Consider the following 71,728-nt stretch of genomic DNA (forward strand, 5'->3'; position numbering starts at 1 on the left):
CAAAATGTTCTGTGATAGCTTTACAGCATACCTCTGAGGCCTTCCACTGTGAATCAGAATTCCACCTTTGTCATTCCTCTCACCCTAATGACACATTTAGCAGGCTAGAGGGGCAAAAATGTCACTTCTCAAGGCCCTAATGTCCTTCCCGTGAAAGGTGTCTGTTAGCACACTTTTGAGGAATTGTTCCACATCAGACTGTAATGGGGCCATTGTGTGCCCAGTCTGCAAAGGCTTTTAGCATTAGTGAGTGCCTAACACCTCCTAAATGTATGAGTCAATTAGGGAGCAGTGGGGAGAGAATAGGCCACTACTTAATGGCAAAGCCAGAGAGCCAGCGAGAGAGAGAGGGGGAGAGAGAGAGGGAAGAGGAGGAGGAGAAAGGAGGAGAAGGTAGAAGGACACCTTGTGAACAGAGTGGGGTCTGCTGCAGAACACCAGCTAAAGACGGAGAGACTGACAAGGCTAATACAATTATAATGAGTGACACACGAAGAGGTAGAGGAACCGCCAAGAGATCATTAGGCTCATTAGTGACGTCCATGTGCATGCTTCTCCTTGTCTGTTAGCCTGTGCACGTACAGTATGCTATGCTCTCCGCATTCAAACGCATCAGGGTGAGGATGCAGTTCACGCAGGGACGGTATAGTGTTCCCTGCAGCATCATGCTAAAATGTAATTTTACAACGCCTGTTTACATGAATGGGCCCAAGGGCTCAGTTTGATGAAAAATGCCTGACACTCTGTGTCCTTGTGCTCTTAGTGATGCAGGAGCGGGACTATGATGATGCCATGGAGAGAAGGGCATTTGTAAACGATGGCTTTACCTTGCAATGAATAAATAGACACCCTTGTCCAATAACAGCTGTGGCAGAGATTATGCTTTATCCTTGATACCTGAATGGAAAGGAAGAATGCATTATTATGAAGCACTTTTCTAAAATAAAAGTCCTGCGTTTTCACTGTTACACCACGCCTCATACTAAATCAGTGATATGAGGCAAATGTGGCCAGGGGACCCAACATGCTGTTAACAAAGCACATGTAAGTGCTTTCACAAGCATTTGCTTTTTATAAGTGGCCAGAACAATGGCCTCTTGGACAAAATATGCTGTAGCTCCATCTATACTATTTATGCGTTTTCACCGAGTAATACATTTAGTAATTGATGTGCTCTTCAGTGAATAAGAGGTGATACAAGGTCATGGGCAATGCGACACATTTGAAAGAAACTGCATTACTGACCTGGGAATTGCTTGGATGAGTATCTGATCCATGATGATGTGATCCACTCTCTATGCAACATAGGTTTCTATTGCTTGGTACAGCAGGTGGCTTGCTAGAGGGAAAATGAATATTTCAGAGATTTCTTTTTTCATATTTAGAGTTTTAATATTAACATATAACAGTGTGTCTTTTCCCCATCTCTTAACAATGCTCTCTAGCGATGAAGGAGGCCATTGCCTGTCAGATTTAAACATTCTTGTATTGGTTCCCATTCACAGCTTGAGCAAGAACACATTTTTAAATAAAAACGATCATTCAACATTTGAGAAAAAGGATCGCAGCTCATTAGAGGAGGGGATAAAGGCCATATAGATCTAATGAAATGTTTATCTATGCATCTATAAGATAGAATAGCAAACACAAATCTCGCTGAAAGGTTTTGTGTGGCTCAAAAAAAAACAGTGGTGGCATTTTAAGCAGCACTATTTGACTGTCAACTGATGGTAGGCACAGCAATCAGGGATTGTCGACGAGAGATTAAAAGATATTTTCCTCTTCAGGCGGAGTAAATTGGTTTTGGATTAAGGCTGATTGATTGCCGCGGAGGTATACAGCAGTCTGTTTGAAATGCTCAGTTCTGAACACATAAGTAATTTCAGCAGAGCTACTCAAGGAGATCACGGTGGATGGAATGGATAGATATTATGTAGCAGTTACCAGTATCACATCGCTCAAGGTTATCATTAAAGGCTTCCCGAAACATTCGAAGGTTCATCTTGTGGTTTTGAACAAAGTCTGTAGCCGTGTGTGTGTGTGTGTGTGTGTGTGTGTGTGTGTGTGTGTGTGTGTGTTGACCGTGAGCTTCCCAAAGGTTTAATGAGCTTACTAGAAATAGAGGCCTATTGTGGAAAGAAGGATTTATCCATTAGACAGGAACATCTGTAACCTCCAAATGCCAATATGAAGAAGGTTCCATGTAAACACCTAAAGCATGCTGAGTTCATTTTTTTTTTTCATTGCCATTCAAATCAAAATAGGTCTAGGCCTTGTAAATTGTCTTTCCTTTTAAAATTCACACATTGCTCAACTAAGCATTTTTGACAGAGACAATTATGTGTACAGTACACACTAGCATTCTCACGTGTAATTCTAGCTCATGTTCAGCTCTCTCCAGGAAGAAAGTGCTGCTTGTTATCATCTTGTTCAGATCAATAAACCCTAAAAATTTAATTATGAGCGCTGAAGAAATGGATCATTTCAATTCTCTCAAAGGTACATGTCAAGTTATCACTACAATTTTGTTTGTTTATTCATGTCTAAACACTCGCTTCTCGGGTAGTATGGCTTTGTTGTGTCACTATGCAAGATCAATTCAAACAGCGCAATTGTAGAAAATCAGCAGCTGTTGTGGTATACACTAAACAACTGCTGCCAGTTATGATGAGCCGGCAATTTGATCACAAAATATCTTCCATATCAGTTGTAACTGATGCCTGTGTAATGTACATTTATTGTTACTTTTAGTTACTTTATAAGATCTGTTCATATTCCAGTTATGTACCTCATTCTGCGTCATGCTGCCTTATAGTGACTATGAATTATTAGTCAATCAGGCTAGATTTTATGGGCTACTTTGTTAGTGTCTAACGCCCCCTGAACATTCTCCATCATTCACTCAATTCCATCTTCCAAAGAAACTTATATGTATAGTATTAGTATTACCATTAGATATTGACCATCTGCAACCCTGACATTGCTATACTCACTCTGTCGCAAGGCATTACAACTCAGCAGGACATACGGTTTCTTGGAGTCTCCCTGATTATACATTCAGGAGGAAATTAATTGTCAGTTGAATTAAGTAATCTCTATCCGTTCTCAGTGGGCTAATGAGAATGGCCAATATCCGGTGGCCTGAACATCCTTTAAATTTGGAGGACTCCCCTCAGGCCTATTACTACGGTAATTCTTTAGACCCAGTTGGAGAGGGTCTCTGTAACTCACCACTCTTGCTTCTTTGCCATAGGCTAAAATTGGCCTGTGGGGGAAGAGAAAGAAAAGAGATGAGAGGTAGAGAGAGAGAGAGAGAGAGAGAGAGAGAGAGAGAGAGAGTTGTCATTAAAGCCATGCATCCTTTGACCCTACTTGAAGGTCATACACCTGAAGCACTTACTGAGTGTCTCTTAAAGGAGAAGCCCTGATGGTCGTTAGAGGAGTCACGTGTGTCTATCTCCCCTCCGTCCTCCAGGGTGTGGGACTGCAGGAGGAACAGAGAGCGGGGCGAAGTTACCATTCCAGGAGTCCACTCTTCCAACCAAGGGTGGCAGAATCAGGGGTCAGGTGTGGCAAAGATTATATGGAGGAGGCCCAAGAGCCTCTTTTAAATGTCAGAGCAGGCAGACATAGGGGGAGAATCAGAGGGGGATAGATGTTAAAAGTCCTAACACATGGCGTCACACCTGGTATGGCTGCACTGCGCTGAGGAACTGTTACAGAATGCATAAAAATGTATCCTGAGGAAGAGGGGGACAAACATACAAATACAGAATACACACAGAAAGATGAAAGAGGACAATACATTCATATAGTTTCATCACAATGTTTTTGTTAAAGTTTTTGTTTCACTGCTAGTACAGTATAATTCATGAACTTATTACATGTTTACAAAATGTTCTCAGCACTCAGGAAATCCTAATTCACTTTTGTCTACTGACATTGACTTTGTAGACTGAAAGTGTCAACTACGATTGATCCGAGTAACTTTTTGATGCAGTGACAATAACTGTAACACTTCTAAAGGGCCAAAGGATTGGCACTGATTGGCATTATAAAAGTTGTGCCATCACTCGTCATCTCTGTCACTCTTCCTCAAAGTCTCTCCACCAGAGAGAGATAAAAAGACATAAGGAAAGGAGAACCTCCCCAGACAGTTATTATCATTACAACCTTTTATCAAAAGTGCAATCCTATTTTCTCCACCCTCCATATGTGTCTAAAGCTTTGCCCTCCCCTCTTTCTCAAGGTATTTCTATAGAGAGAGAGAGAGAGAGAGAGAGAGAGAGAGAGAGAGAGAGAGAGAGAGACTGAGTTCTGTCAATTGGAGTGAGTGCACTACTAAGTCTGGCTTCACTACAAAGGTTAGCAGATCTGACTGTCAATACTGTCAGAGGAATGGAGTCTTTGGGAGGGGAGGGAGAGAAGGAGGTGGAGACATGGAGGTTAGGTGGTGGGGGGGCAGGAGGGTTTGCTTTGAGAGAAAGAGATACTTTGATATTTCGGAATGTTAGAAGGGTGAATGTGGAGAACTGGAGGTTGGGGATCTAATTACCGGCCCATAATTGGGGGCTGGGGAATAGGTTGCCGTCCTCTCAACTCGCTGCAGATCAATTATGTTAAGAGAACATCTGTAAGTAGAGCTTAATGAGGTCCATTAGAGCAACATGCGCTGCCTTCCCTAACGGTGCTTGTCAGCTTCTTGGATGAGCTGGAGTGTGCTGCTAACTAGGGACCTGGTGGAGGTGCTTAAATAGGCGAGGAGGCGTGCGGCCGGCTCAGGTCTGTCTTGCTGCTCTGCCAGAGAGAACGGGGAGAGTGAAGAAGAAACAGATTTTTGTCGGGAGAGGGAGAGGACTCCTTTAGATCGAGAGTGAATCACAAATCCGCGAGAGGGAGTTCAACTGAGGCATATGAGGCTTTTCCCATTCAACTGATACTTCAAAATACAGGCAGACACGTGTGACACCTACACGCGGCAACTTCCCTGGTGCTGTATTGACAGATTTGTAATAGTAATTCTGACCACAGCTTGTGTTATAAATATACTCCATTATAAGAGGATAAACGGACGCAATTTCATTTTTATCCAGACTGCATGGTCATACTACAATAATATGAACGCTCTGGTTTTATGTGACGTTCAATAAAACGGAACGAAGTGGCACAAAGAAGAATCGTCGACAACTTTGGTCAGTTCCTGTCGTCTTCCTTCGCTACAGATAAGGTAGGAAACAGATTTTTGTCTGATGGACTGCAACGTGCTGTCCTAACTTTATATAGGCCTATTAGTGTAAGGTTTGTAAAGAGGGATTAAGTTGAGGTTTCCATGAAATGAATGCCCGCTGGATAGTCCGCGGCTTAAGCGATGATAGTAGACGAGGAAATAAGAGAAATAATGCTTAACTTCAATCCTCTCCCGGATAGATTTCCTCCACAGAACCCGGTAATTAAACCCCTCATTTATTTTTACCAGAAAAGAAGAATTGCTGCACACCTTTCTCTTTGTGTCCCTCCTTTGGACTCGCAACCAGCGCTCCTGTTATACTCCAGAGAGAGAGAGAGAGAGAGAGAGAGAGAGAGAGAGAGAGAGAGAGAATAATAACAAACAGCGGTGTCCTCACATTAATGTTGTGCTTTTGCCGAAGTGTCAACGCAGAGCCACTGCACTTCACCCTTTCGTCGCTGGACACTTTTTCATTCAGCCAGTCATGTGACTGTCTATCATGGTATATGATAATGGCATCTTTTACCTCATCAAGTTTAATGTCTATTCCAGATATCCACGTCCACGGTGAATAATTGACGTGATAATGGCGTAAGATGAAATGTTGGCGTGGGTACAGAAAAAGAATGAAGTTCTCTCCTCTCCATGTCTGCAGTAACCTATTCCAGGGTTTTTTCCGTCTCTCTGTCTCTGTAAGACCCGCTAAAGCCTCTCCCCCGCAAATTGCCTGATTACGCAGATAGCCTGCTTTGAAATAATTCAATCCATGACAAAACCTAATTACTGGCAGGTAATACGCTGTCAGCTTTAATGCATCTCATCACTCATAATGGGAGAGAAGAGCATTTTATGACCCATCTCATTATCGCTGCATTTTAGGCAGAGAGTGATTGGCGTGAAGCCGCAAGCCAACTATTGACTATTCTCCAGCCGAACTGTCTCACTGCATCAGAGCCCATCTTTTTCGCTCCTATCCTTTCGCCAAACTTTTCTGGTTACCTATCAGATTCAGTTGCTGTTGGTGTATATTATAGTAATATACTGTATATTCCTACATTTTAAGTGGATATATTTTCCTGTCCATATGTAGGCTAGCCTATCTACAGTATATAACGCCCATTACCAAACACCTGTCCCTGTCCTTCTTTCCATTATTTCAGTCGTTCCCTCTTTTCTTTCTTCTCAACTCCTTTTAGTTATCCTTTCTTTATACATTATTTTTTCTCTCCCACTTCATACATTTCCCGAAAGCATTCTGTCTTATTGTCTGATATTCTTTCTTGAATTTAGAATAAGTTGGTTAGCGATTCTTTGTCGTGTGTGCACCTCACAGAGACATTGTCTACGTAACCTACAAGAGGAAGTTGAAACATTGGAAGAGAAGCTCACATATATGTTTGTAATAAAATGAACAGATTGGTGTCTGAGGTAGAGCTATGAAGACTTGTTTGTGATTGAGTGGGAAAGGACGAGTCAGTTTTGTGAACCATGCGAAATTCCTACTTGTGTTGTTGATGGTCTTAGGTAGGGACACCTGCAGGTAATATTCAATAGCAAGTTTAACACCAACTGAGTTTTAGGCATGTGGGCCTACGTGAATGTATTAAGGACCTTGTTATGATGTGCTTTTGCTTCATATGTGACCAGCGCTAAACAAATAATAAAGATCCTTTCAACCTCCCGTATCAAAAGATATCCTAGTGTCCATGTGTCCAAAATCAGCCATCGGGAGAGGCAAATGCGCATATAAGATTGGCTGATTATATCTGTCAGTATTATTGAACTATTGTAAGGTATAGTTTCACATATTTTAGACACTCACAATCCCCATAAAGGATATCCTTGTATCGCTAACCCCTGATTTTATAGTTTTAACGCACTCGGCGCAGGTCTCATTTGCGCGCGCGCCAGAGTGCCTGTTTCAGCGTGGAGGGCGCGCGCTCGCATGCCTGCGCACAGTTGCTGGATATGTTGGTAATGACCTTTTCCTCGTCGTGTAATGTCTCACTGGTGAGGGATTGAGTTTGAAGATAATAAAACGAGGCTTCACTGTTCTTCGCTCCTCAGTCACTCAATGGGCAAGTTGTTCTGCAGCTCTTCAGAATACCTACTAGGCTACTCCGACGACGCAGCAGTGCGGGCGAAAGGAACACCTGTAGCTTCTGGTGCGAACAACTCCTTGCACATAATCCTTGTGGACCTCATTATTTTCAACCTGAAGATCATACTGCTCTAACGCGCAATGTCAGTTTCGTGAACTTTAGCTTGCCAGGAATATAGTTGGCGTCTGCACCCCTGTGCCCGATTTGAAGTTAGTCCTTCTCATAACTTGGCAAAGAAGGTGAGTGGGTGCCTATAGCTTTTTCTCTGTTTGTAGAACTTGGTGATTTTACATTTAGCTTTGAATAGAAATGTAGTAGATATGAATTTCTATGTAGGTTTGGTAAACCATACATTTCTACCCAACCTGCTTAGCTATGGTTTATTTTAATGCATTTGTAATTGATTTACTGCACTGTAGAGTGGCTTGTCTCATAACTGAATCGCTTAAAATGGTTACGAACACTGATGTAAAGGGCACTGTTAAACTCCAATGTAGCCTAACAGTATAACTTCGCTTTTGAAGAATCTCGGTCGATCCTTCAATTTGGTTGAAATGCCTGAAAATGGAAACAGATACGATTGCCTTGGTGGAATCATACACAATCGGGTATCAGTGTTCTTTTTAGTGATATTGTGCAGTGGCTATGGGCTTCCTGTTCACTGGCTTTGATTCGGAAATCATTTCAAGCCTGATTTCTTTTTTCCCCCAAAATCGTCAGCTTGCTCGGTTAAACACGTGCCAGTCGTTTTAAAATTGTTGTCCTCATCCGCAAGTTGACTATTACCCCGTGCTCTTATTACTGCCTGCACGTATCCACTGCTTGGAATAGCCTATGCGAGCTCGGAGGACGATAGGATTATAAGATTACGGCGCCGCGAAGGGGTAAGCATATGCCTTTGTCATCCGCTGTCATTTGTTCACCGCCACTCGCCAAAGCTGCGGCTGCTGCTCGATCTAATTTCATAGTCGAGCTCTGTTGTGACAAACGGCTTTAACGCCGTGTGGTGCTCTGCGATAGTGAGCCACAGCTCTCCCGTTCTAGCCGTGTGTTGTTGATTGGTGTTTTCTCTCTCTCATTTTCATTCTTTTTTATATGTGTGGCGAGGTGGATTGTTACTTCTAACAAAAGCGAAGCCACCCTCCGCGAGCGTGCATACAGCTGCTCACTTGATAACACTAACGGGGGATTTCGGCTTGTGGTTCCTCTTGTTGCAAGGTGGCTCGGTGACAGAAGCTGGTCAACAAATGCAGAAAAGGGAGAAAAGTTTCGGTAAGAGGCTCTTGTATGTTCTCTTATGTAGAATTTGAACGTACCTTTTGCGCTTTGATAGTGCTATTGAGTTAGTTTCCTCTCTACCGATGTGGTTGAATGTTAAGCCTATGGTGTGGAAACACAAGACTGAAGCTACTGTTTCCATTCATAGTTCAGATGTTACATTTTCAGGCAGTGTCAAAGCCTACGTTGCATCGGACAGTTGATTTATTTCGCCATTTCTTTGGCTGCACTGTAGACTATTCAAGCAATTTCCCGCTTGATGCATGGGTCAGTTTCATTAAACGTTAAGGGACATGTGCCGTCATTTCCAGGCTTTATAGCTTAGGCTACGAGATGTTTTTTTTTTAGTTCGTCATCGCCTCGCAAGATGCCTCGAAAATTGGTTTTGTCGGTGGCAAATCTTATTGGCCTTTACCGAGCACTATGCTACCATGGCAACAGTAATTAAACTGATAAGAGGGTGAAATGTCAGCATCCCGGACTCGCGCAGCTGTGATGTGGGAAGGAGAATCAAATTGGAAGCGTAGCCTACTCGGTGTTTTGCTTTCGTCGTCAACAAGCAATGTAAGGTAGATGTGATGAGCTACGTGTAGTTATGCTTTCCAGTGCTTTGAATCGAAAGATGAAGCCGAATATGCTTGTAAAAAGAATGCGTAACAGCCCTACCGTTTCCAAACACATTCCCCTTTCTATCAAAAAATACTGTTTAGAAGAGTGGAAATGTTGAAGCGAATGCATCTTTAACAAGGGTAGTAGCCTACGGAGCCGACAGAGCGAGTCGTGTATTCGTAATTTGAAACCGAACAAGCTGGTTTTGGTGCCACAATCAGTCTCAATCTGATTGCAGCCCATGGAGAAACTTACTTCTGAAGGTAATGAGAATCTGACTTTGTTGTGTTAACCAGCCGAGTTGGGACAGCGCGGATGAGTGGCACTGAACAAGGACGTTCAGCGGAGGCAATCAGCCGTGCACTCCTCTTACAGTTCAATCTGGCCAATTAAAAGCTCAACAGTTGAAACGCAACTGTTCAAAACAGTCTCCTCATTACCACAAACACTGTGGCTAGGCTATAGAGTTATTTAGCGCTTCTCCTCGCGTTTTGATACACCATTTAGCTATTTTGAAGAAAACCTATTCAGAACAAAGATATAATAGTCAAAACAAGAACCTTCCCACTGGGTCTTGTGAAAAGTAATGCGCTTGTTGAAACCATGGTGCTGTCTTGAATGCTTTTCTCATCTCCAAACGGTATTGAAGATTACGACTTGGCTTTGTTAGGACTTTAATCCATATTATGATGACATCCCAGATAGTGGCCTGATATCTGTTATTATTCAGTAAGTGTATGGTTTTTTAGATTAGACCCCCCAGAATACGGCATGAATTAATACAAAAGTTGTATCAGATATTAAGCCACATCACATCACTATCTAAGGCTATGAGACTTCTAAGAATGTCATATTCCATATTGCTTTACCATAACAGATTCAAGTTAAAGAAATAATAGCAGATTGTCTGGTTTTAACTGAAGCATAATCTTTTCAAAGAGTAATGCTCTGGTAGGTTATACCACAGAGACACCATCAGGCTATAGAGAATCACAGAGGAACTACTTGCGCATGAAATTTCAGGCAGAAATGAAGTGAATTTGGATGACACTTCTAACCTTGGAACAACAGATGCACTGTGTCTAACAAGCACCTCACTATGTGATGCTTCCCAAATTAACGAACAGCGCGCCGCCTCGCTTTGCTGGGCCAGCTCTGCCGAATCAGGAGTATGCGTGATGGGGAGGAACTTTTTTTCTCTGTCAGGACAAAAGAGGAGCTGAAGCTGAGCTGTGGGGGAGAGGGGTGGCTCCTCTTTGCTCTGTATGGAGGTAGAATACTAATTACTGGCCGGCTGCGTTGGCTCACATTGTTCGCCCTGTTGCCTAACAAAACCCTTTCATGGCCTGTGTTGGGCGTCACAATTGGTTGCCCGCCTTAAGAAAGCTTCTCACAGCCTCTCACTGAAAGAGCGTGCAATGTCCTGAAAGGGGGGAGATGAAAGAGGAAGTTACAGTTCGATAGAACGCCGCTCTCCGCTAAACACATTTTAAACCTACGCAACATTTGTGAGATGAGAGTCTTCGGTTTGTAAAGTATGTTTTTTTTTCTTTTTGTCAAGATTTCCCCCCGCAACAAATATTTTACTGTTCAGAAGGTCTTTTCAACAATACTTTTATTGTGTATTGTGTGCATTCGCTTGCTGTCGAGGTGGTTTAGTTTCAACATTGTTGAAAATATTAGTTAGAAGTCTAGCATTGTCTACTGTAGCTTTGTTGAATATATCTCTGGTACAGATCTCTCTGGTTTTCATCGTCTGCCTCCACTCCTCTGTCCCATAGGTATACAAATGCTCTCCGTCCAGCCGGACACCAAGCCAAAGGGCTGCGCCGGCTGCAACCGGAAGATCAAGGACCGCTACCTGCTGAAGGCCCTGGACAAGTACTGGCATGAGGACTGCCTGAAATGCGCCTGTTGCGACTGCCGGCTTGGCGAGGTGGGCTCCACACTGTACACCAAAGCCAACCTCATCCTCTGCCGGCGTGACTACCTCCGGTAAGACCAGCCTTGCCATTACCTGTCGTTTACTTGCACGAGTTTGTGCCCCAGTGTGATAGAGTGAGGAGAGCGACAATGCTCACAGAGGTTCAAAGTGTTAGTGTCTGTGTGTGAATTTGTGTCAATGAAAACAACTAAGCCAGTCTTGTCATTGTGCATGGACATGCAATTGCCTTATTATTCATTTAATGTACCTTATTTGTCATGAAAGAATTGGTCACCCTCGGGTTAGTCCTAACTCTCCTCTATGAACACACGCCTAAGTCTCATGCCACTGTGGCCCTGGGGCTCTGACCTGGCTGGTGAGGCGTTCTGAAAGACCACTCACTGCTCTGAGAGGAAGCCTCTATAGGCAGCCCCTTGTCTCTCTGTGATGTTGGAGATCCTCGGCTCTTGAACACAGTCGGGCCGGCCAGCAGGGTGTCTTTTATGAGCTCATAAACAACGTTGTTATTCGCCGGCTCTCGCCGACTGCTTTGGGGCCGGTCTCATCAGCACATTCAAATGTGGAGGGCAGGCCATTGTTTTGCAGAGGACCACCCGGCACTCTCTCTGTGGCCCTTCACCCTCCACGAAGCTCGGCATTCCAAGGCCTTACCTCCGCTGTGTGGGTGGAGACCTCTCCGCGTCAGTGTCGGGGGCCTTTGCCTCCTCTATTAAATTAATGTCGCACCATCTTAGAAATGACACAGAGGTGACTCACACGGGTGTCTTGTCTATCATTTTTAATAACTCGCGGCGTGATAACACACCCTCTTTAGTTACCCATCTGCATAGATGTGTCGAGGTCGCGGCCATTATAATGCATCACTGTTGTTCGAACGCCGCACAGTAGTTTGCATTCACCGCGTTCAACAGGCAGAGAGTGAGATGCCTTTCACGATACAGCCGAGTCCCCGAGCTGGCTACCTGTTGTTAGGATGTCGGGAAGATAGCGGTCTGTGTGGTTATAACTCATGGCCTGTCGCTCAGCAGCATGGACCCACAGAGCATGCTCATGTGCCAGGGAACATGTATGTGGATGAGCTCAGCGCGCCACTGTGGGGAGTTTTGGAGGCCTTGTAAACACACAAGGCGGCGGGTGCTTTGAAATGGCACAGTTCATTTAATTTCCGCACTGGGGATGAGAGTCTCCATTAGACGCAGTACACAAACAGGCTTTGGGGAGACGTGGCTGTGAAGTACTGCCAGAGGGCTTGGAGAGACAGAGATTACCATCCGACAGTACGGCTTATTGACTGGGCCTGGCAAAAAAAGAAAATGCTTCCCTATTCACACAAAGTCGCTTGCGTTTATTTAGAGGGAGACGCAGTTAATATATACATCAAATATGACAACGTGTCCAGGGAAATGCACTGTGTACATCAGCTGTGGCGTATGACCCTCAGCTTGTCTTTTCTCTCCTGCTACACGATGTACTATATTTACTGGCTCGTAAATTAAGAGCACAATGGCACATTGGAGCAGAGACGCTCCTCGCAAGTGGTCTGAGTGGTATCGAACTCATAAGGTGCATCCTTCATTCCTTATATTAGTTTTTGTTTGTACGGTGTGATTCACCCCTATAAATCAAAAGCGAGTGTGCTTCTGTTTGTGTAGCCAAACAGGGCGCAAGAGAGCCCAATTGCAGCGTGTTATTCTTTCATCTTCAGAGTTCAAGGTGACTGAATTGATTTGATGCCTGCTATCACGCGAGTGGCCCGCCGTGAATGCAGCCTGACATCCCCTCACTGTCGGCTAATGAATGGCAAATATAGCAAGCCCCCAGCCTCCTCACATCTGATACGTTGCGCAACAAAGCCAAGCAGGCTCCATCACAGAGGCAATCAATGGGCCACCCTCACAAAGCACACCTTTTCACAAACAACCCATTTGGCTCAGGTCTCCACTTTGGGGGTTTGTTATTTTGTTAAGTTTAACTGGTTAAAAGATTTGAGGCTGCAGGAAGGAGAGGAAGGAGGAAAAAGAGATGGGGGGATGAATGCAATGCTTACTCCCAATTTTGTGTTCCATTTGAAAGATTCTATTTAAAAGTAAATTATTCTAGGCTTTATTATACGGCCCCCCCTCGTAGAGAATCAATCCCATCCTGCTTAGCAGTGTGGCATGTTATTAGGGCTGACATAACCAGGGTTAATAGAATTCCGCAGGGGTCTACAACCATGAGCGATGTGATCCCACCAGCTGAGAAATAATAATCCCTATCGTAACACATACACATAAAAAATGGAATAAGGACAAAATACTGATTTCTGGCTACACAGACCTTTTATACTGGTTTGCTATGAACAAATATTGTGTTTGAAGTGGGGGGAGATTTTGTTTGGTCTAGAGAAAATGGTCAATATGCATGCTTCGAATTGGGGCGGTGATTACTAGGCGAGGGTTGTTTTATCTTGTGTTACATGAATCCTCTGTTGCACTCAAAACATAGGTGTTTTGGGAGCGCTCTATCAACAAATGATTCTTTTGATACTCCCTCTGACGCCTGCATTGATGATAATGGTAATAACCGCTGTAGCAGTTTATATGCTGATGTGCTTGCATTTTCGGCGGTAAGCGATAAGGTTAAAAGGCCTGACAAAAAAGGGAGTGACACATTCAAGTTAGGAAGCCAGGGGAAAAGCGAATAGTGTCACAGCCCACAGAGAGTCGCCGCCGACAACACAGCCAACCACCAAGGCCAGAAAGCAAGGCGGGGAGAAAGCTGCTGGGCATCAGTTAATGGAAAACTGTAAATTTCAGGCATCCATTTTAAAGACAGCACAGGGAGGCCACTTATTTATTTATCTATCTATTCATTCATTTTTTTTTAATCCAACTTCAATTTTCCTCTACAGTGGTTTTACTTAGATTGTAAATGCAAGCAAGCTCACAGAGCCGTCAACATGCCTGGATTTATTACCGTTTTGGAAAGCTGGCTATCGGTGAGAGATAACCAACATGTAAAGCATGGTTTGGTTGTAATAACTTCTATTTCTCCCACTTTCTCATTCAGAAACAGCTTTGTGGTGCACATCCACCAGCCACAGTATAAACCCATGGAAATGAGCCTTGAAAATATCATTCATCTTTTTTGCATTTGCATCAGACATGTTGTCAGTAACGTCCAGTGTGTATTCATCTATTTGTCACAAAGTTCCCAAAGTTCCTATGCGTTGTTGATAAATGAAGTAATTGATGTAATGTATGTCTGATGTTCTATTTGTTTAGTGTTGGGAAAAAATGAATTTTGTTAAAGCAAAGAAAAAACCTTTAGGGGAAATCACAATGTTTCATAGTAGGGGTATATATACCTGGTGAGTGATAGGTTGAGTTCTAATAAAAGTTGAAGGTAGAATGGAAGTCTTATAAAAGCATATTAAAAGTATTGCCAGCAGTCTGACAGTATGCTTTGATGTAATGAAATTCTGGGCTGCGAACCATTGCCCTTGAAAGACGTGGGCACATAAAATAACATTTGGGACTTTGCCAAGACACTGGCACAATCCTGTAAAAATGCATCAAATTAGTTGCAAGATTAGGTCCCATTTATTACTATATTGAAGAATACAGTATTATTCTAATCAGACATTTTGAGTCGTATTCTAATACAGGAAATGACAAGTTAACATTGCTCAGACTTTTCAGCATTTTTAGATTAAGTCATTGAGCATTCTTTTTTTTATTTTGTCATGACAATTCCCTAGCCCAGTGCAGCCATTTAATGTCCACAAGTGCATGATTGATCATTTAAATAAAAAAAATAAAAAAAACAGAAGCTCCATCGAACTCACACGTTTGCTGACACAAGTAACCTGAGCATCAGGGCGATGCAAAAAAAACAACAACAGAGCTGGCAGGCAGGCAGGCAGGGGTGGGGTGGGTGGTGTGGGGTGGTGGAGTGTATCTCTGTGGAGAGCGGTGCAGTAAAGCCCAGTGTACTTTGTCATGGGCTCTCCTCCAAGTGTCTCTGCTGGCTGAAAGATTGAGGCCAACTCCTCGCCTAATGACCAGTGCAGATGTTCACATGTAGCACAGGGCTCGCCGGGCGCACGCCACTGCTGCACTGAAGGGCATCGGAGAGACGCCGCGCCTCACACAGCCTGGACGCAGTCCCTCTGACCGCTCCACGGGACTCTCCTCTCTGTGTAAACACACTCACACACACACACACACACACACACACACACACACACACACACACAGACTTTTGTCGGTTGTCAAACTTACAAAAGCAAGAGTGTTTGGAGTGAGCTGCGATGATGTGTACATGAAGTTGGGATAGGATCAGTGAGTTTTATGGACACTGATTGCATATCACACACTGTTTGAGCATAAATCTCTTATTGATGAAAGGCCAGTAAAGCTGCGCCGAATGGCAGATATCAATCAATATTCCATGGAGTGTGGGTTACGAATAGAAGGCTTAGAGGTACAAACTCGGGCAAAAGATCTCAGGACTTGGGAAATAATTGCTTGTGGGCATTGGTGTTCCTATACGTTCTCTCGTGTTTGGGCTTGTAAATATTACATCAAGATGTTATCAATAGTTTGACGAGTGCTAACCTCTAGACCCTCAACGGATGGGTAATAGAAACTGTAGAGAAGAATCCGATGCAGAATTCGAAGAAACTTTCTTTTGCGAGCTATGTGTGAAAATAAATTGATTCTCATGCATAGAGCATGCCGTGTATATATTGTTTTAGTTTAACCTAAAACCCGAGGTTAAGGTTTAAGGTTTGGAGTTTTTCTCTTTGTTCCAGCATTGGTCCGTGTATGATTAATATTGAGCTCTCAAGGAGCAGATTTGCAAGGTCAACTTGAGCACATATGGAGAAGGGAAGATAATGCTGTGTTCAGCGTGCTGTAGGTGCACCTGTGGCCTAATTGCATATTTCTTGGTAAAGAATGTCCCTCTTGTGAAGGTGACAAAGGGCACTATGCAAGCGAACGCCACTAGCTGTACTGGCTTTGTGAGCATCATACGCTCCTGCTGGTATGTTCGTTTCCCTAGCTCTGGGTGTATGTGGTCATTTAGTCTTTTCTCTATTTGATTTGTTTTGTACCCATAAATGCTCTGTAGCTTCAGTGTGTACTCTGGCAAGCCATTGCAGGAATTGTTGACACATTAGAAAGGTATTTAGACCTTTTCTTCTCTCTCGGCAGGACAGACGCCAGTCTTTGTGCTGAGGTTGTCCAATTAAATAGCATACTTTCCCCTGGGTTGTGTGAGACATACCCAGTGGCATTCAGTGTCGTTTAAATGGCTCTTATTGGTGCAATTACACAAAGTGGAGTCGGGCTGGAGACGCAGACGCTTCAGGAGGAAGAGATCCGCGCGGAGCGGCCTTCGACGAGGATCAGAGGCTTTGGCCGTGTGGATTCAGCTGGCACGCCACGGCATTGAGCCTGGCTCGCATCCTGTCTCTGCGGCACTTGTTACAATAGAACACTTATCCTGCACAAAGAGTTCTCCCGCCGAAGGTTTTAGAGGGGCTTGAGGTGTACGGTGCACCACCCTGATCTCCTGTGTCTCATTAGATAGCCTCCTCATCCACCCCCCCCCCTTTTCTCTTTTCCAGACTTCTATTGGCTCTCAAGGACATTCATCTGACCACTTTGATGATGTCACATTATGTGCCGATGCCTGGTGTGCTAGTTAGAACTCACCTGAAAAAAAAAAGAGAGATGAAACGGCTATTAGGCCAGGCAGAAGCCAGGACTCTCTGAGACGAAAAGTTTAAACTAATTTGAGTCAGCCGGAAACCAGTTGTTCAAAAAAAAAGAGATAATTGTGCTTCATGAGGAAAGTCGGCGAAGTTTTCTCTGCAATTTTTTCCCCCGCCGCTCCGTGTTTGTTTGGGCGTTTTTATTATTCTTCCCCCTCCGGCGGCGTGTGATTCCGTCCCCCCGGAGCCTCCGGGGCTGAGCGCGCTCACTGCAGCGGCCTCCTCACCACAAGGTGAACTATTCCCCGCTGCGCCTTATTATTAATAACTGTCAGCCAGAGGGGGTCACCCACAACAACTCCTTGAAAAGTACCCAGGGTGAGGCAAGTAGGCCGCAGCTGGACGCCTTGTAAAACAATGCTCTCCCCCTCCCCCCACTTCCCCCGAGGACCGGTGCTTAAGGCAAGAATAATGCATGGGAGCGATTGAGGAGAAGTGCGGCGCCATTTTTTTGCCCGGTGAAAAATTAAGATGTCACCACCTGGCGCTGTTAAGCATACCTTTTTGCTATAGTACACAGAGGACGTCTGTGGGAAGGGAAATTGTGCGGAGGTTGTGACTCTCTATCTCTTCCTTCCCCACATTTCTTGTAGTCTCTCTACTCCTGTCAAAGACCATCGCTGTCATGGTGATGTTTAATGTAAATGCAATGTTATGTGAGGCCGTTCATGCCAGCTAAGGCAGAGAATTTTATAAAACCATTGAATCATGCTGTTGAAGTATTGGTGTACATTTGAGTGAATGCGGCTTATATAACATCCCTCTAAAATGGGTGAGAAACAAAGATAGAGCTGGAGTATTCAGGCGCTGAGCAGGGCTAGGAGTGCTAACTTTGCAGATCTCCAACCGACATTTCAAAATGCTGAAAACACATTGAGGAAAATAGAGTCACTGCTGTCACTTCCTGAGTGATTGCTTTGATCAGGTCAACATAATTCCAAACAAGTCTTTTACCTGTCTAAATACATCTCTACCCCTCTAACACCAGGCCTAATCCAGGAGGCTTCCATTTAAATAAATGTTATTACTGACGTGAGGGAGGGGGAAAGTGACAGCAATTTATTCCCCATAACCTCCCTCCCCAGTGCTCGCCGTTTGAATGCATTACAAATCCTGCTTTAATTTTCTCTGGTGTACCACACGGACATCCAGATACATCACTCCAATCGCTCCAAATGAAATTGGTTTCGCGGGGGTCAGAGTTCAGCGAGTTTGTCTGTGTTATGATTTCCATCTAATCTGGGGGAGGAATATAAAAGTCTAATCCCCTGTACCTTTCACAGCCCCCGTTACATTCTCCATCCAGAGAGTGTGTGTGTGTGTGTGTGTGTGTGTATGCATGTATGTGTGTGTGTGTGTGGGTGTGTGTGTGTGTGTGTGTGTGCAAGCGGCTCTGAAAAAGCAGTTTTTCTCGGCCTATTTGTTTTGTGGATTTATGGGAAGTGAAATGTCGGATGGCTCGGGCTGTGCCATGCGTGGACAGACTCCATGAGTCCAGGGCTAGATTAAATGTCAACTTTGACCCTGTTGCTGATCAGAAACAGCCACCCAGGGGGTAGTGATGGCTTTGATTCTGTGCTAAGCAGAAAATGTGTCTTTGGCAGTCTGGATTTATAGCCGTTGACAAGCTATGGTTAAGTAAATCTGTGTATCATACCTTATTCTATGCTATTCTCTTCTATGCTACTCTTACGTAAATTATCTTTGACATACAGGCAAACAGAAAAATATCAAATATAATTTTAATCATTGAGGGTAATTGATGTATATTTGTTATTTTTCTGAATTGACAATGAATTAATCATTACAAGCTGAGGTCATTCAGACACGATTGTGTCCATTCAGTTGCACCAGGAATAGCTTATTTGAGTTTATATTATAGTATAGCTTTCACATACCATGTGGACTTCACACCAGGCAGGTACATGGTGTGTTGACTTTTTGTTCCCTCCACCTGCAGAGTGTCATATTATCTATCATCATTGCAGCATTGGAGCTACCTGTGTTTGTGCAACCCTGCTATTTCTGCCTGTTATTGTTGCTCTATTGATTTTTGCCCATCATACTTTTACAGAGTTACATAATTCTCTCTGAGGTCTGAAGTCTTTCAACAAGCAAACAGAGATGTGCAATATATAAAGCGGGGAAATATACAATATTGCCTACATGCCGTGTACAGCCTCACAGTAGCTGGAAGAAACAGATTGAGCTCTATCATGTGGTGCGTGATGAGGCGTGGTGTATTTATCTGTGTGCTATGGGTCCCTGACCATTTTTATCTGCTAATGATAACATGGAGCAAGTCTAGGCCCAACCAACTTGAATTGTAATGTTTGTCAGTAATTCAATTTGTCTAGGTTACTTAATTTCATTTGTGAATAGTATAATTGCGATGAATTGTGGACAACATTGAAATGGAACGTTTTGGCGCAAGTGGCAGTTTTTAACATGATGAACATTGTAAGGTGAATGTAAGAATCAAAATAATTTCTGAGGCATTAATAGCTTTTAGATAGCCCTAAGGGATCTTCCCTCCTCAATTTTCATTTAATTTCCAGAAACTGTAGCTAAACTAATGATGGAATTAAATCCAGCACCTGCTGACTAGCTCAAAGGGGTGATCATTTTTGTACTCTTTCAAACTAAATTTAACTTTCACCGGCAGACATTTATGTGGATTCCTCTTTCTCTGCTCCTAACCATTAAATATCCTCACTCCTCAGAGATTAACCTTTATGCCCTTAATAAATGGTCTATATTGACATCAAAGGAATGACGCAAGGCCTTCTGGGAAGGGATCCTGGGGCCCCCTGAAAGAGTCCAGGCCCATCTCTGCTACTTCAGGAGTGGTAATCGGGCCTGGCCGTATGGAAATCATTCTCCTCTTTGTCTTTTTAATTAAACCGGAGTGCAGTTTGGAGGCGATTTGACCTTTCTCAGCCCCTCTTTGTGGGCAGAGCTGCAGGTCATTTCCATGCATATATTAGCACCATTTTTACCCCTCTCCCTGCCTGGCCAGCAGTGATCCGTCAAGCCTCACAGATTAGGCCGAGGTGAGGTTCAAGCGGATTGGCCACATTTTATCTGCGGCAGGTTAAGTTTGCCAGGGAGGATGAAGTGTAACACTCTAGACAGGTGTAAGTCTCAGTTTGGGTGGCATAGCCAAAAGTAATGTCCACATACTATAGTGCAAATGCACAGGCTTTGTTATGTGACATCTGGTGTGTGAGTGCTTACACTTGCAGATGGACCAGTATTGATTAGTGTGATCTTGGGGAGCCTGCTTGTTTGTGGAATTTGAACACATTCTGTATTCATCAAAATGTGAAAAATTGTGAAAATGTATTGCGTTTATTCAAAATGTTTTTCAGTGTGCTGCTTTGCTGATTTTCCTGTGGCAGAGACCTGAATATGTAAGATGCTCCAGCTTTTTACATTTCTGTGGCACAATCACTCTGCCATCCCCCCGCTGTGCAGCCCTTTGTAGGGCTTTTCTGTGCCGTGTGGTGTGTGTGTTCTAATTGAAAACGCCGGGCTGCTGTCTGTGAGGCCTAGCGAGAGCGCCGCATCCCCAGCCTCGCCTGGCACCGGCCGTGGGGTGAGGTGCCACCGCATACTTGGCTCCCGCGCGTCCTCTGCAGGCATGCGCGAGCGCGATAACCAGCCCTGCTGTTTGACACACAGAGATATGCAGCCCCCCTGCTGCCCCTGGGGCCTTGGCAGACACCGATCTGTTTTGTTTTGCGGAGCCGCGCATTTGGAACTGTCCCCCTGTTTCAGCTCTGAATGGAGCCGGAACTCTGGAGCTTTCCAAAAAAAAGCGAGGCTCCCAGTCCGCGCCCCCAGCCCTCCCGGTGCTGGCCGCCAAAAACATCTCCCGCCTCACCTGTGATAAAGCTACAGACCTACACCTGGAAGCAGAAATCGGGAACCCTGCCTGTGCCCCAAGGGGAAGGGTATAAGGTTGTTACGAGTTTTTTTTATATTCTTCTTCCTCTTTAGATCTCCAACCAAAGCTTCACTTTCTCTGCCCAACACCTTTTAAACTATTGATGCTGAATCGCTTGGAGTAACAAAAGAAGATGGTGTTGTGTTTGAATCAAATGGCGCCATACATGATTCATCTGTCCTGCTGGAACATACAAAATGCTGGAGGTTTTTTGCCTTAAAGGAAGCCAGTGTGGAGGGAGCGCATGGCTGAGAGCGGTACCCAGCCCTCCTCCTCCCAGGACTCTCTCCGCTCCTGCGTCTTGACCTTTCACCTGGAGTGCTTGGCCTCTTTATGATGGTAAATGTAAAGTTCAGTGACGGCATAAACCATCTGCAAGACCAGGTTGAAAGGCTCCGCTTGATCCCGGGAGAGCGGCTGAGCTACATAGTGCCTTGTAAGCACTGCCTGGTCTCATGAACTGCAGTGTTGTCAGCCTTTTACCAGAAGCGCTGGGCCGATGGCTGAAGGGGGCCAGGTGGAATCGCACCGCATCAGCACCCCGGGTGACTGGTGGCATCATCTCGTGCCCACATGGTCAGATACCAACGCAGAGCTGAGCGCTCACACACAATACAAAGTATCGCACATTCTGATTTCAGTCGAATAACGAAAATGCCTCGTCTCTGTGTAAACTGAGCGTACAAAAGCACAAATAATAGTGGTGTTGTAGATAAATACAGTAATGTAGGATTTTTTTGTGGAATTTAAAAGCTTTGGTTTGCATTTAGACACGACACAGATACATCTGGACTCTTATGTCTTTAGCTCTTATTTTGTGAACTAGTGTAGGATGTAGCCAGACAACTGCTGTGTTTTGTCAATGCCCTCTTCAAAGAAGATCATACACATTGATGAATGGCTACAATCCTTAGATAGATTTGTACTCAGTTTTATATGCATTTGTTGTGCTGTTGGCTCCCCAATGGAGTGTTAGATCTTCAAAAAGGTGTACCTGCACAGTTAACATCTAAAATACAGACATGCACCAAATCAGCACAAATTGTAAGTTTGACTTATTGACTCCATTGTAGTCCACCATAGTGCTTTGGGGAAAGATGACAACATTTCTATAGAATTATTGTATACATTGTCCATGTCCAGAATACATAGAAGGAAAGAAAATGACAATGACAGTGTGGCCTGAATTTGATGAGGAAGTTTGCCAGCGCTGGTGCCGGTGACTGGTGTGCCATTATGTATGCAGTAGTCATGTTCAGGCCCCCAGCCCTAACGAGGCCTACCGCGTGCTCCAGCGCCCATCAATCAGGCCCGCCGCTCTTTGTCTCCGCGTGTGACTGGCAGCTCCCCGCACTTCATCAGGGCCGGCGCGCGGCCGTCAGCCCCACTCACCGGCAATTAGTCGGGGCTACCATGTGAGGAGGGGAGGGCGGGACATAGGTCCTCCGTCACACCCGTAAGCCTAATGAGGCCCTTATGGAGATGAAGTGGGGGTGTATGGGATGTGTAGGCAGGAGCCACCCCCCCACCCCACCCACTCAGGGTAGAGGGGAATGGGGTGGGGATGGGGGCAAGTGAGGGGCGGGGGGGAGTGCTGGGGCTAGAGGATGGGGTTGGGGTGGTGGGGGGGGGGTCCAGATGGCAATTGGTCAATGTCAGGGCCGTTTATGGAGGCTGGATTTGGATAGGTTACGCAGTGCAGCGAAGCCCCCCGCCACTCAGTCCCTGAGCGACTTCTCAATTAGTGTGCGGCCTAGCGGAACTGCTAGACACCACTGCATGCTCCCCATCTCCCCACACAGCCTCCTCTCTGGAAGGCCGTTGCAGAGTGTCAGCCAGAGAGATCGCTCAGATCATCAAATTCTTATGGGCTATTTCTGATGTGTTTTGAAGAGTATGTATATGTAAGACCTCTCGCCACACACTCACGCAAATGTACTGTAACAGCACAGCTGCTCGAAAGACATTTCTGACCGCCCTATCAATGACAGCCGAGATTGGCTTGAAGTCGCCTGGCAACACATAAGCACATATTATTTCATTCTCAATACATCATTTAAATGCATTAGAAAAGATGCCATTTTATCATGACTTTAATGGTCTAAGGAAATAATAATGAAAAAGAAAAACACTTGATTGCGTCACAAAGCCGAGTCGGCGGCTGCGGTGCTTGTGCTGCGTCTGTGTAAAATGAGATGTAAATGCGGCCATTTTACCGCCCTGATTTATTCATGAGGAAACCCAAGAAAAGAGGCACATGCAAATGAGATGTGTCGGCTTTGCCCTTGGCCCAGGCACACTAACAAACAAGTCAGTCAGTCTCACCCAAGAAATTAACAAGTTTATTAAGCCACACCTGACAATGAGCCTGTCAACTGCCAGGTAAGACTCTCCTGAATGACTATTTATCTACTGTCAAGAGAGCTGGCCCAGACAAAACAGACAGTTTGTTAAATCCACATCAAAATACTGTAATGTCTGCCATTCAGAAAAAAATATATAAACAAGCCGGCAAAACCATCTGTGCTCCTCGCTCTGAAGTTATTAAATTAGATGCCATTGTTCTGAAGGAAGCCTGCTGAGGCCCATATAAAACGGATTGTCAGATGCATGGGAAATGCATGGAGACTCAGGTTGGGATCTATTGGAGGTCCTATTATTCGGCTGCCATCAAATCTATAATTCAGGATGTGAAGTGAGAGGGGTTAGGAGGGCTGGAAGTAATCAATGTACACCCAAACTCATGCCTGGTCCCTTCATTAAATCTCCTCAGCCCAGGAAAATGAGGCCATGGGATTAGTTCGGTATAGTGCCTGGATGGATATCTCTCTCTCCTTCTCTCTCTCTCTCCCTCTCTCTCTCTCACACACTCTCTCTCCTCTCTATGTTTGAGCATCTCTGACTGTCTGGATGTGTGCTTATGTGTTTGTGTCTGTGTGTATTTTGCTTTATGTAATGTGTTTGTATGTGTCTGTGCGCTGTGTTTATGTGCATGCATGTGTGTGTGTGTGTGTGTGAGGGCACTGGGCTCGCATGAGAGAAGAGCAAGCGAGTGAGAGTGAGAGATTGAGAGAGAAGGCAGGGCCGGCCGCTAAAGCTGCAGCATTGATTGTGCAGAATCTCCGACACTTTTCCATACTCTTTTAATCTCTCTGAAATGCTAAAGAGGCAATCAAAGGGATCGTCGGCATTCACGTCAAAGCTCCAGCCGTCTGTGCACGTCAGGCCTGGTGATTTCTCAGCCCAGCTCCTCCGCATTAAGGAAGCCCTGATCAATCATCTACAGGCTGCACTGAGAGAGAGCCGGATGAGGCGCACCAACACAATTTCCCCCTTTTTCATGCAAAAGGCCAGCGCTGATTGATTGGTTGCTTTGGTGCTGCTGAGAGAGACAACATTCAGTAAACCGACTTCGGTTAAGAAGGAAAACAGGGAGAGATGCTCATCGGCAGACCATTACATTTCCATCCCTCCATCTCATTTATTTTTAGGTTTTAGAATGCTCTAATGTGCTGGTCAAGGTTTCCACGGTCTGTCCTGCATTACGAAATACTGCACACGCACAAATATGAAGATAGCCACAGCTGCAGAAATGCGTTCTTCCTTACATCGAAATTATTCAGATTTCGTCATGTGCGCAGAATGCAAAAACTCAGCCAAGACGACATAATTTCACTTCTTGGCTTCTTCAGAGCTAGTAGCACACCAAGGGAGCTAAACTGTTTAACTAGTGTCTAATTAGAGAATTTCTGTAAGCGTAGTTGATTAGGAGTATGAAGACGTGGAGGTGAAAGAACAGGCATTTGTTCCTTATTGGCAGTATTGGTTTCTTATTCTTCCAAATACAGCCTATACAATGTGTACAATTAATGTACGAATCATCTTGTTTTATTAGCGGTCATTTCTTTGTTCCCATCTGGAACTATACAAGACACCTACGGCTACATACAGTAGGAAGACTGACTGAACGTTATGAAACACAATATTCACCCCATGTTCCAGTGCTGTAGGTTATATGAGTGGCTCTCTCAGTAGGGGTATGTATAGATATACTGTGATATAGGAGGAAAAGAACATTTAGCACATATAGACGATACAGTATGATTCAGATTTTAATTAGTGAGAATACATGTTCATTTAAAGCCATGAAAGACATAAAGATTAATTGAGCTAATACATAGAAACTCTGGAATGTCTTCTCAGATGAATAACAGAGTTGTTGCACTGGTCTGGTTGCAGGGCCTTTTCTTCACACTTGCACATTTGGATTTGATTAGATCCACTTCTTTTGTATGTTCTCATAATTGGCTGCTCTTGGTTCATTCATTAGGGACTCTTCCACTGTAAGGCTTGGTTAGTGAGATCATTTTGTCTGATTTTTCTCGCGACCACCCGTCTGAACAATAACAAGTCATTACACCCGCAGGAAGTGTAGGTAGTGCTAGCTTTAATACATTACTGTGATATCCCATATTTACTGGGCACAGAGCAGTGAAAGCTTTTTGATATGGAAGAGAGCGTATAATTAATTTGATTCATAAGAGGAAGAGGAAAAAACATATTGATCAAGAGTTCATTCCTCTAATTACTTTCTGGGTGGATTTTCAATTCAGCACCAGAGGGAATTCTCCTTTTTTAAAAATCTCAATCTTTACTTTATCAGTGATTAAAGCATTTCAATCATTATGTCCACAAAAACAGCCCTGCAGCCGAATGCAGGGTGCCATTTAGGATTCCGCCTAATTAAAATCCTTCATTAAGTATTTCTTAATTCTCTAATTCATTTTTATGAAAGCGAAGGGAGTTAATCAGGTATGGGTTTTGAAGTTCGCTTTAAAGATGAGATCTGCAAATGAAGTACCATGGAGACTTCTTTGTCTTCCCGGAGACTTCTGGAAGTTGCTAGCCCTCGGTGCATGTGCAGTGAGGCCCCATGGCTGGGTTTTCTCCAGCACTTCCCCGCCTATGGCTTCTCACAGTCAGGTTTGAGTTCACTTTAGCTTAAAGTAGCATGAAATAGTATAGAAATTGGCAGCTTCTCCAACATGAATGCTGAATTGATAGCCCCCAGGCAGTGTGCTCATTTCAACAGCATGGCTATTTAGAATGCATCAGGATCTTGTAAGGTAACAGCCTGTCATTTAGTCCAGGGGAATATAAAGAGGCATGTTGTAGGAAATGTGTGCTGTGTGTGTACCATGGATAGACTCCTGTCCTCAATAGCATTCCTGTTGCCATGATGGAGTGATGGGGAAATGACATTTTACAGCACAGTTAACACTTCAGGATACATTAGCAATGGAAAAAATGTTTCAATTTAAGTGGAATCCATATGAAAACAAGACCACAGGCATGAGTGTTTCCAAACCACTGCCGTGTCTTGGGCTTTTTACAGTGCTGTGCTGTTATCACTGTTATTTTCTTGCTGTACTCTTAGTACTGCTAGGCGAATGCATCACCACATTACACATAAAAGCTACTTTTTGTTCTTTTGACAGAAATTTATGTCTCATCCTTCCCCTAAAAGAACTCCACAAAACAAAGAAATGTGATGTCCTCTCCCAGCCCTGTTTTCAGAGTAATGAGATGGTGCGTAGATGTTAAAAGCTCTAAAGGCATTCTGTAATTGCTATGTTGTGCTTGGAAAAAGCTTGGCCACCATTAACCTCCCTACACTACAATTCACTTCACACGTCTGGCAATTACCTCGCCAATAATGCCCAATCTTGCAAATGTGTGCGTTCTTGACTTCCTGTAATTAAATTGGGCTTTTCACATGTAATCTGAAAACGCGGAGGGGTCAAAATGGGCACCTGTAATCACCATCGATCGAATCTGAAGTAGGGTTGCAAATACTTAATCCTCTATTTTTCTCCCGCGCTAAATTATCCTGATGGAGAGGTCACACTTGCTGTGGTTGGGTCAAGGGTAGAGTGGCATTGTTTTCCTTCACTGAAGCACAAGAAATGTAATGCTACTCAAGATTTGCAGCAGCTGAATGAAAAGCCATCAGGACCTCACGTCAGTGCTTCAGATGAATTTTAGTGCTTTAGCCACGATAAGAGGCGACCCATTTTTATCTGTTTACCACTGAATCTTCAGCCCCCCGCCATTGCATATTCCAAGAGCCAATCAATTACTGTGCTTGACCTGTTGATTATTACATAAAGGTCTAGATTGTCTTGTTCTCTGATAAAGCCTGGAGCATCAACACATCCAGTGTGAGCACATTTCAGCAGGCAGCTGCAGCATCTCGTCGCGTTTGCCCAACCAAACGCTCTTTCAGTTTCTCCCTTTAGAAAGCAGGCGCCCCACTGTTTTTACCGCCACCATTTTGTCTCCATGTGTGCAGCTCCAGCTCAGAACGGCGGCATTTCCATTTGAACTAAATGGTTGTGAGTTCAGTCGCCTGGACACATTATGTTTTTTGGATGGTACCCTCCAGTGGAGATTAGCTTAATTAGCTGTGAAGAGCAGTGACTCGTGGGACCGTGCATGTTTGGTGCAGATAATTGCAGGGCTAGCGTGGCACACCCTGGCACCCAGCTTGCGATTGCAGGTGGGTTGGCACCAAGAAGTGCCTATCGGAGTGCACATCTGGCCCCGGCGGGGGCTGAAAACTTTCATTACACCCTCTTCAAAATGCCCTCCAAATCCCCGCACAGCCCTGCCAAATTTTGTCTCTGAAAGGTCTTCCATCCCCCTTTTTTTGTCTGGTGCTTGTGTTAAGGGAGGGCATAATTATTTTCCCGTCCTGTGTTTTTCAGTGGAAAGAGTAGCATAATCTGTTCCTGACTCATCTTTGTCATTTTGTCTGTATTCATGGGCTCTTAGAGCGTGATCTATTCTTCCGTCGTCCGTAATGATACTCCATATAGCCTTAAGAGAAAGCCGCAGAATCTGCTCGCTGCTGTGCATAAGTCAGTGACTTCAATTTAGCTCCTTATCTTTTATTAGTATAGCTGTTTTCAAGGAGATAATGCTGTCATTGTCAAAAGCAGCCATGTTCGTTGGCAGTTGTTTACAAAAATTACCCCGATAGAAACCCTCATGTTCACAACATCTGATGATAAAAAAGTTATTATTTGAGGCACGTGTTCACATGCAGTCTGGTGATGGGAGATCCTTTTCACCAGGACTGAAGAATGATAGAGAGAGCGTGAGAGAGAGAGAATGAGTGAGTGACTGAGGGAAGGAGTAAAAGTGAAAGAGAGCGCAACTGTTCATGTGTTGTAATCATATGCATTGTCTTAGATTTAATTAGCTCAGTTATCTGCGGCGGTCGCGGGCGACTGACAGTTCACTCGAATGTTTCTGCGCGCCCGGCCCTCGCGCCGAGTGGAGGCCATAATTCATCATTAGGATATCAGAGTCCAGGTGCAGATTAGAACTGATAGAGCCAGCAGCCAGGCAAGGCGAGGCACTCATGGAGGAAAATCTTATCCAACGGACAATTCCCAGGTCACGCCCGTAGTAATTGAAATAATTTTGCTGTGAGAGTTGTTTAATCTCCGAAAATCACACATGCAGGAGGCCCCCAAATTGAAAAAAGTGTACGAGTCTGATTACATGTGCCAGCACTACCCCACCCCCACCCCCACCCGTCAGCAGCCCCACGGCTTGGCTAACGTCCACCCTCTCCCTTCCCACCTCCACCCGCACTTTTCCCTTAAGTTGACCAAACTTCCCCAGTGTCCACCCCGCTGTCCGCTCGCTTTTCAGAGCCACTGGACACGGCGCGTCGTGTTCCCGCCGAAAGCCCCTGTTTCAGACGCAACAAATCATTTGTCTGTTATTAACCCTGAGCCTGTAATTATGCAGATTGCCATAGATTTTCCCCGGGTGCCGGGGAAGTGAGATCCAGGGGTTGCTCTCAGCGTGGCAGGCGGACGAGGGAACGGCCGTGCATTACTGAACTTGCCACATTCATCATGTTGACTGATGGCACGGGGAGCCGGTCCCCGGGTCCCGGTGGTTAATGTAGTGGGTAATTAACTGTCATTTGGCTGGTAATAGGCCGATGATCAATGGTTTGTGAGGAAACAAATTCTAATTCGGCAGCTGATGAATGCACGCCGAGGCCAGAGCAATTGAAGTCGCAGGGGTGGCGGAGAGGGGGGAGGGGGCGTGGCGCGGCGCGGAGAGGGGGGAGAAGGAAACCGCTGTCAGAATTTCAAATGGCTCTTGAGGTGGCAGTGTTATCCTTCTCTCCCTTTTCTTCCCCCGGACCCCTGTCCGAGAAAAAAAGTTGGGGGGGGGAAAAATGAAATAAGTCCCTGGAACAAAGTAGCGCTTAATTTGTTGCCCTTGATGCTCTCGGGAATACCTGCTCAGACGAATGAGCCTGGGAGTGGACCCGGATGCACAGAAATAGCGCCGATCCTTTGTTGTTTCATGTCAAATAAAGAGCGCGCTCTGTGCCGATGGGTACGCCATGTGTAGGCTGTCACATTAGACAGGCATCCCTAATTTCTCAACGTGCCGCTCATGCCTACGACCACGCATTGTGGCTTTAAGTCTACAGCGTCGCAGGACCAAAAAGCACAGTCTCTTGTTTACGTTGCAGCAGAGCGGAGGCTGTGGTGTTCACATGGTTCAGTCTGATACAGAGTAAATTACATAGATTGTGCTGCTCAGTGGGTGCACTGAGGTGACAGTGCCTGTGCATTTTCCACTGGGACACCATTTAATGATTACAGTCTTGCTGTGAGGCAGAGACACTTCTAGCGACCACTGGGCTAAAGCCTTGTGGAATAATTTAATTGGTGTCTGTTTTTCTCTCATCAAATAGGTACCATTGAGCCGAATGATACTGTAATTCTTCGGGAATGTCTTTGTCTCAAATAAGGTACTGCTATGATTTGGCATTCTCTTTCAAACACTGATTCAAGCTGACAGGAATTTTAATTTAATGTTGCATTCTCGCACTCTTCAAATATACATGTTAGAGTGTCAGCTATGGATTTTGGTGTACGTTAGGACTGTGCAGTACATCCACTATTCTCTTTTTGATTCGGAGCTAGACCTCGAAGGCCTGGAGCCTGTCCGATATTCGCAACCCTCTCACAGAGGCTCAGCCATCTCTGCTCTGTCTATCCTCTTCCTGTGTATTCCAATCATGATCATCTCCACTGAAACCCACTGCGGAGTGGAAAAGGAGCCTTGGGTTTGTGTGTGTGTGTGTGTGTGTGTGAGTGTGTGCGCGCGCAGAAGGGTTCTGGTGTCTCCAGCAGAGGCTGTGTTCCAAAGTGTGCCTTTGAATTCATTACGAGCCAACTACGCTTAATTTGCCACCTCCCTTGAGAGCCATTAGCGGCTGTGGCGTCAAGCTGACGGAGCGGTGAGAGACGAGTGGCAGGTAGGCTCCATCCATCTCCCCCTCCACCTCCACCTCCGCTGCCTCCACCCCCCTCACCGGCTTCCACCCCCCACTCCCCCCCACCCCCTGCAGGGTGAGGCTCAGGAGTTTCTGGGAATGCTCGGTTGTTGTTGGGAGTTTTGAAGGCGCGTTTGCCGCACAGCCACACAAGTAAAAGGGGTGGCTGCTGCCGCGGCTCTCAGTTCAGTGGGGATGAATGTTTGATGTCTATTATTAGCCCCGGCACTCCCAACACCCCTGCCTCTCTGTGTGTCTGTGTGTCGGATGCTCTAAACAGAATGTTTGATTTGAGAAATGCAATGTATGTATTGTTCCCCTCAGCCAGGGCAGGTTCAGAGATTCCTTTAATCATTTAAAGTGCTGGTTAAAGCAGCTCAGGACTATACTGGATGAATTATGCAGACAACATGAGGAAGAGAAAAAGGCAAGAGTTGGAATCTGAGCTGTGGGAACTCATGGGTCTTCCGCTTTTGACTTTTTTAAACCACACAGCCTACAATAGGTTTTCATGTTGCTAAAGACATGCTCCAATATCCAAAACACTGCACAGGTAAATGTAGTCTGTGCCAAAGCAACCACAGAGTTTGCACCTTAACTTTATGTAATGGTATCTGTTTTTTAAAGTCTAACATCTATATGTGGTATAGTGACTGAAGACACTCCACAATACTCTATTGCAAGCCAAGCACATTTCTTGGCACTATTTCTGATATTTCTGGGTTTCTTAATGCAAGAAACTATTGGGGTACTGAAGCCATCCGTGAATGGTTGAACACAGTCGATAGCTCGGGTACTTTGTGAGAAGTGCAGACCTTTGTCCTCGGTTATACAAAGCAAAATAGCGTGACAGTCCCATTCAAAGGTGTAGGCTGCTTTAAATTTGCAAGAGACTCGGAAAGGATGCATAGAGATAGCGGGGAAGGCAAAATAGAGCACTATTTTGATTCGACTTGACAAGAGAAAACCTTTAAGCATCACTCTTCACGCACATATCCTCCATCATTTATCAGCAGAAGCGCTTAGCACAACTTAGACTTTTGTGGCAAGGAAATGGAAAGCCCCCCCTCCCCTTCTGCAGACAAATGTGCACGAATACGGCAAACACTCTTGCTTTGTGTCTCAGTCATAGAGTGCAACATAAATAAATAAATAAATAAAAGCTACTGCTTGGTTATTATCTCATCTTAAATCTACCATCCTCATTTTTATTCATTTTAAAATATTTTAGATCAATTGCAAGCCTCTCAAAAAAACCTCTGTCATCATTTCATCTATTTCATGTGGAGCCCTTTAGGCAATGTACATTTGCGCAGAGAGAGCAAAGAGAAGATAACACAAATGTATCTATATTTAGACAGCTCAAAGGGAAAGGCATAATTCCTTTAATTAAATCAGCGCAGATCCATCAGATCAGAACTGCTTTCCACCCTGCTCTCCCTGCTGCCTCCAATGCTACGGGAGATATCCTTCATTGTCTCAAGGTGTGTTGACAGTAGCCCTTAATTCTCTAGGTCTACATGAGGGTACAATTTATCTGCTTTTGTGGCCTGTGGGAAACATACTTTGTGAAGGTTAATAAACAACCCTGCATATCCTGGGCCCTGAGATCATTTATCAGATTGGGATCTCTCACAGACTCCGAGAGTGGCATGCAGTTTTATCATTTTAACAACGATGGCTAAAAGTGCCTCAAGAAGTCGGCCTAATAGGTTATTTTGTTGTATGATTTCGTTATCAGATATTTCCCCCCCATAATACTCAGTCTAGGTCACAGTGGAGCTGTAGCCATGAATCCCTAATGAATCCTCACACTAATGCCCTGAAAGCTGAAATAATAGGGTCGCTCCCTGGGCATGGGGCCAGTGGCGCTCCAGTTCCACAACACAACCTTATCAAGTCCATGTCTGTGGCACACACTCACATGGCAGACGTGACTAGTGTCAGTTAAGGGCCCTGTCCTTGATATCATCTAACTATGAGCCACTCTTGGATCAGCCTCTCAAAACCAGCCTTAATTCTTTTCCCCTCGGAGGATGGCTCATTCATGTCTTACTCTGCACTGTCAAGCCTGGCCGCGTTTTACTTGATGTGAAAACTCTTTTTTTGTTTGTGTGGGTTGTGTTGTGTGTTTTTTTTCTCTCACTCTAACGTAGAGGGTTGTTGCTCTCTGTGGTCTCTCTGCACAGGTTGTTTGGCGTGACGGGGAACTGCGCGGCTTGCAGCAAGCTCATCCCGGCCTTCGAGATGGTGATGCGAGCGAAGGAGAATGTCTACCACCTGGACTGCTTCGCCTGCCAGCTCTGTAATCAGAGGTGAGTCGCCGGCCCAGGCCCGGGCCTCATCCCCACATACATACACCCAGAGAGAGAGGGAGAGAGGGAGGGAAGGAGGGAGAGAGAGAGAGAGAGAGTACTGGAGAAATGGCCAGAGAGGGGGGCTTGCAGTGAACACAATTTGGGACTTGGCTAAGATGGAATGAGCTGCACATATGTTCATTAAGAGCAAATAATCACTCTTTGTCTTTCCCTGAAACCAAGCTTTAATAGGCCCGACAAGCTGCATGTAGGAGATTTTTAAATAGCATCTAATTGGTTTTCACAGCCAGGTGAGAACATGTGATTTTTGTCAGGAGATCGAGTGCTGTTTTTGAATTTCTGAACACATGGCCTGCTGAGAGACCAGCGTTGTACTGCTCTGTGCTCAAAGTCCTATTTTGCAGCAAGCTCTGTCAACACACACACATACATACAGTACATACGTACAAACACACACATGCATAGTTAAACCCGGCCAAAAGAGCTGGGAAGCGCTGTGCGGAACTGGAGTCGATCACACGGTCTGGTTACGCACAATTAGCGCGCGGTTATTGTCTTGCCACTCCTCCCGGCCGCACCAGACAGGCTCACCTAATGCAAGAAGTCAGCTAATCTTCATCAGCGCGGCGCGGGCCAGCCAACTCCGCTCCACGGCATTAAAAACCCATTTAAGCGCGGGCAAACCTTTCTTTTCGCATTAGGCCAGCCGATCAACTGTTTAATAAAATTGACATCGGTGCAGTTCGCACGCTCTCACCATGGCCTCCTGATGTCGCTCACTTGCCCATCACAATTCTTCTAGAGGCCCAAGCGAAGATTTATGGCACGGCAACCGCCTTAATTGTAGCGGTTTCTCAGATTTAGCCTGGCTAGATTTTAGGCGTTTTTTTGTTGTTGTTGTTTTCGATTTTATTCCTTGACACCTTGGGAGATTTCTGAGGAGTAATGCTTGTGCTGAATGTCCTTAACAGACCTCCGTATCTTATTGCCTCCAAGCCTGAACAAATGCACAGACATGAGAGAGTGGGCTTGCGAGAAAGTGAAGGAGAGCGATAAGAACAGAAAGAGGGATCAAAGGAGAGAGAGAGAGAGGGAGAGAGAGAAAGGGGAGAGAAAGTGATGGCAGAGGAATAAAGAGAAATGAAGAGACGGAAGGGGAGTATGAGAGCACCTCGTGCAGGTCCTGGCGGAGGCCTGTGAATTGATGATGTGTGCCAGCTTTGGGAGCACTAGGTGAATCAGTTCTCCACTGTCACAACACGACACAGGAGAGCCGTGGCATCTACAGTGCGATATGCAAATCTCGCCTCTCCCTGTCATCTGACCACGAGCAAATTCATTTGTCAACAAAGTGACGAGACATTATCTCGGCCGACACACGAGCCACCCGAATTGTCTGAGCAGCTTTGTTGTCGCGCTCGCTTTGCGAGAGCCGCACAGATTTTTTTTTTTAACAAACGTTTTTTTTTCCCCCTCCGAAATAAAGGATGTGGGACTCGCAGCACGTGGTGACAGGTCCGTCACAGCGATTCTTGTGCTGCCGCACACCCGTACGAGCGCACATCTGCTCTCTGATCCACTTGGATAAATATCAGTAAGGACAGGCAGATCCTGTCAGCTGCCTGACGATTAGTCATCTGATATTCCATAGTAGTGGAGCAGTAGGAATTAGGCACAGTGCCGGATCTGAATGGCTGCTTGCCTTTTCTGGCGTACATCACAACTGCTGTTTTAAGATGAATCATTTGATTTTTTCTCTTTTTTTGTGAGGTCTCACTCGAATCTGAGGAGATGCACTAAAAGTTAGATGTTAATGTCAGATAAGTCAGATTTCTCCACCCATGGAAGGGCTTTCATCTCATTTCTATTGCTCTGCCAACCGCCAGGGCAACTTGAGTCTTGCATGAAGCAGTGTACACCACTGAACGGTGCTTGTTATTTTTTTTTTTTTGTGAAACATTAGTTGAAAACTGGGAAGCTTGATGAACGTAGCAGCCAAGGGGGGTCACCAGGGGTCAGCAAGTGTAATTACGCACCACTCCCCACGGTCAGCTGCAGCTAGTGTCACTGTTTGAAGGTTAAATTGCTACAATCAAGTTTGTACGCAAAGCACAAAAATGCCCCAGCCTCCTACTCACACATACAGTACACACACACACACACGTACACACACACACACACACACACACGACCATCATCTCATTTTGAGTTGCTTTATTAGACCGTTCAGCCCACACAGCACTACAGTTGAGGCCAACAATGAGGCAAGCCTGATTTCATCCAAGAGTTGCACTGAGCTGGAATGGTTCCCTGGTGTTGGGCTGTTTTCGGTTAGCTCTCTCCATGACTATCCTGGTGGGAGATTAGACATTTGAGGCTGTATTCTTGCTTTTACTAATGTGATCAGTGATGTTATCATTTGTAGTGTCCAGTTGATTAGCTTTTGCAATAGCATCACAAGACAGGCTGGTTGATGCTACATTAGCCAATCTGATTTTGGTCAGACCTGCTAGGTCTGTCAAATTTATGATCGGAAATAACTTGTTCCAGGCAGTTTTTTATACGCTGGCATGCAGACTCCTATTGTTTTTTTACCATATACCCCCCTGAATTCCTATTGCAGTGTTTGACTGCCCATGTCTGCAGTTTGACCTTAAACTAGTGATTCCGTTATAAATCCCCCCTTACCTGCGTCAGTGTTATTTCCCTGGGAGGGGGACAAGGAAGCGAAGGGAGGGAGTGTGTGAGTGTGTGTGTGTGTGTGTGTGTGTGTCTGTGTGTGTGTGTGTGTGTGTGTGTGTGTGTGTGTGTTTGTGTGATTGTAAGGGGGAGGGGGTGGTGTGGAAGGGAAGGGATGAGATTTCAGCCAGCCGTTAGCCACAGATCAGGCCCGCGGAGACAGCTAATCGATGGGCCTGTCCTCCTCCCTGGCCTCATCATCCAGCCACTCCTGGCCCAATTTCTGCCTGATGAGCCGGGGGGACGGTGCTCTCCGCAGGCTCCCCCGAGAGGCCTGCAGGACACCAGGGGCCCGAGCTGGGTGACAGGGCAGGGGAGGTCAGCGGTGATAAGGGGACGAGGCGCCGCTCTTTCCAGGCTCTGCTCTGGCCAGCCCGGCGACAACAGAGCTGGGGCTGCGTTTGGAAGCCTAACTGGCGTCCGAACATTTAATGTGTCTTGGCTTCTGAGCACAAGTCCGCAACATAACATTGATTCGTTTTTTTTCTGGTGTGCTCCACTTGGCTTTAGTCTGGCCTTCACACAGAACTAGTCATGAGACTTTATAATTGCGGATTTACTAGAAAGCATTGGCGCCGTGGGGAAAGTTAGCACTGCAAATTGGCTACTTTAACTTTGTTGCATCTCAATTTGTATGGGAAATGATCCACTTCTGCCTTGTCTGAATCACTAGATCTTTTTCTGCTAGGCCTATTTCACATCACCCAGTATATTAATTAAAGATGGGCTTTTGAATATGTTCCCCTGATATATTGTCACTTTTAAAAATAGATTTTATTTGTGTAAATGATTCTTTTAAAAATGAAGTCAGTTATCAGGTTAGAAGAAAAGCAAATGTGACTGCAGGTAAATGTGAGCGGCCCATCTACCTAATGCTGACAGCGGTTGGTGTGGAGCTCTAATTGGATAAAGTGAGAGGCGAAGGGCAGCACAAGGGCAGTTGTTCCGTTTATCTCTGATGGGCCAAATGTAATATCCTTGTCATAATTGGCACACAGATGTCACATATGCTGTTGACATTTCACCAAGCAGAAACAATTTGAAATGGGGAGTGAGAGGGGGGCGACGAGGGGAAAGGGAGCAAAAAGAGAGAAAAAAACCTCCGTAAATAAATATAGTAGCGGTTAAGCAGTGAGAGGGAGAGAGAGAGGGAGAGAGAGAGAGAGAAAGGAGGGACGAGGTTGTGTGGAGGAGGAGTGGGCCACAGTGTCACCCAAGACAGACACTAATGGATTCCTAGGAAGAATGTGTCATTTAAACAGGACATTTTTATTGGAGCGGATGACACCATTACATTAAGCACACCTCGCCTTTGTGTTAATCACTCTGTCAACAAGCACAATGGATGCATATTACTTGTTGCTACTTGATCCTTTGTAATAGCAGTGGCCTAACCATAGGCTTTCTGACAACAAAACAAGCCGTACAAGTTTTCAGTGGCAGGGACAAAAGTTGAGAAAAGGTTATATAAAACTCTAGGGCTCCTTCAGAGTCACCGCCTGGTTATTGCCGAGCAGCGCATTCAACACAGGCCATAAAGATCGGACCATTTCATTTGCGCTCTGCATTTCCTAATCCCGCTAACTGTGTACTCTTAAATTGTGCTAATCAGGTGTTGCCTACTGTTTGAGTAGAGGCGTAGAGGAGGCATCGGCGGGAGCCCCCTGCTGTGAGGAATAATAGGCTCCTAATGCTGAGCTGAGCTCAGCCCCGTAGTGGCAGGTAGCCGTGGCTGTAGGAGCTGGAGCTGGGCAGACGCTACACCCCACACCCCCACCACCACCACCGCCCCCAACCGGCCCCTCGGCCAGAGCCCCGCGCCCAGAGCCGGGCTCAGGGAGGGAGGCTAAGTCAAACACCAGCCAGCCGTGCCGGTAAACACAGGCGCTTGCTCACACTCCGACCTTGTCGAACTCTTGCTGTGAGCAAGATAAGCGGCCCTCAGGACGGCTCACGATGCCAAAGGAGCTCTATCTCTCTCTCTCCCTCTCTCTCTCTCTCTCTCTCTCTCTCTCTCTCTCTCTCTCTCTCTCTCTCTCTCTCTCTCTCCCCCCCACCTCCCCCCATGTGCTCTCTTCCTCCAAGCTTCTCTTTCTCTCCCTCACTGTGCCTCTCTCTCTCTCTCTCTCTCTCTCTCTCTCTCTCTCTCCCTCTCTCTCTGTCTCTCTCTCGCTCTGTCTCTCCTCATCCGACATAATCTTCACTCCAAAAAGGTCAAGTGCGACTTTGGCCCATTCTGGAAAAAAGAAACGTCTGGGACTGTGGTGTGTGGGATTTATTTATGAAACCACTGCAGGTGTGGAGAAGCGCGGCGCTCGTGTGATTCACACTGGAGATACGCCGTGTCTACATACAGTGGAGCACAATGCTGCTTCAGGTCAGGGCCAGCTCCCATACTAATGGGGCGAAGGAGATTCATCGTTAGCTCTCCTCAGCATCTGTGAATATCACACTCCAAAGCCGATGAAGCTGCTTTAGTTGCTGGCTGGTGAGGGGGGGTCAAGCGGTTGCTCGGTAGCGCTGCCAGCGGTTTGATGTTATGTAAACAGCGCTGTTTTCTTCTGCTCTTGTCTTCTAGGTTTTGTGTGGGAGATAAATTCTTTCTGAAGAACAACATGATCCTGTGCCAGACCGACTACGAGGAGGGGCTGATGAAGGAGGGCTACGCGCCCCAAGTCCGCTGACCCCTCCTGACCGCCAGAGGGACCGGACGGTGCGGGGGGGGCTGAATCCGACGTGAAAAGAAAACTGACTACCGGAGCACCTGCAATCAGATGCCAAAAGCACTAAATTCCTCTCCAGCGCTCATCACCACGTGTACATACCCAGCAGAAGGCCTCCGCGGCCGCCCCGTGTACAGAATAGCCATAGACTCTGAAGGTTTCTTTTTCCGTGGGGAGGGGGGAGCGCCCCTTTCTAATGTGACAGTCGATAGTGAACGTTTTGCTCTTTCATGAAGATGCTGCCTCCCTCCTGTCACCAACACAAGCCTTATGGAGACAGCCAGCCCCCATCAGCCAACCCCCTCGAAAAGGCCACCAGACTCTCCGCTCCATATCACCGCAATCGCGAAAAATTCCCATTTCTTTCCTGGACTGAGGACCCTCAAGTAAAAAAAACAATCAATGTAAATGGCTGAAATAAAAAAAAAAAAGAAAAACATTTGCAAGCAGGGTGCCAGGTCAACATAAGATCTCAGGTTGAATGGGTTTATTTTTCTCTCTGTCTTTTCCCCTCGCAATGGCAATGCCTACTAACCTGCTGCCGTCACTGAAACACAGTATTTAACTTTCTTGAGACTTGTCTTTACGGATCCCCAGCGCAGGCTGGACTCATAAATCTGATCAGTACCATTCTAGTGCAACAAATGAACATTTTCAGTAAGCTTTGTCTGCCTTTAAGTTAATAAATGGCCTGTGTGTGTGTGTGTGTGTGTGTGTGTGTGTGTGTGTGTGTGTGTGTGTGTGTGTGTGTGAGAGAGAAGAGTTGAAGTGTGTCCCTTAACAGCAGGTTGGTGATGGCAGAGGTGGGAGGGCTGTGGAGAGGAAGTGTGGGTGGAGAACTCGTTTTGTACAATGTATTTATTTAATATGCTTTCAGTGATCACTTAGTCCTCTAAGGCCTCACTCCCAATGTGTTTATACTTGAATTCAATCACTGATCAATCACTGACGACACATGTTGACATGAGTGTTGTATTGTACCTTTTCTGTTCTCACTTTCGTCCATGTCTCTTACGGCGCTCAGGCCACATTTGTCAAGCAAAATGCCAGTGTGGTTGCCTTAAGACACCGCTGGTCACATGTTCTGGAGGCGTAAATGTCACCTTAAATCCCTGGCTCGCTCGAGAGGTCACCTTTCCTGTGGGATGCCATTTTGTTGTTGACACAAGTCAGCTGGCCAACTTGAGAAAGAGCTGGCTACTGTGGCACCTGTAGGCATCAGCAGAGCACCACACTGGTGACAACAGGCAACGATTAAGCGCTTCAACCCTGAGGGTACAGAACAGAAGAAATGATAGGAATATGAACTGATTTGTAAATCATGGTTGTACATAAAGAAAATATTCCTTTTTGCTTGCTGTTGTATAATGATTTCTTTTTATGTGTCATTCAGCATGAGATGTTATTTTAGAGCAACGCTTGTACATACTGTATTGTAATCATTTTAAGCACAAATGTAATACAGTTTTATTGTGTTAATGGTGTGTGCATTCCTCATTCTATACTGTCCTTGCCTCGGCCAGGCCAGCAGCTGTCAATGGAGAAGCCGTTCAGCTTTGCATGGAGTGTCATCCATTTCTATGGCACCATGTTTACTGAAGCAATTTGGGTTAAGTGCCTTGCTCAAGGGCATAAAAGTAGATGCAAACCAGCCACCAGAAACCCCTCTGTTCACCAGTCCATTACCCCAACCATCAGACCATGGTTCAGTCCTTGCAATATGATTGATCGTAAGTGCAATCATGTTGTCAGCCATTTTGTTGTCATCTCTTCTCCAAAAAACACTCTCCTCTGGCTTTTATAAAGAAATGCAAGAGGGCGTTTTAAAATGCCAAACAATACCATTCTTATGCCACCTGCCGAGGGAAGATGATAAAATGCATTAACTGGTTAACTGTTTTTATAATGCAATAGTGCAGATAGTATTTGATGCCAGCATATGGTATTGATTCATAGTTCCCCTATGCAAGACTCTGATTTTATTAGAGTTCTCAGATCGGGGTTCGACCCTCTGAAGATCTGAACCATTTTGTAGTTTGAAAGAATACTGGGAAAGCGTTTGAAAATCCTCCTCAGCACAGAAGAAAAGCGCAGAGATTAAAGTTCTCCCTCTAATTAGCGAGACAGTTTAAAGTATCCTGTGAAGTTTGACAACAGCAGTGCTTACATTACATTATACCACACAATAAGCAGGCCAATTAAACTAATTGAATTTCTTTAGCCTGAAACACACTGGGAGAAAAATAACTTTGATTAGACTCAAGCTGTTAAGACTTTCAATGGATGGCTTCAGAAGCAAAGCCCCTGGAACCAATTCAGCGGGAACTAAATTGGAAGAAAGTCCTGCCTTAGTCGCCTACATCATGTCATTACACTGTAATTGTTTGAGATTGTGCCTAATTGAATCATATGTCTTTGAACTGACCATCAGTTTCTTTCCACGAGTAAGAGGTTCCTATTATTGCGGGTGACATAATCTAGAGCAGGCAAGAGGAATACAGCCTACGCCTCCATTTGCTGAAAAGAAAAACCATACTGAGGCATACTGTATGTGATGAGAGTGGAGAATGCTACTGTGCATGTGACTGGTTCACTCAAAGGTGATTTGATTAGGCTTCAGAAGTTATTACTGTCCCAGCTAAGATAGTGCAATTGACATGTGACAGTCTTTCTGCTTGGGCAACCTCCCCATAATTTGTAATATTTGAATTCGCTGAACATTATCCTTTATTTCTTCGAGACCAATCTCTCGTTTGAGGAAACCACTGGATCATCCAAAGGGAATCCAATGCAGTTAAGAGCGCTTCATGAGAAGCCCTTTGTTGTAATGCGATGCGCTCACAACTCACAAGGGCGTTTGTTAAATATCACTCCTTGACACAAAAAGAAATGAAGAGAGGCGAGAGAGAGCGAGAGAGACATAGAGAAAGAGAAAAAAAGAGAAACATTGCATCTACGTCCCCCACAGCAACTGCGAGCTGACGAAGCACAAAAGGAAAACAACAAAAAAATCACCCAAGTTCTCCCACAAAATAGTCATTAGGAGCATTTAGAAAAAACATTAACTGCCAGCCCGTGTATCGTTAGCGGCTTCATCCCTGCGCAGCTACTGACCCTGGAGTTAGTGCTGGGTTGCGCGCAGGCCCGTCTCCCTCGTTTCGCAAACGGCTCCAGGGGCGAAAATAATGATCTTCGCAGACATGCCAATGCTATCTGGACCAGATAACGCTGCTTTAATGACTCCTTATCCTTCAGCCCTTTCGAGGAGATGGGTGCCCTGGCAAAGGTATTCCCGTTGTTGGGTCATTAGCCCTTTATAGCGAGGATAATAGAGTTTCGTAGGCCTATGTTGGTCTGATTCTAGTGTGCGTTACCCAATGGAAAACACCCTTGTAAGATAAGGCAGGCCTCACTGATGAACAGCGGTCAGTTCACCCTCGGTTTATCGACTTGTGAAGCCAATAAACTCGGACATGCCGCTCCAGAATAGACCTGCTATAAAGTGAAGAAGCAAAGAATAATATAATGAACGTCAAGGATAGCTTTAGAACTGTGGCACTGGACCGTCCCTGCTGTACCTCTCAACACTTGTGTGTGTTACTGTAGGTCGAGTTCAATCAGTGGATAACAGCAAAAGCCCACTTTTCAGTTGAGTTAAAAAAAACTAAAAGTTGCCTCCACATTGTTCAGAACAATAGCCAATCAATCCAATCATCAACCTTTTCCTGCTACTGTAGGTCCAATTCCTTTTCCTCTGTGGTTCCTTTTTACTGGAATGAGTTGCCTAAAGTAAATAAATGAATGGTCTCTAAAGTAAATAAATCTGTGAATAATGTCTGATGAAGTGTTTCGAATGCGTTATGGTTTGTATATTATAGTATTGAGTTATGTCCATTAAGATTGATTGAATTGACTTTGTTGTTTATTATTGTTATTTTCCTTAATGTAGTACTACCAACTTTTGAATGGTTTACTGTTAAATGTAACTATTGTATTGTTGTTATTTGTATGTAGCTTTGGACAAAAGTATTAATAACCATCAACATAGCCATTTGGCTCATGAGGACAGATCATCAGAGGAAGAATCGAAACAATTTGCTGTATGTTCAGTAAAGAACACAACCCAGCCATGCTATTCAAAGAATGCAGATCACAATGCACTATCAGCACTGAGAAATCTCAGAAGTCTGTCTACTATTATCAGTAATGTGCTCTGCTTAACATAGTACAAGGCAAATGAGTCAGTGAGATGGGATTGGGTAGAGATACTGTAGTCGCGTTCCTCTGAAGTTCTCCGTTTGATGTGGAGCTCTAAGCTCTACCACATGGGCCAGGTCCCTTCGTAGAGCAGTGAGGCCTGCACTGACAGCTGTGCGTGCACATACCACAGCTTCTGTGGAGAACACAATAAGCATCACCTCCCTATTTGTCATTCCTGCTGCCGTTAAAACATGAATAACAACCTCTCAGACTGTGGATAAATATAACAACACACACTACCTTTTTTCCCATGCGGTGGTGGTGTATGGTACCAAGAAAATGGTGAAATTCATGAAAACAATTGGAGGATGATTTGATCGTTGTGGTGACATTTGGTACAGACTTAGATGTCGTACTGTTCTCATGATTCCTCTATCATCTTCAACTATCATCCAACTGGTTTGTGGTTATTTAACCTCTGTTATTTTATCAGTGGAAGCTAGTTTGTTTTTCACAGTCAGCACTGTTACGATGAACAAGGAGGTGTTTACTATACTTTGTTTCCTCACACAAACCATTCTGTGGCAAATTAGGAGGATGATTGTCATCTACGGGGGAGTGCAGAGAACATTATTCTCACCAATGACCTTCATGAGACCTTGCAGGGGAAAAAAGAGATATTAGGTGATTCAAGGCAATTTTCTCCAGTTACCGCCTCAACTGAGCTCATCTACCAGAAAATCATACGGTGCCTTAGACGACTTATTTAGCTGGGCCGAACGCAGGAGAGGGAATGAGGGAGAGGGCCACAGCACTGCAGCCCTTGAAGAGCATGATGTGAGAAATCAAATAGGGCAGATGTGTGATCAGAGAAGAATAAGGGTTGTCACTGCTAAACGATGGCATTGTTTGTGCTGGAGGACGACACTCATCACAGCAGCTACCCATCTCTCTCTCTCTCTCTCTCTCTCTCTCTCTCTCTCTCTCTCTCTCTCTTTCTCTCTATTTCTCTCTCGGCCTTCCCCGTGTGGATTTAGGCGAGAGGCTGTGCTTCCCATACAACGGTTGGGTGATGGGCTCATTATCACAGTGGCGAACAATAAAACAGCCATGCAGCAGCAACCCCTGGCTGTAAACTCGTCCGGATGATGAGCCTCGGAGGATGGGCTGTATCCTGCAAGCGTGACTCCTCCAGTCTCAGTACACAGCATGTCCTGGTAATCAGAAACTTAGCTGTGTATTTTGTCTCTTATCCGTAATGGTTTCGTTTTGTTTAAAGGGTCAATAGATATCAACAAATGAAATTCAAATGAAATTCTTCTAAAGAAGAACTGACCAAAGATATTTTGTTGCATTTTTATAACATTCCTACATCTCTTCAACAACAGCTATCATTAAACTTGGTTTTCTTACTCTGCACATATCCCATTGACACCAAAGCACTGACCTTGTTGTAACCCTCACCATTTGAGCCCTAACTAGTAAGCATTGCCTTCACTCCATAACAACTTCAGGTGGACCTGCAGCTTCTCCTCCATCAGACGTGAGGCTGTAGAACTAATCAGGCTGTTGAGTCCGCCTCCTAATGGGCACACCAGAGACCCAGGACCAGCGGACCCTGCCAATCCACACCATTCATTTTGACATGGGGATCTGGACAGAGCAGTGAAGCCTGGTAATTAGATCTGGCCGTCACGCCTCTGACATCCATAATACCTGACGAGGTTCCCACATAGCATCAGTGGGAGCTAGCACGAAAACACGAAAAAAGAACAAGAGGTGGGGTATGGCCGGCATCAAAGACAAGACACCTCTTTGTGTGTTTGGGGGATGTGGTCTCATGCCACAGCATCAAGCGTTCGTGTTCTCCAGAGCCCCTGCCACGGTTTTGTTTTGTCATTCATTGTTTAGTAGTTCATCATGCTGTGCTCTGTGCTGTTATTCCTCTGAGTCAGTCAGCAGGCAGAAACCAGTGTTTGCTGCATGGTTATCCTCGAGAAAAGTGCTTCACTGTGAGATGAAGAAGCAGCCGTCAAAAGTTTTCATTTAAAACACTCTTTTCTCTCGTTTCACGGAGGCCACACTGTATGCGTGCATTCCACAAGGACGCTATCGAGGGTTCACACCTGAAGACAGTCAACAAAATATTCCATTTGTTGTGTCTCCTCTGAGTGTTTGTTTATTTTGTTGTTATGTCTTTTGGTCAGATGTGTTTATGTTAGAAATGCTTATGAAAGACGTCTGTTCTCCCGCCTAGGCTCGGTGACCTCGCACCCTTCGTTAGGGCTGGAAAAGCACGCCCACACACTGTGCGTCGCAGGCCCAAACAACTGCAGGTCAGATACGTGGGCTGCGAAGAGGAAAACAGAGAAGGGTAGAAAATGGGTATCTTTTGTCGCTTACGACTTCAACACAAACAGCTCTCTGTAAACGAATAACCAGACAGGGCCTGGAGCCTTGTTTCCATACATATAATTTAGACAGGCAGACGTTCATTATTTATTGTCCATCATTATTGTAATTCAAATATCCTAATAAGACTTGAGAGACCAATATTTACACATTTTTCTTTGTTTACAAAGGAAAGGTGCCTGCAGGACAGATAACTGGTTCTGATCCGACCCGTGTAGTTTAGATCTGTACTCATGGTCTTTGCTGACCCCATCAGGGTACACAAGCTGATGTTTTTACTCCATGTAGTCAATGTTCTAATAATGTTCAAATTTCATCCTCTTTATGGGTTGTGTGTGTGTTTTTTCCATAAAGTTTGCTTTACCTTATGCTACACAGGGGTATGTGAAATGAGCGACTTCTGCCTCGTCAGCAATCCACAGCATTTATTTCCATCGCTAATAAAGGAGGCTGAACAAGAACATCTGCCGTGCTTCGTCCACACACCTACTGTAACAAAGCTTCTTTTTTTTCATCGTCAGTGGAAGCATTGTCTGTGCTTACCAGAGACGAGAGCTGTAGTCCACCGGACAACACGTACCCAGCCATACCCTAAGGGTATCTAATCGAAGGCAGTCCCACAAGACCTATTTATTGGGGTCAGCATTTAAGTTTTTTTGCCCCGTACTCCTCCCTAAACTTAATCAAGTGATGAGGGGCGGAAACAAGCAGAGGTAGATAAAAGTGTTGGGAATGGTAATGATGCCAAGTAATGATTTCCCTGGAGGAAATCTGATCTATTGCCACAGGGAAGAGAAGAAGAAGAAAGACCTGGGGGATGGAGGGAGGGGGTGGAGGGAGAAAGAGATATAATCCACATCAGCATTTCATAGGAGCAACTAAGCCATGAAAGAGAGGTAGCGAGGGAGGTAGAAACCATATTATGGAGAGAGGGATTCTCATCACCCTGTGTGGAGCTCTCTCCTGCTTTTTTATTGTGAGGGAGTGAGAAATGTAAAATACTTGTGTACGCAGGGCAGAATGTCAAGATGGCGTGGGGTAAAATTAAAGTGCTGAAAGGTATGATTTAACAATGCTCAAAACTCAATAAGTGCGAGATAAGCCGCAAATTAGAGGTGTCTGTGTCATGGCAATGGGAAGGAGAGGGGGGAAAAATCTCTCCAATCGATCGTGTCGTCAAAAATTAATCTGTAGCCCTGCTCCCCCAACTCCTCAGCCAAGGTTGGTGTGAAGTAAAGAAATAGAGAAGAGAAATATAACGAGGCCCTCTCTCTCTCCTTGGATTCTTTTCCACTTACATCACCTCTGTGTTCTATCCCTCTCCAAACTCTTTTAAAGCTCATCAAGGACATTTGTTTGTGACACATAGGTCTTCATTCCTCATTACAGAATTAAAGCACACATCAATACTCGACTGCAACAACACTTAAGAGTTGATTGGCACATTTTTACCCGAAAGACCAAAACATTCAAGGATGTCTGTGGAGGTTTCGATTGACACCTGAAAGTTCTGAATTGATGATTGTGAGTGTAGGAGCTGTCTGTTACTGCTTTGGGGTTATTCACAGATTTTACAGTGGAGGAGAGTAGGTACTCCAGAATGATAAGTATCATATCATACACACATGCATTTACTTCTTTTACAGAGAATAGTGCATTTGTTATGCATGGTCGCATACCTTGTGGCACAGACTGCAGTGAGAACATACTGGTATTTTTCAAATTATCAAACTGTGCGTGATGAAACTATAGACTGATATGAAAGGTATTTAAAGGCTTCAATATCTATCTTACGAATTAGATATTTTATTTGGATTTTTTAACCGGCATCTAGTGTTAGTCTCTTGCTGCCCTTCCTCTAAATGATATCAGTGAATGTCGAGAGACTGTTGAAGGGCTTTTCACAGCTTTTCACGGCTTTAGGCTGCTATGTTAAGTCGAAAGAATCTTGACCATTGAACAGTTTGCAGGTTGTAAGCGACTTAAGAGAATGTAAAACAGTTCAACAGAACAATAGGTCCACCATGCATCTGACAGCCAGCGGTATCTACACAGGGGTGAGGGGCAGGCCAAACCAATATGGACGCCGCTCTGTGTGAATTGTGATATGAGGCAGTGCATCAAACTCAAAAGATTGGTCACACCCTTTAGTGACAGGAGACACATGAGGTGTGAAGAAGAGAAACAAGTAGATGCCTGAGAAGTGTGAGCATGTAGACATGCAAGGGGCCCCATATAGAAATGTGTGTGCACTCGTGTCGAACCCTTAAAAGGACGAGGCCTTCACAATTCAAGCAGAGGTTTTTTCACCTCCAAATGAGTTTCTCTGGTGTTCTGCCATGCTCCAAAACAGCACAGTGTGTGTAGAAGCTATTATCCTCGGTCTGTTCAATTATTGATTCGTGAGCGCCACAGGGTGAGGGAAAGCTCACTACTTGGAGACCAAATAAATCTCTGTTTGGGCTTTTTAGGCGGTGCCATAACCTCTAGCTCAGTGCTTCTGCAATCTGTGATGTTTGGCTCTTTGGCTCCTAAAGCAACTTTATTTTTGACCAGGTGCATACTCCATCAGCAGCCTATATACCAGTGGGCTGCTCCCAATCCAAACCAGAACTCTATTTTCATAGACCTTCACTTCACATGTTGAATTGCAGTCGTAGCAATCAATTCCATCATCATCAGGCTATATTACTTCAAGACATTAGGTGTGCATAACAGCTTGCTCTGTGCATTGCACCACGTTTCTCTCATTTCATGTTGCTAAGGCCAATATTGTTGAAACTAATGGATAGACGCAGAATATGCTGCTGTTGTATGACCACTCTGTATGACATTCTCAGACACAGAAGTGAGCTGATATTTCATCCAAAAAAGGGAACTAATTAGTAACATTATTAACTTCAGATTTATACGCATTGCTGAGACAGGTTTAAATAATTTGCTGTTAATTAGCATGTGTCCAAGTCATTGATTTCCCCTCAGGCGACAAAAGAAAAAGCAGGAGCTGTCGGAATGCTGCTAGCTTAGACTTTGTTTACAGGAGGGGAGAAAAGAAAAATGTCATGTGTTTGAGTGTGCTGCTTTTTCTTCATTAGTGTTGTTTTGTAAGATTATTATACGGTGGGTGCATATGTCTCTATCTATGTGTGTTTGTGTGTACCTGATTAGGAATATATAAAACACCTAATCATGCTTTATCTCTCCTTGAAAGATAAATAAACAAACACACATACACTCGTTCACATAAATAAACAGAGCTTAATGGATAGGATGTATTAGCATCTTAGCAGCTGAGTTCAGTCTCACTCCCTCCTGTTCACTGCAACAGCACAAGGACTCCTGATGAACCTGTGACACAGCTATGCCCAATAGACCAATGAAACATGTTGATGCAGCTGAAGCTGCCCAGGATCACGGCTGCTTTGTTGGTTGTGCAGCAACCAGGTGTTAAAACCCATTGGGGCAATTGCTCTGTCGCTAGTTTGGAGTTTAACACGGTTTTAAACTCGGTGGTGACGCAAGAAGTCACGTGACGACTTAAGCTCCATTGCTGTGTCATATGCACCTGTGGTTTAACCTGCTGCTGCGTTTTACCTTGATCTCAATTGCTGTGTCTTCAAGGAAATTCAAATCACCCACTAGAGGGCGCATTTAATGCGTGTTAGTCTAATCTCAGAAAGGACATGGTTTTGCGGTAGACTAAACCATAGTTTGCAGGATAGCAAGATAGGTGACAGCTTACGCTTCATAAACCGACACATACACACACTGTTGGCTAGTTTGTACTTATTACACAGTAGGCTACAATAAAGGCTACAGGATAGCAGTTGCTTAAGTTGGCAAATGCCTAACTACAAATGTACAAAGAACGAGTATGCCTATTCGTAAAATAGCCTAACGCACGGTAGATCGTACCATCAACCCTCGACTATGGTCTTTATTTAGGCTACTTAGGCTGCGCAAAGCATTTATTTGAGGCAGACTTCCAGGCAAGAACTTTTGTTACGTGCGTTTTATTGTGAGACCAGAGATACATGCGTTTTGATAGCGGCACCGGCAGGCTATTAAAAGCAGTAGTTTTCAGTTTAGTTTGGGGTTTAATTTACTTTTGGACTGTTTGGTGATGTTGCTAAATGTAGAGACTGATGGGCACTGAAATATTATTATATTTGAAGGTTCACTATTACGTTTCATGTCGTTGAAAGGGATTTCCACCCGCTGTTTGCGGGAGGCGCTTTCATTCATTCAATGACTGAATAGAATATGTAAGGGATAATCAACGACGCGCCGTGCGTTTATAGGAAAATAATGCACGTTCGAAGTGGTAATAAGGACCCGACGCCGCAGGCGGAGGGGACTTTACACTTCGATAAGTGCATCATTTTCCTAGAAACGCACAGGGCGCGTCGTTGATTATCCCTTACATAGAATAGAATAGAATAGAATAGAATAGAATAGAATAGAATAGAATAGAATAGAATAGAATAGCATAGAATAGAAGAGAATAGGTACTTGTTTCATCCCGTGAGAGAACCAACCAACCAGCGGCGCTCGGGAGCAGCATGATTTGAAATCGTCTGCCCCTATCCGACACAGTAACATGCATTTCACAGGCATTAAAGACAGTTGTGACATTATGTAGCCTACACCGCACAGATGCATTTTGCCTGGCAATGGTGTAGGCCTGTTTAGGCTGACACAATACGTAGCCTAGTCCCACATGGATTCGTAAAGCTATGCGCACGGAGCCATGGAATGTGGGTTTAGTGCCCAGCATAATTTGTCCATAGTTGGGCTGAAGTGTGGCGATTAAAAGGCTTATTTTTGCTCCTCCGTGTAATGTTCTATTTAATTCGTGACAATTTATTGATTGACTGATTTAATGTTATAAATAGCATAGCCTACTGGATAAGATTTCAGATTCAGATTTCCACAAAAGTAGCCTAGACTATTTCATGATATATTTCAACATTATTTGCGTTTTATTAAAATGTACTTTACATTTCCAAAGTGTTTTGGCACTTAGAGCGCATTTAGCCACAAGAGTCATAAAAAGTATCCCGTCAAAATCCTGAAATGCGTTAAGACCGTTGAACTAGAAATGCAATTCCAAGGAATTACCAGTGCATGAAAATGCAAAAAAATGTAGATATGGCTACTAAGGTGTAGCTAGGGTAAACATGGTGGTTGCATAGTTTAAAGAGAGTTGATAGTGTTAAGGTAGACATTTTAAAGCTTAAACATTCCTGTTCTAACTTAACTAATAATTTCTAACAGGTATTCTAAAATGTTAACTATGCTAACAATGCTAACCAGGTTGATAAGTTAACTTAGCTGATGATTTCTAGCAGTAATGCTAAAAAATGCTTACTATGCTAACATTGCTAACTATGTTAACTATGCTAACCACGTTGATTAGCTAACTTAGCTAATCATTTTAGCAGTTGTGCTAAAAATGCTAACTATGTTAACAATGCTAACTATGCTAACAATGCTAACCAGGTTGATGAGCTAACTTAGCTAATCATTTTTAGCAGTTATGCTAAAAATGCTAACTATGTTAACAATGCTAACTGTGCTAACCATGCTAACAATGCTAACTTGCTAGTGAGGACTTTTATTTTGAAACAGTAGTTGCTAGGGTATCCATGGTGCCCACTATCAAGAATAAAGAAGTTACTGTAGTATAATCATGTTGGTTGCTATGGAAACTGTCAAAAACGCTTAATTTTAATGGTTGCTATGTTGGTTGCTAGGTACATGGAGGATTCATTTAGTTGACTGGAGGCATAGTTGATGATAAATGACAGTTGGAATGGTTGAACAGTAAAATAGTTGAGTAGTTTCAGTGGTTAAATGATTTAATAGTGTATTATTGCAGTGAGGACTTTTATTTTGAAACAGTTGTGGACAGAGGAAACAGTTAACAGGATATGTAGTCTTCACAGAGAGATTGTATGCTTAAAGCCTGAGAGAGAGAGGGCTGCTGCAGGTGGGGCTGGCCACCTGGCATAAGATTCTAATTGCTCAACGACCCGATTGTGATGTCATAGAGGCCAATGTTAAGTCTATGGGGAAATTTTTAATAGTTTTTTAATTTATAGTTCAAAAAGTATAAAAGTTACAAAGTTGAAAAGTCATAGCAACCCGATCCATTAGAATACCTACGTTACAAAGTTTGAATGAAGTTTCTAAGTTAAACGGTTGAAGAGAAATTGCGGTTAGAAAAAGCTGTCAGCGGAATAATAATAAAGAAAACTAGAAATGCAATTCCAAGGAATTACCAGCAGTGTTGGGTATAGTTACTTTTGAAAGTAATTAGTTACTTTACTGCGTTAGTATCAATTAAAAGTAACCCGTTACGTTACTACGTTTCCCATTAATAAAAATAACGCGTTAGAGTACTCCTGCGTTACCAACAAAATGCCTGTGGGGAGAGGCGCGTGCGGGGGGGGGGGGGGGGGGGGGCGGTCCGAAAGTTGCGCAATATATCTATCGATCTAAAGGAAATCATAGACAATAATTGTAGATGCGCGTTGTTTTGTAACAAGATGCAGAGGTGTGTATTACTGTTACCAAGAGAGCAGATTCAACCTTCCACCTTTCACTTATACAGAAGCTAGACAGGTGTTTTTTTCCCGAAATAAGAAAATGGTCACTCACTCACTCATTTTTCCACCGACACACAGATGGCATTTTACCAGTATGTTCTTGTCGTCCTTTTCGCTGTGAAACTCAAAGTAATGCGCGTACCTCCACGTATCTAAAGCTGTCTTCTCTGCCATCTTGCCGGGAGTGACATACGTAGCAAACAGGTGCGCGCGCACACACCCACACACACCACACCCACACACAAACAGAACGAGAAGGGCCAGGAGCACAGACAGCAGCGCATCTGACGAAAGGACTTTAATAATTTTCTTTATCGAGGCAGGGACATTCTTAAAGTAACGGAGTACTAACGAGTGCTTAGTTTGGCAAGTAACGAGTTACTAATTACTGAATTAGCAAAACTAACGCGTTAAGTTACTCGTTACTGAAAAAAACCCTTAAGAGTACTCTAACGCGTTATTTGTAACGCGTTACCCCCAACACTGATTACCAGTGCATGAAAATGCAAAAATAGATAGATAATGTAGATATGGTTACTTAGGTGTAGCTAGGGTAAACATGGTGGTTGCATAGTTTACAGAGAGTTGATAGTGTGAAGGTAGACAGTTTAAAGATGAAACGTTCCAGTTCTAACTTAACTAATGATTTCTATTCATGTTAAAATGTTGATTAGCTAACTTAGCTAATGATTTCTAGCAGTTACGCTAAAAATGCTTATTATGCTAGCAATACTAACTTTACCAACAATGCTAACCAGGTTGATTAGCTAACTTAACCGATGATTTCTAGCAGTAATGTTAAAAATGCAAAGTATGCTAACAATGCTAAATTTGCTAACAATGCTAACCAGGTTGATTAGCTAACTTAGTTGATGATTTTTTGCAGTTATGCTAAAAATGCTAACTATGCTAACAATGCTAACTATGCTAACCATGCTAACTAGCTAACTTGCTAGTGAGGACTTTTATTTTGAAACATTTGTTGCTAGGGTATCCATGGTGGCCACTATCAGGAAACAAGAAGTTACTGCAGTATAATCATGTTGGTTGCTATGGAAACGGTCATAAACATTTAATTTTAATGGTTGCTATGTTGGTTGCTAGGTACATGGAGGTTTCATGTAGTTGACTGGAGGCATAGTGGATGATAACTGACAGTTGGAATGGTTGAACAGTTCAATAGTTGAGTAGTTTCAATGGTTAAATGATTTAATAGTGTATTATTGCAGTGAGGACCTTTATTTTGAAACAGTTGTGGACAGAGGAAGTAGTGAAACAGGATCTGTAGTCTTAATGAGATTGTATGCTTAAAGCCTGAGACAGAAGGTGCCTCTCATAGTGTTTACGCGTCCTCTCTCGCTCCTCACTGATCTACATAAAGAATGATGGAGCGGCAACAATGGGATAGTCTAGCCCTTCTTCTATCTTTCTTTATGTAGATCATTGAGGATCGAGGAGCGAGGGAGGACATATAAACGCTGCTTGAGAGGGACCCACAGTAAATACTTTAAAAGTTGTATGTAGATAGTCTAATTAATGTTGATAGATAGAATGTTTAATGGATGTTGATAGGCAGATTGTTTAATAGATATTGATTGACAGTTTAATGGGTGGATGAGTGAATGGTCTGAAGAAGATGAATGGATAGAAGGTTGGATGGAATGTGCCTTATATTCTTGTTAAGAGAGACACTGATACAGCTCTCTGAGAGTAGTTGACACAGGTGTAATCAATTTAACTGGCTAGTCTTAAGAGAGCCAGAGTACTCTTAAAGCTTGAGACAGAGTAAATAATTTAAAAGTTTAATGTAGATAGTCTAATTAATGTTGATAGACAGAGAGTTTAATGGATGTTGATAGACAGCTTGTTTAATAGATGTTGATAGACAGTTTAATGGGTGGATGAGTGAATGGTCTGAAGAAGATGAATGGATAGAATGTTGGATGGAATGTGCCTTATATTCTTGTAGAATGGAGAGACACAGCTCTCTACTGAGAGTAGTGGATACAGATACAGGTGTAATCAATTTAACTGGCTAGTCTTAAGAGAGCCAGCCTGAGACAGAGTAGATTGTTTAAAAGTTCAATGTAGAGCGTCTAATTGATGTTGTTGATAGGCAGACTGTTTAGAATGGGTGGATGAGTGAATGGTTTGAAGAAGATGAATGGATATAAAGTTGGATGGAATTAGGAGGACTTATTTTGATACTGTTGTGCGCAGAGGATACAGGGGAACAGAATATGTAGTCTTCAGAGAGGAGCCTGAGAGAAACTGACAGTTGGTGCCCAGGTGGCTGACCAGCTGGGGTAACATTCTAATTGCTGCCGTGATGTCATAATGAGCAATGTTAAGTCTATGGGGAAATTGTTAATAGTTTTTATCTAATAGTTCAAAAAGTATAAAAGTGACAAAGTTGAAAAGTCATAGCACACCTGTCCTAAGTAAGACCTACGTAACAAAGTTTGAATGAAGTTTCTACGTTAAATGGTTCAAGCTCAATTGCGTGCGTTAGAAGAAGAAGTGGAATAACTAGAAATGCAATTCCAAGGAATTACCAGTGCATGAAAATGCAAAAAAAGATATATAATGTAGATATGGTTACTAAGGTGTAGCTAGGGTAAACATGGTGGTTGCGTAGTTTACAGAGAGTTGATAGTGTGAAGGTAGACAGTTTAAAGCTGAAACATTCCAGTTCTAACTTAACTATTGATTTCTATTCATGTTAAAATGTTGATTAGCTAACTTAGCTAATGATTTCTAGCAGTTGTGCTAAAAATGCTAATTATGTTAGCAATGCTAACTTTACTAACAATGCTAACCAGGTTGATTAGCTAACTTAACCGATGATTTCTAGCAGTAATGCTAAAAATGCTAACTATGCTAACAATGCTAGATTTGCTAACAATGCTAACCAGGTTGATTAGCTAACTTAGTTGATGATTTTTTGCAGTTATGCTAAAAATGCTAGCTATGCTAACCAAGCTAACCATGCTAACTAGATAACTTGCTAGTGAGGACTTTTATTTTGAAACATTTGTTGCTAGGGTATCCATGGTGGCCACTATCAGGAAACAAGAAGTTACTGCAGTATAATCATGTTGGTTGCTATGGAAACGGTTATAAACACTTAATTTTAATGGTTGCTATGTTGGTTGCTAGGTACATGGAGGTTTCATGTAGTTGACTGGAGGCATAGTGGATGATAACTGACAGTTGGAATGGTTGAACAGTTCAATAGTTGAGTAGTTTCAATGGTTAAATGATTTAATAGTGTATTATTGCAGTGAGGACCTTTATTTTGAAACAGTTGTGGACAGAGGAAGTAGTGAAACAGGATCTGTAGTCTTAATGAGATTGTATGCTTAAAGCCTGAGACAGAAGGTGCCTCTCATAGCGTTTACGCGTCCTCTCTCGCTCCTCACTGATCTACATAAAGAATGATGGAGCGGCAACAATGGGATAGTCTAGCCCTTCTTCTATCTTTCTTTATGTAGATCATTGAGGATCGAGGAGCGAGGGAGGACATATAAACGCTGCTTGAGAGGGACCCACAGTAAATACTTTAAAAGTTGTATGTAGATAGTCTAATTAATGTTGATAGACAGAATGTTTAATGGATATTGATAGGCAGATTGTTTAATAGATATTGATTTACAGTTTAATGGGTGGATGAGTGAATGGTCTGAAGAAGATGAGTGGATAGAAGGTTGGATGGAATGTGCCTTATATTCTTGTTAAGAGAGACACTGATACAGCTCTCTGAGAGTAGTTGACACAGGTGTAATCAATTTAACTGGCTAGTCTTAAGAGAGCCAGAGTACTCTTAAAGCCTGAGACAGAGTAAATAATTTAAAAGTTGAATGTAGATAGTCTAATTAATGTTGATAGACAGAGAATTTAATGGATGTTGATAGACAGATTGTTTAATAGATGTTGATAGACAGTTTAATGGGTGGATGAGTGAATGGTCTGAAGAAGATGAATGGATAGAATGTTGGATGGAATGTGCCTTATATTCTTGTAGAATGGAGAGACACAGAGAATGTATCTGAGAGTAGTGGATACAGATACAGGTGTAATCAATTTAACTGGCTAGTCTTAAGAGAGCCAGCCTGAGACAGAGTAGATTGTTTAAAAGTTCAATGTAGAGCGTCTAATTGATGTTGTTGATAGGCAGACTGTTTAGAATGGGTGGATGAGTGAATGGTTTGAAGAAGATGAATGGATATAAAGTTGGATGGAATTAGGAGGACTTATTTTGATACTGTTGTGCGCAGAGGATACAGGGGAACAGAATATGTAGTCTTCAGAGAGGAGCCTGAGAGAAACTGACAGTTGGTGCCCAGGTGGCTGACCAGCTGGGGTAACATTCTAATTGCTGCCGTGATGTCATAATGAGCAATGTTAAGTCTATGGGGAAATTGTTAATAGTTTTTATTTAATAGTTCAAAAAGTATAAAAGTTACAAAGTTGAAAAATACAAAGCACACATGGCATAAGCAAGACCTACGCAACAACGTTTGAATGAAGTTTCTACGTTAAACGGTTGAAGCTGAATTGCGAGCGTTAGAAGAAGAAGAATAAGAAGCCTAGGAAGAACAGTACAGTGCATTTTCATGCACTGTAATAAAAAGCCTAGGAAGAACAGTACAGTGCATTTTCATGCACTGTAATTACGACTGCATCTGCTGGGGTAAAACTCAAAACAGCGTACTTCCGGCTTCCAGGCAGTTTAACCCCAGTAACTAGGAATCAGCTGATCCTGTTTCATTTCTGACACAGCAATCACGTTAAACTTCGTGCGCAGCTGCGTGTTAAACTCCAAAACCTCCGTTTTAAGGAGCACGGTTTTAAATCGTAGCACAGCTAGCACAATGCTAACTGACAGAGCAATTGGCCCATTCCGTCCAATCAATACCTGGAGATTAATTTTTGTTTAACCCCAATCTGAGCCTATGTGCTCAACTGTCCAGTTACGCATACAGATATATTACACAAAAACATGTGCTTTTTGAGGTTTAATCATTTGGTTTGTTGGGTACTACAATAATCTAATATGGATTGAATGGATCATTTTGTCACTTTACAACATGCAGTTTAAATGGGCAGAATGTCAGCACCGCCTTTTGAAGTAGCCTGCAAAAATATGCGTACATTAACCTAAGACAACCCCTAACCATCAAGTAACATGCAAGCACGTAATCCATCGAAAATAGTCTAGCCTGTATCCTGGACCTTTGAAAAAAAGAAGAAAAAAATAAAAACTCCACACGAGTGACAATGACATACTCTTCCTTTTCAAAAGTAAATCACCACCAAGTGAAAATGAAATGAACATGTCTCTCTGGGAAATGACTTAGTCCGATATATTACCACCTCCTTCCTGCAGACCACTAGACAAGAAGACTGTGCAAACCTACAGATGGCAACAAGGAGACATATTTCCACCTCCTTCCTGCGGACCGCTAGACATGACTGTGCAAACCATCACATGATTCTCCAAAGGGTCTGCTGGTTCCTGCTGAAAGTGTTCTATTGCTATTAGAGTTTCAGTGAAGCCATCTCAGCAATAGTATGCATTGGCTGACAGCTTCATAGCACTTATAACACAGTCACACTTTAATGGCAAGGTGATAAGGGAAGTCTAGGTTTGAGTGAAGGATCTATATATGACCCAATATGCCACATATACAGGCCTATACTCTTGTGAGTGGGGTTACTGCTGTATGCCCATAGGGTGCAACAAGGCTAGGAGCATAATAATGTAATCAGAACTCGAGTATATCATGGGCATAGCCATACAAAATAAAAACATCCACCAGATAAGTAGGTAGAGCCTGTGTGATTCTCAGTGTTTTGTGGCAGCATGAGAGGATGACTCTGACATGGCGGGGCCTCTCGGGAGATGACAGGACCTGTTAGAGCAGTTGAAAGTCCCCCGAAGTTTAATTTCACCTTTGGCCTGAATGCTCTTGCAGAGGTGTGTGCGTAGATGCCTAGACTCTGATGAATGTTGTTGCATTCAATCTTGAAGAATCCAGGCCGGTGTGGGTGTCAATGACTTCCATTTCTTTGAGTGAAAATCCCTAACAACCCGCGGAACACTGTGACCTCAAATTACGTAACTGATGATGAGTGCAGATTTGGATAGCGGTGGATTTATTTCAAAGCACTGCTACTAAAATGACTGTGGAATGAATACACAACATCACAAACATGGCGGATTGGAACTGGTGTATACTGTAGCTTCCATAACCCACTTCCCTGTGTTCTATTACTACTGTCACTTTAAATTCACACAATGTCAGACAAGCTATTAATGGGGTGATGTGGGGTGACGTGGGGGCAGACACTAATGGAAAGTTTAACATAACGTACATTTGTGGTGGCCATTTATTTAATCAAGAAGCAGCACACATCAGGGATGTGCACGCTGTTGTTTGTGAGCTGTTAGTTACAATGTGATGCATAACATCTACTCTAATTCAACATCAACATGAATTTACATTAATGTTTTTTTTTTCTATTTATATTGTGTTTTATATATTTTTTGATGATGTCATTATTTCCTTGATGTCATACAAAATCCATTCCCTGGTTAATCAAGCAGGCTGCACATATATGGCAAATATTATGTTTCAAAACTTAATGTTTAACAACAGAGGTGCTACCTGCACCCTGGAATACATTCTTCAGAAGGGATATAGAGTGACTGTTAAAAATGTATGAGCAACATCAACTAGGACACCCTCTTGGCATGCATGCCTCCATTTTGTTTGTCCTTCTGTATTTAACATGTGGCTCACTGCGAGACACGGAATGACGGACAGAGCAGATGAAATATAGCGGGTCCTGCCCCTCACCCAACCCCACTGCTATATAGGTGCTTACTCTGACAAGCATAAATTATGCTAATAGATCTGAGTTAAAACACTTTATTCCAAAGGTTTCAGTACTTTGAAATGTCAAGATGATCTAGTGCATTACCTGGAGAGAACACTGAAGCTTAACTTAGGGCGCTAAAATATTAAAACAAGAAATTGTGCACTCTCCAGAGAAATGGGGGAGGTCGATGAAAAATGGAAAATGTGTAAGTGCGTCTTCCAGGTAGAGTTTTCTCCTTTTATTAATTGATCCAAGCACTAAATTTATTCTTGAATAATTGAGCAGAGGAGTGTTGAACATATATATTTATGAGCGTGCTTTTACAGAAAGTTTTGTCATTAGCTCTCCTTTGTCTTGTTAATCAATACAGCTGCTTTCCTTGTTATCTAAATGCTGAATTATAATTACCAACAAAATTAAGTATTTGATTTAAAAGAAGTCGATTAGCTTAGGGTTATTGTGCATTGGCTGTTATCTGAAGGGAAGTAACATTGGCCCCTATTATTCCTGTCTAGATGAGATACACAGAAGACATTCACTACGAAATTGGAAGAAAGGTCCCTCAGCTACTCCTGCAAAGTCTGCATATAATTTGGAGAAGCAACAGCGCTAAGCTGCTAAATTAACCAGAGCAGCCTGTTAATTGAACAGTTCCATTGTTACCGTGACAAACTGCCTATTGATTGGCCTTCCAGGCCTGCCCCAGCCCGACGGTCCACTCCTGGGCTAGAAAACACAACCTGGCTTGGCGGAAGGAGAGAGAGAGGGAGGAATGACACACACGGAAAGAGAGAAAGCGAGGAAGAGGGAAAAGCAAATGAGAGAGACAGAAACTGAATAACAGAGAGCTTGGGTGAGCCTGGGAGGCTTGGTCTGGGTGTTCAATTACAGCACCCAGGAGCTAAATCAATACCATTTAAATTGCTTATGGTAATCACCTGCATTCCAATCATCAGGATCAGCATAAGCAATCTGCTGACCCCAACCGTATGCTCCCCCCACCTTCTTCAAATTTAAGTGTATAAGAGGTCAGTCAGTCCGGCGGCCTGCTCGGGCTTCACTGATAGGGGTTACAGTCCGCCATGCAGGTGCACCATGGAAACAGAGAGAAAGGCACATGCTGCTGGTGGTCACTCGAGTATGCAGCAGACCGTAGCGTACAGGACCACTGGCCAGGGAAAAAGGCGCCTGCTGACCGCATATTGTACACAGATATGAATCACACAAGGTCCCATCCGAAAGGTTACATGTTGTGCTTACATGATTCTCTCTCAAGGGGTTAATGCATCCTCCACCAAACACTCCTCTGCTGGACATGTGAGTTGTGGGCTACACTTTAGCTTTGTAATACCCATGATGTTTCCACAGCTGGACTTGCCCTGGAATGACCCAAACATATTAAGAAATTGTCACTTCGCAGCCCCAGGCTGGAGTTGACCACCTACTGCGCCCGCCATTAAACAGCCAACACCAGGATTGGCAGCACACACCATAATGACTAGAACACTTGTGTGTCAGTGTTAGATTGGAGCATCAGCCAAATACCTGGGCTCTGGCTGTGGCTGATTTATCGTTTTCAGAGGGGGCTGACAGTCAGTATATGGCTAACTGTTCATTAATTTTTCAGGGCCCAGGGAGCCATTGTATGATATAAATCTCCACTGTAACGCCGGTTGGGTGTGTGACTTTGAAGTTCTGCCTAATTAAGCCCCTGTACAGTTAATGAGTATCACAGGAAGGCAGTCGGCAGATGTGAGGAATTTACGTCTGCAAGACCATAGATACAAGCAGTGACGCACCGTACCGGGGCAAATGCTCTTGTGTCTCTGCCTCTAGTTGCCTCCACTATCTATTTCAGTTATTTAAATTCGATTACATTTTAATGCTACCTATTCCTAATCTTCAAACCTCTCCTGAGGCACAGGTCGAGCAGCTCTCATGGACCCTGCACCCTGAAGACGGCCCAGCATCCTCAGCAGCTGGTGGGAGGATCTGGGGTTATTGATCACAGCCCAGGGTTTTGGTGGAGCCCGTCCTACAGGGCTGTAAAATGCTTGGCTTGACTGAGAAATAGGAGCACCCTGGAGCCGAAGGAGAAGGGTGAAACATATATGGCAGCATATATGAATAACTAATCCACCTTCACCTGGTGTTGTGCATTATCATTTAGAGTTGCTCCTGTGGGCTGGAGCGATGATGCTGAGATTTAGACTGATGATCGCTAACAAATGGCAGTAATGAGAGCATAAGAGAAACAGACTAGTCTTACGGCAGCCGTTCGTATAGCGATAACACTTTTCACACAAGGGATGAGAGATGAGAGCAAGCGAATTTAACTCGCTCGCCTGCCAGCAGATTATGGTGTACCCCAGGCGAGCGGTGGAAATTAATTACAAGACTGTAATGCAGACGAATAGAGACTGTTAAAGGATGGAGCCCACATTGATACATCGTGTAGATTCTGCCATAAACACTCACCTGACACATGGGCCTCAGCTACAGGTAAACAGGTAGTCCTACTGAGAGGAAAAGCTCATTTCAGCAGCCGCTCTAAGAGCAGGGTTAGCAAAGTAACTTGAACAGAAATGTACTAATGTATTCTGATTCCTTTACATTACCAAAACATGAATGATTTCACTCTAAACAGAATGATAGGGTACAGATGGAAGTTATGATGTGAGGAGCTATGACATGATGTCAGGATGATGTTAGGGGCCCTATATTTCAATACAGCTCAAACGTAAGTTAATCAAATGAACTATGACATATCATAAAAAGTTAGACAGTAATAATTGCACCTAGTTGATCAACTATATCCCACAAAGGTGCACGTGTTAATGGATGCTTATTTACATTTGACTTTGGGAAGAGATGGGGTTTTAAATTGCAAGTGGCTCCCTAATTTATGAAGACATTATTATGGCAGATATTGGGACAGCTCTCAACAATATCTGTGCTAGAGCCATGCAATTAGAATTACATGAGAGAGTGTTGTGTTTGAGTTTTGAAATGGCTCCCCCTGCTGGCCAAGGGGTGGTGTCAGGCATTAACTAACTGCTGAGGGCTGTTGATTAGCAAACATAAAAGCACATGCTATATAGCAGTGTAGACTGAAGATTCTTTTATTCGCCTTTTCTATATGCATTCTATAAAAAAAAACATCATGGTAATTATGTGTTCTCGGTGTGCTACAGATCATTCCACTTAAATGGGCCAACAATTAGTCCACCAATCAGCCACACTTGATAAAACAGATGAATGAAAAAAAGATGACACAGATGAATGAAATGACATGAAAGACAATGGAATTAAATCAACTGAAATGAAATGACAGTGGAAAATGTGGGAAATTTGTAGTTTAAACACATAACTAACTGCAAAGATTTCCCACACACTGCATAATACCAATAATACTTGAGTGTCACATTCTAGTCGGTTCATATCAGTCAAGTCGCATTATGAAAATGGAAATATTACAAATGACGTGCAATGTTTTTCAACTGGAGTGAGTACTTGAAGTGAAGTCAGGTGATGATAAGTGACAGTGGCATCCTCTACAGGTAGAGTGCAGTGGTGACGACCCTGTGAGCCATGGAGAAGGTGGTCAGCAGGCCCACCCCGAAGCCCAGAGCCCTGCAGGGCTGGGGCAGGGGGGCCAGGTAGGCCAGCGTGTGGAAGAAGCGCGAGCCCACGAACACCCGAAAGTGCAGCAGCGCCGAGCTGAGCGGAGGGCCGGTCAGGGCATAGAGAAGGCCGACCACCAGGAAGGGAATGACGTTCTCCAGGTCATTCTGATGGCACCTGAGGGGAGGAAGCGCGTGGGGTGAGGGTGCAGACAGAGGAGACTTTGCATTTAGATTAATACTGTATGCTTCCACTATACATAATGAAAATCCATACAGACAGACAGCTCACCTAGATTTAAACTTTGCATGCATACAAACATTTTTTTTAACTGAACATTTAAAAGCATGCCCTTAATAAGACATTTTTAATGTGGTCAAAAGATTAAGAAAGGAGCATACCTTCTAACCCGTTCCACATCAGGGTCAACCTTGACCATTTTCTTCTTATCCTCGTTAGACAGGTCAAGGGCGGTATCCTCCATATTAGCATAGGCCTTTAAGGTGAAGGGTAGCAGATTAAAATGGTTTATTGCACATACATTCAACTGATATTCAAATGAGCACAGTTTATTTCTTTTTCAGTTGTTCTGTTTCTTTCAATCTCTAATAGACTAATTACTGTTGAAGTGAGAGATGTCAGATGAATGCAATCTTACCTTTCTCGTCAAGCGAAAGTAACTTGTCAAAGGGGACATAATCATCATCTTCAGGGTGACAATGGTGGCATATGTAGAGAAGGCCAAGAATACCTCACTGTCTATCATGTGCACAACTTCAGACATGTTTTCTGTAGAAATAGACGATAGACAATCAAATAGAACAAATACTTAGGACAAAGTAACCAAAATGCTCAGGTAGGTTTCCACTTTCTGCACGTGTCTGCACACACAGCTAGAACTCCTTAACTAGAAAAATCTAGTGTAGGCTACTTTTATGACGACATGGAAAATTATAGCCCTAATAAATTAACCGACTGTGTGGTTTAGTCTTCTCCTTTGGATTTTTCCACTAATGCAGAATTGCTCGTTTTAGAAATACACTTTTGAGAACTTTCTAAAGTCTGTCTCGTCTTGCAACGTAAGCGAAATTTGCGAAGTCTGAACAGCAGCCTAGATTCTTTAAGAATGTGACCATAATGTAGCCTACAACGGCTGTTCGCAGAGAACATTTGAAACCAGATGTAACAGTCTAGATCAATCATTTGACACGTGAATGTAAAAGGTTGTTTGATTAACTTTTAAAGTTTTAGATAGTTTAGTCTAAATGGTTGTTGCGCGAATCATTCTTTTCCCACCTTAGACTCGAAATCCGCCACTTAGACGAGTGCAGTAAAAGTTTTGAAGCAGGCTGCAGTGGTGGTGGGAGTCGTTGTCTTCAGTTGACTAACTCATCTGGACCATAGTAGCTTTGGAAAAACGCCACGTTATGCAATAGGGTAGACAGTGTGCCCTCGGTATGTAGTTTTAGACCGACACTCCCCTCTAATGCAAATGTTGTCGGTGCGCAGCGCCTTCATGTGGTGTGAGTTGTCTTGCCTGTTGAACAAAGATAATGGCAGTAGCCTATCTCTCTGTCGACAACAGCATTAGCTGCCATTTGAGAATTTCAGAGACTTGAAGAAACTCAAGAAGATAGACAATTTTATTTGAGAAATATGGACATGGCACTGACACAGTTCCGTTTTATTGTCACAGATGGGCCACTATCAGGAACAATATGCTGAGTCACTGACAGATCACATTATCAGGGACAACACTCAACAAGCTGACACAAAATACTTTTGAATTACATTTCCTGAAAATGTATTCCACAAAACATGCCAATCCCTGATACAAAAAGTCACATAAACAGACTATAGTATTTGTTCAGTGCAGATTTGGAAAAGACGACATGCACAGGAGGCCTGTGACAGGCCTTTTCATATTTGGAAAGAGGTGGAAATAATGTCCTAGTTGTGAAAAACAAATCAACAATAAAAAATCAAAATGAGACAGCAGTGGATAGCCTATAGCCTATTTAGAGCAACATCACACTGTTGAGAATCCTGTAGCCCATTGACAGAGTGGTTATCAGACCAACAATAAAGGGGAGCCCTCTGCTTGGCTGGGGGAGAGCAAATACATATGCCACGGTATGGATGAAACGACACACTACGAAGACCCGGAAGTGCAGCAGTGCCGTGGAGAGATCTGGTCCAGTCAGAGCGTAGAGAAGTCCAATTAAAACAAATGGAACGACGCTCTCCAGGTCATTCTGATGGCATCTGGAGATGGGACAGTGTCAATGGCTATCACAGCACAGCAGATCAACACATTTGATAATGCTGAATGGTCATCAAAGGGATAACCCAGATGGTGACTATCAGGCATGAATAATGTTGTAAATTTGTTGCAATTCTAAATCAATTGTTGTTTAAAAATGTTCAACATCTCTCAAGCCACGATTCCTGTCAATCATGCAATAGTTACCTGCGAACTCTCTCTACATCAGGGTCAGTTTTTAACATCTTCTTCTTGTCCTCAGGGGTCTTGCCGTGGGCCGCATCCTCAGGGTTGGCAAAGGCCTTATTCAAAGTAAATGAAAAGACATAACTGTTCAAATCAATGTCAATTCATTTATATAGCTTACATGACACTATAGCTTCCTCATATTATTCTCTTGCTAGACAGAGGACAACTAATCTACACAATACTGTAATATCTGAACAGACAAGTCTGTCAAGCCCACCTTTCTGGTGATGCGAAAATATGCCGTCCATGGGGCCATCAGCAGCATCTTCAGGGTAACAATGGTGGCATAGGTGATGAAAGCTTGCAACACCTCATTGTCAATTAGGTTCGCCATTTTCCTGTGGGATAATGCGAAATAAATAATGGACAAATCAAAACACATTCAAAGACAAATAGCCTAATAAGACCTTTGTAGCGTTTTCAAATTGAACCTAAAATATAGCATAAGAGGCTAACCGACCACTGTCGCTCTACAATATTTTGTCACTATTGGTCTAAAGTCCTTTTAATTTATTCAGTTGGGCTATAAGCCTACTTCATATATCATTTCAATAACATATCATGGAGCCTAGTCTATTTTCTTTATTGATGACAAGTTCAATTAAAAGAGATGGTGGTCCAACGGTGGGCCACAAGTGCCATGGCACCGGCGGCATGCCACACTAGTCCCCTATCTAGTTTTGCTATCTGAGACTTAGTTTCAAATATAAATGTCGACCTTGTCTTGCGTTAGCCTATGCGGATCTATTGTCGTGGGTCAGTGTTATTAGGCTACAAGTGTAGCAGGCGAATACAATCAACTTCCGCATAGCCTAAACCACACAATGTTGTTGCACAAACAAAGGAGAATAATCGGTTCCTACCTGTAGATCGATCCAGTTATCTTGCGCGAATGCCTAATGTAGGCTAAAACAAAACTACAACTCAACTGTTTGACTAGATTATGCAACACGAATTTAGGGCGTATCCAGGGTAAAAGTGAATTTGAATCTCTGGATTTCAGCCAGCAATCCGCGACTACAATGCTTTTTGCAGCGAGGCGGTGGAAGTGAGTCAACAAATAGGCCTTGTTGTTTAGGCCAATTATACGTTAAAAAAAAATAGAGTCAGAGAGTACACAATAGCCTATTCGTAACTTCGACCCTTACTGAAGAGCAGTGACTCGATTTCAGTTTAGTTCATCTGCACCTTACCTGTGACCTGGTTTCGAAATACCTGTTTTGAAACCCCTGACCTAGTCAAGTCATGGCGAGGAATGAGGATCAAGGCTGCAAAACATAGGTCTATAAACTAATAAGAGCCTATAATCAAGACACTGATCACGTTCCCTCCTGCTTCCTAATTAAGCTATAGTATAACGTACCCTAATCAAGTCCTACAGGATTCCAATCAGATTTGGAACAAAAATTCTGGACTCCAATAGCAACAATCCTATGATTTAGGAATCCTGTAAAATTGTCCAAACAAACAAACAAAAATCCAAAATCTAATTGAAATCCTATAGGATTGTCAACCTGCACATCTGTACGGGGCTCCACTTTCCCTGTATCCTGGAGATCGATTGCGCTGTTCTAAGGATACAATGCATGAAATCTTCGGTTTCAATTTAATCAAATAAAAAAAATATATAGGTGATTTGATTGGGGGAAACATGATTATCTTTCAAAATAAAAACACTTCTCAGTTATTCCAAACTTTGGACTGGGAGTATCTCCACTGAAGTATATAGCTATTTATGCCATTGTGCATTACTAGTTTATAATGGCTTTATATCCTCTCAATATATTGTAGAATGTAGTTTCAAGTACAAATCACTAAATGCCAGGTGAACCAATTCCATGAAGAGCATTATTTCACTATCGAATAGAAAACGGATAATCTATCTCATCTTATTTAACATTTTGGTGATGGGGGACGTATCTCATCACACGGAGTCATGAATGCTGTCAGTCAGAGCGTGGCAGGAGAGAGAGGAGGGGGGGGGGGGCGTCTCTATTATGCCTGTAGGGCTTGGGCTGCAGCGGCGCGTCTCACTTGACACGTCACAGCACTCCAAACAGTAATGACGAGAGACACACACAGGAGCACGGCAAAGTTTGATCAGCCTCTTTGTTAGAAGATGAGGACCAGGTCACAGTGTTTTCAGAGAACTGTGTGATTATGTATCAAGTACACGATCATTCTAAACCATTTCTTTGAACGCAAACCAAAAAAAATATGTTTGAGAATTTAGAACTGAGTATGCTCTTTCCATGCAGGTCAGATTTTATTTACTGTAGTTGCAACTATGTATTGGCTAGTTGAAATTCAGGACCAAGGACATGTCTTACAGTGTGTGTGTGTGTGTGAGGGAGGGAAAGTGTGTGTGTGTGTGTGTGTGTGTGTGTGTGTGTGTGTGTGTGTGTGTGTGTGTGTGTGTGTCTGTGAGTGTGTGTGTGTGTGTGTGTGTGTGTGTGTGTGTGTGTGTGTGTGTGTGTGTGTGTGTGCCCATGTGTGACGCATGTGTGTGCGTGTGTGCGTGTGATTGTGCAAGAGCATGTGTGCACATGTGTAAGAGAAAGAGAATAATATAGTGTGATTTCCCACCAGGACACGTTAATGGCAAACACTTGCATTGATCTCTCACCAGTCTCACCAGTAATTGGGATGCTGGCTGTGATGTTGCTGCATTGATTTCTCATGGTAGCCAGCTTGGGCTGTAGGACAACAACGACTAAATAACAGTCTGGCCAATGATCTTAATGCCAGGAGCCAAGCATGCCTATTGATTTCATTACTGAATGCCTCCTAGGTTCCAGGCACATACATTTTTTTATTGATCCATGGCAGCGTCACATTACTTTCTGCACTGTCACATGCAAGTTGTCCAGCCAATCAATGCGAGCGGACTGCTGAGTGCACCAGATTGCATAGGTAGAGCATTTGTACGCAATAAATTTCCCATCATGCAATCACTGTTTGGAGGTGACCCCCATCGACAGAATTGATGTGTGAGTGCCCCGTACAAACCTAGGGAATAAACCTAAACTATTGACAGATTAACCTGTCCCTTTACATTTAATTTGCCCCCATTTGAAAGCCAGAGCAATTAGATCAGTGCAACCACCTTACAAAACCAGAACACATCATCAGCAAAGGGTACTCAACCTTATGAAACACCTGACTCCTTGAAATGCATATGGAAATGAGGTGATTTTTCATGACATTGCACGATTGAAATTCATATATGACTTTGCCCAATTAGCACTATTTTGTAAAATATCACTATTTTCTTCCAGGCATTTCTGACACAGTGATGATCCTGTCTGTCCCCTTTTTCCTCATTTTCTGGTTTATGCTCAAGCATGGCCCACAGCCTCAGGCTCTGTGAGCACATATGCAGGCTCACGCTACGCATGCTATGATCTGATCCTAATGGAGGCTACCTGTCTTGTTGCATCTATGAGGTAGGCCGGGGGGACCTCTTTCACCCGGCAAATGGCCCTTAATGAAGACAGTCATTAAGGAGCAGGGCTTGTTTTGCACCCATAATGAAGCCAACACATGTGCTCCACCACCTCAACGCTAACAGCTTTGTCTCGTCCATTTGCACCAAACAATACATCAAATTGGTGCAAAAAAACAAGCATGCTTCCCTGGTGGGTCAGTGTGTTCTGTGGTCTAGACCTGCAGCTATTTCAAGGGTCGCGCTCCTGCAAGTCATTACACAAAGCTGTTATGCAGACAGACTAATGGTGTAATCATGACTCATTTATGGGTTTATGAGGAGCAAAGATGACTAAATCCTTTACAAAGCCATTCTATCTGAAATTTCAATATAGAAATGCAATGTAAATCAGAATCACATTTTGTGCATCAATATAAAAGACATGATATTATGATTGATATGTAATGAAATGTGAGCTACCCAAACCTTTATGAACTTTGTTCGATATGTTGACAGGTAATGCTTGGTATGTATGACATCCAAACAATGTGGGTGTAATGTTCTGACTAGACATTCTGTAGTATAACACTTGCAGTGGACATAGAAATGCACATTAAATTCACTTCAGTGCTACTCATTGCTGTGGTTCTATCCAATAAATGTGTCAGTTCAGACAGATATTTTAGACAATCGGTAAAAAGATTATTCAGTGATGTGTGATGATAGTCCCGACTTTCACCTCTCACCCTACTGCCTTTATCAGTCAATGATCAAATGAGGAGTACCTGTCCAACTTGCTAGTCTGCTATAATCTGCATTCCTGGCAAATGACATTAATGCATGGCCAATTTAAAGTGGCAGTTTACAGTAATGTGACTTTTTAAATAGTGTAATTATAGGCCGCAAATTTTTGCATATCATCATATCGTCATTTTGGTGGCATATGGTCACATGAGGAAAAAACAAACCTGTCAGCCCCACTTACCACTATACAAAACTGTCACAAAACATCACCAACTGTGTAATCAAAAGACACCAGAATGCTAGCAAGCTTTTATTATGTGCTTTAATGCATGGCCTTTCAGTCATGATCTTGCTATAGTCTTAGACAAAAAATTCCATACTGCTGATTTAACAGACTGGTATGTGGTGTTTGTGTTCTTTTCACAAGGCATCTAAATGAATATTGTGTCAGCATTAATCATTCTCTCTGCACAAAGAGAAAGCCACATTTTAGTGGATTCACAACTGGAAATAGAATTTTAACTAGGGCAAAGCATGGAACAAGTCCAACAAGCTAAGAGCCTTTTAGTCTTGACTAGACTGAGCCTTACAGCCAGATCTCCCAGGGAAACAACCTAGTTCCTTACAGCAACCAGATAACAAGTGGGCCTGGTCACACACATCTGAACCATAACATCACAAAAATGTTGTTCAGATTTGTTTTGATGAACAGCTTAAATGAGTATGATCTTTATGAGAATGTAATCTATATTGTGTTATTATTATACTCTTTGCTACAGTTCACTCTATGGGCATCTATAGATTACGTATTCTTATTCTTTACCACCCAGTTTGTTTCACTGTGGTGCATTCTCAGTCTTAATGGCATGTGAGCTTGTGGATGTCAGCCTCGTCTACTTGAGGGCAAAGCACCAGCCTGGGCCCGGGCTGGTCCTCCAGGGTACAAATTAAGACGATCACGGACAGCGGGTCTCGCTAAGTGGACCTGGCTTATGTAGGCTACGGCGTGCTCCCCTACACTTAGTGCACATCAGACGCGCGAGCGTGAGCCCCTGCCAGGCAGCGTGCCCGTGCCCCGCGCGCACAGTGGGGGGGCCGCGGCTCATTAGGGTGCTTATTTTAACGAAGAGGCTCAGCACCGCACAACGCCGGGTGCTGAATCCAGCCCCACGGATCTGCTTCCCCCCTTGCTCACAAAGGGGATATAAATCTCCTTTCGGCAGGATAATTACTGGGATAATTTTATCCGTAATGATGCTTGTCAGTCAGGAGTGCTGATGAAATTAGGGAAGAAGCTCATGGTGCAGGGAGAGAGAGAGAGAGAGAGAGAGAGAGAAAGAAAAAAAGAAATTCTCAGCAGATTTATCTGTCAAGACTAAAAAGAGAAACAGAAAGAAACTAAGGCCTCAAACTTTTGCTCCACTCCTGACCTATTGAGGGAGATGTTTTTGTGCTGCCTGGTGAGACAGATTCTTTTGAAAAGAAAGTAGCACCAGCACAGCATTCTACATCTGGCGCTAAGCAGCAGCGAGACACACCACCTCAGGGAAACTGTAAACAGGGGGGGGACAAATGACCATTGTTGACACAATATTAACATCACTCATAATGATGAAACTGTCTTGCGGTACAGACACAACATAATGTGTGTTTTCTGTGCTGCTTGCCATCCGAGTACATCATTCAACCTGACACCTCATTTACTGTTCATACATACACCTGCCGATAAATATGCAGACACATTCTGTGTTATGGGCAAAGCTTGGAGAACCAGGACAGGCTTTTAACAAAACAGAGTGCTTGATCACAACGTAGAAAGCCCGGGAAGTCAACGCTTGCCCTGGTGGCGACGCAACTGTGTGGCTTTGATCTCCGACTACGAATTCTCTCAGCTTGTCTTAGTTTTTCAAATAGTGCTACTTAAATTATTTCGGAGATGCCGTTACCCTGGCGATGTGGCAAAGGTAAAGCCCTCCTGTGGATTTGGGAAGATAAAAGGGCCGCACAAAGAGGCGTCACGACAGGAGCGTTATAATATTTAGCATAAGCAGCTCCAAACATCCCTTTAAGGAAGAGATGTCTCACGCTTTCCCTTTTTTTTAAATTAACAAGGAGGAATTGGGACCCTGCTCAGTGTTGTATCACTCAACAAAGGCGAGTGAACAATCGCTTATTATGTCAAACTTTGACAATGACAGAATTAGAGCAGGGCTTCTTCAGCGCCTCGTCCCCCACAGGGAGAAGTGCCACACACACAACTCAGAAAGAAAGTTTACTTTCCCTGTCATTTGAAATTATGCTCATTTGCATTTGCAGATAGAAGGAGGCCACATGAAAACAATATGGTACGGTAAGGAGCAAGCGGGCAGGAGAGGAGAACAATGGCGTAGGGAAAAATGCAGGCCAGGATTCACAAACCTGGCCTGCTTGTGTTGTGTTGAGGTTTACTGTGAGGACTAAAGCAAACAAGATGGCGCCTGTCTGTCTATAAACCGCCTTTTAAACAGGGGCCTGCGGGTTTCACGTGAACACAACCTGGTTGTTCTTCACTACTCACTCAATTCTTACTCAACCCATGTGTCTGCACTCCTCACTTCTTTCCACAAGAGACCCACAAGACAGAAGATGTGAATTCTTCTCGAAACACACACACACAAAAAAAAGAACCGTAAAAGAGAGGGAGAGCGCGCAGAAAGAAAAGGGAAGAATAAAAGGGAAAATCAATGTGGGTGGATTTGAGTTGGCGCGCAGCAGTGTGAGAAATGCCGGGGAACGTTTCACATGCTGCGCTGCGGCCGCTCCAAGGCTCTGACCTCCATGCGGCGATCCCACAGGCAGACGGCTCCATTGACAGGAGCGCCGAGGCCACCGGGGCATTGATTGATTAATCAAAGCTAATGTTCTTTTGATCAGCATGCTGGCCTATTAACCGGCAGAAGCGACGGAAAAGTGCCATGTTTTATTTACTTGCGCTGGGTCCCTTGTTGGCGCCATTGGCAGACTTCAAAAGAGCCTGTGACAATTCTGTCAGCGCGTTGATTGATAAAAAAGAAAGTTTTCACTCCCCCTCCATCTAACACACATACACACACACACACACACACACACACACACACACACACACACACACACACACACACACACACACACACACTCACACACACACACACACACACACACACACACACACGTACAACACTGGATTTATTTAATCGTTTTCGGTTTTGTTCTCCTCTGGTATGTTTTCTTCATGACTGTGGCTTTTTCATCTGGCTGTCTAGTG

At 43.7% G+C, this 71,728-nt stretch overlaps 3 protein-coding genes across 6 annotated transcripts; 1 reads left to right on the plus strand and 2 right to left on the minus strand.

The window, feature by feature from the left end:
* Positions 1–5,110: 5,110 nt before the first annotated feature.
* On the plus strand, positions 5,111–39,496 carry lmo3 (LIM domain only 3). Of its 4 annotated transcripts, XM_062518112.1 has the most exons (5): positions 7,413–7,568; positions 8,548–8,601; positions 10,998–11,211; positions 32,440–32,565; positions 37,886–39,496. In XM_062518112.1, the coding sequence occupies exons 2-5, from the start codon at positions 8,577–8,579 to the stop codon at positions 37,989–37,991; spliced, it is 471 nt and encodes a 156-aa protein (XP_062374096.1). In that variant the 5' UTR covers positions 7,413–7,568; positions 8,548–8,576; the 3' UTR covers positions 37,992–39,496. The 4 variants fall into 4 exon arrangements, with proteins under 4 accessions (XP_062374098.1, XP_062374096.1, XP_062374099.1 ...); XM_062518114.1 differs by lacking the exons at positions 7,413–7,568; positions 8,548–8,601 and adding an exon at positions 5,111–5,227; XM_062518115.1 differs by lacking the exon at positions 8,548–8,601.
* Positions 39,497–61,244: 21,748 nt separating this feature from the next.
* LOC134062179 (microsomal glutathione S-transferase 1-like) lies at positions 61,245–63,210 on the minus strand. Its single transcript, XM_062518107.1, has 4 exons — positions 63,059–63,210; positions 62,421–62,551; positions 62,164–62,258; positions 61,245–61,939 (listed from the first exon to the last, which is right to left on the minus strand). The coding sequence occupies exons 2-4, from the start codon at positions 62,544–62,546 to the stop codon at positions 61,693–61,695; spliced, it is 468 nt and encodes a 155-aa protein (XP_062374091.1). The 5' UTR covers positions 62,547–62,551; positions 63,059–63,210; the 3' UTR covers positions 61,245–61,692.
* Positions 63,211–63,387: 177 nt separating this feature from the next.
* Positions 63,388–65,398, minus strand: LOC134062181 (microsomal glutathione S-transferase 1-like). The gene is made up of 4 exons (XM_062518108.1): positions 65,138–65,398; positions 64,492–64,612; positions 64,233–64,327; positions 63,388–64,027 (listed from the first exon to the last, which is right to left on the minus strand). Exons 2-4 carry the CDS (start codon positions 64,606–64,608, stop codon positions 63,781–63,783), a joined length of 459 nt encoding a protein of 152 aa, XP_062374092.1. The 5' UTR covers positions 64,609–64,612; positions 65,138–65,398; the 3' UTR covers positions 63,388–63,780.
* Between the last annotated feature and the right edge of the window lie 6,330 nt (positions 65,399–71,728).

This window comes from Sardina pilchardus, chromosome 17, assembly GCF_963854185.1.
Source record: "Sardina pilchardus chromosome 17, fSarPil1.1, whole genome shotgun sequence".
NCBI classification, from domain to species: domain Eukaryota; kingdom Metazoa; phylum Chordata; class Actinopteri; order Clupeiformes; family Clupeidae; genus Sardina; species Sardina pilchardus.

Bases quoted from the DNA above. Each gene is read 5' to 3' on its own strand.
- lmo3 (XM_062518112.1), top strand. From the start codon at position 8,577: ATGCAGAAAAGGGAGAAAAGTTTCG. The intron at 11,212-32,439 runs GTAAGACCAGCC...CTCTCTGCACAG, and splicing joins TGCCGGCGTGACTACCTCCG to GTTGTTTGGCGTGACGGGGA. The intron at 32,566-37,885 runs GTGAGTCGCCGG...CTTGTCTTCTAG, and splicing joins TGCCAGCTCTGTAATCAGAG to GTTTTGTGTGGGAGATAAAT.
- LOC134062181 (XM_062518108.1), bottom strand. From the start codon at position 64,608: ATGGCGAACCTAATTGACAATGAGGTGTTGCAAGCTTTCATCACCTAT. The intron at 64,328-64,491 runs GTGGGCTTGACA...ACTTTGAATAAG, and splicing joins ATTTTCGCATCACCAGAAAG to GCCTTTGCCAACCCTGAGGA. The intron at 64,028-64,232 runs GTAACTATTGCA...TCCCATCTCCAG, and splicing joins GATGTAGAGAGAGTTCGCAG to ATGCCATCAGAATGACCTGG.
- LOC134062179 (XM_062518107.1), bottom strand. From the start codon at position 62,546: ATGTCTGAAGTTGTGCACATGATAGACAGTGAGGTATTCTTGGCCTTC. The intron at 62,259-62,420 runs GTAAGATTGCAT...TTCACCTTAAAG, and splicing joins ACTTTCGCTTGACGAGAAAG to GCCTATGCTAATATGGAGGA. The intron at 61,940-62,163 runs GTATGCTCCTTT...TCCTCCCCTCAG, and splicing joins GATGTGGAACGGGTTAGAAG to GTGCCATCAGAATGACCTGG.